The 69,028-nt window shown below is 46.0% G+C and overlaps 3 protein-coding genes and 1 long non-coding RNA gene across 6 annotated transcripts; 2 read left to right on the top strand and 2 right to left on the bottom strand.

Annotated features, from left to right (window-relative positions):
• Positions 1-3,025: 3,025 nt before the first annotated feature.
• Positions 3,026-11,637, bottom strand: HINFP (histone H4 transcription factor). 2 transcript variants are annotated; one of them, XM_054005688.1, is made up of 10 exons: positions 11,560-11,637; positions 10,773-10,952; positions 9,714-9,940; positions 9,227-9,338; positions 8,252-8,404; positions 7,350-7,427; positions 7,127-7,247; positions 6,785-6,923; positions 5,230-5,354; positions 3,026-4,420 (listed from the first exon to the last, which is right to left on the bottom strand). In XM_054005688.1, exons 2-10 carry the CDS (start codon positions 10,933-10,935, stop codon positions 3,898-3,900), a joined length of 1,641 nt encoding a protein of 546 aa, XP_053861663.1. In that variant the 5' UTR covers positions 10,936-10,952; positions 11,560-11,637; the 3' UTR covers positions 3,026-3,897. The 2 variants fall into 2 exon arrangements, with proteins under 2 accessions (XP_053861663.1, XP_053861664.1); XM_054005689.1 differs by lacking the exon at positions 11,560-11,637 and adding an exon at positions 11,347-11,514.
• A 4,388-nt stretch (positions 11,638-16,025) lies between these two features.
• Positions 16,026-43,355, top strand: POU2AF2 (POU class 2 homeobox associating factor 2). 2 transcript variants are annotated; one of them, XM_054049497.1, is made up of 5 exons: positions 16,026-18,754; positions 26,018-26,127; positions 37,553-37,595; positions 39,410-39,702; positions 40,441-43,355. In XM_054049497.1, exons 1-5 carry the CDS (start codon positions 18,745-18,747, stop codon positions 40,840-40,842), a joined length of 858 nt encoding a protein of 285 aa, XP_053905472.1. In that variant the 5' UTR covers positions 16,026-18,744; the 3' UTR covers positions 40,843-43,355. The 2 variants fall into 2 exon arrangements, with proteins under 2 accessions (XP_053905472.1, XP_053905473.1); XM_054049498.1 differs by having other exon boundaries at positions 39,413-39,702.
• Positions 43,356-47,875: 4,520 nt separating this feature from the next.
• LOC128823441 (uncharacterized) lies at positions 47,876-49,705 on the bottom strand. Its single transcript, XR_008441738.1, has 2 exons — positions 49,414-49,705; positions 47,876-48,204 (listed from the first exon to the last, which is right to left on the bottom strand). It is a non-coding gene; the product is annotated as an uncharacterized LOC128823441 (long non-coding RNA).
• A 2,694-nt stretch (positions 49,706-52,399) lies between these two features.
• POU2AF3 (POU class 2 homeobox associating factor 3) lies at positions 52,400-60,480 on the top strand (the record flags this gene model as incomplete). Its single annotated transcript, XM_054005710.1, has 4 exons — positions 52,400-52,507; positions 56,467-56,524; positions 58,277-58,506; positions 59,849-60,480. Coding segments are annotated over 4 exons (735 nt in total), but the record flags the coding sequence as incomplete, so codon positions are not given.
• Between the last annotated feature and the right edge of the window lie 8,548 nt (positions 60,481-69,028).

Raw genomic sequence — 69,028 nt, forward strand, 5'->3', positions numbered from 1 at the left:
CATCTATAGGACACAGTGTCCAGGGCCTATTCACACCTTTGTTCCCTCTGCAAAGGCTACGTGCCAGTTGTGAAGGGGTGTGCATGCACAGCACCGATCTCTGTCTGTAGGGAACCAGACTGAGAAACCCCTTTGACACAGGCCTCCAAACCACTCGAGGATTTTGATCACGACTGTTTGAACTATTTCCCCAGGGGTTGTGTTCCCTGACCACCTCCGCTTGGGAACGCTTTGTCCAACAGACACTCACTCTCCTTCCCACCTCCCCGCTTGTACTTAGGCCTGGTCTACACTCAAAAGTTACATTGGCATAAGTACGTCAGGCAGGGGTGTGAAGAAACCAAGCCTGACTGGCATAGCTAGGCCGACAAAACCCCAGTGTAGACACAGCTATGTGGATGGAAGAACGCTTCCATTGACACGGCTAGCTGTTCACAGAGGTGGTGTCCTACATAAGCAAACGCCTTCCGGTGACACAGGCTGCGTCTATGTTATGGGGCAATGCTGGTATAATCTCCATAGCAAGGGCATACCCTTAGTATGTGAAGGACAAGACACCAATGCGAGTGTCTACACTCTGAATAAAGAGCACCCCTTTGGGTGCTGCCCTCCACCACCTCCTGCTGTCAGGAGGCAACTGTGAATTATGCTCTTACTGGGTTTGTCATTAGAAAGTGAGCATATGGCTGGGGGTTTAACATAAAGTGATTTCTCCATTGAAATAACCTGGAACTCCAGTGGCTTTTGCTCTGCTGAACTACACTAGCAGGGAACGGGAAAGGCGGCAGCCACCACGCCACAGTGGCTGCTGAGGCCACAATCCCCCTGTGTTGCTGGAGGATGGTCCATTGAGCCTACACACAGTAATTGCTTCCCTGAGTCAAAGCAGAGCAAGATACCTGGCTTCTGTGCACCTGCTGCATGAAACCAACTCCCTGGCTCCCTTCAGGGTCCCTCAATTCAGGGCTCTCCCGTGAGCCTGCCCCAAGTATTGCCACCGGCAAATCCCTAATGGCAGAGCGACTGGGAAAATCCCCCACCGAGCATGCCAGCGCTACAGGCTCAGCAGGGCACTGCAACACCTTGCTCAGGTTAGGACAGGAAGTGAAGAAAAATCCTGTATCCAGTAGAAACTGGAGGGAGGTAAAATGGCACCTTGGGATGTTTTAATGAGCGCAAGTGCATTATCTAAAAAAGGGAGCCTCCAGGTGGGGAACTTGCTTTGTGGGATGAGTATCCATATCACATTGGTTTCCTAGAAGTCTCCCATCCAAGCCCTGACACAGGCTGGCCCTGAGCAGAAGGGCAGAGTTACACCAGTTCAACTTAAGTTGCGATTTTAAACCATTTAGTTAATCCAGTGCCAAAGGCCACGTGGACACTGATTAGGGTTTAAACCAGGATTCCTGCAGTTTAGCTGAAGTCAATTCAGACCACGTTTAAACAAAACCAAAATGCCCCCCTTAAGCTGAAATAAGAGCTTCCCACACAGGGTTTCCTGCTTTAACTGAAGCAGTGCTGATGCGCCCGCTGACAGCCCCTCAGCCTGGGAAGGCCCGTCAGAGCCGGGCAGAGAACGGTAATCCTGCTCCGTGGAGGATCCTGAGATTTCAAAAAGAAAACCCCAAATTTCAAAATCCTCCACAAGCCAGAATGAGATCATTTTCCACCCAGCAAGATGGGAGCCCCAGCTCCATGGCAGGGATCTGGGCTGCCGTGAAGCCCTGAGCTGGGCTCTTAGCTCTTCCAAGCTCCTTGTCAGTCTGCCAGGCAGGCAGGTTTCAGCACAAACCGAAACCTTCCATGGCCCCAGATGCAGCTGGCAGAGGCCGTCTTTGCTGCACCCTCAGTAACAGGAGGCAGCTCCCCAGTAAGACGAGCTCCATAATACACTGGTTAAGGCGATTACAGCTGTCCTGGGAGAGCAGCAGGTGTCCCCATTAGCGGGGTCATCTTGGAGCAGGGAAGGTTATTCCAGGATTAGAAAGAGCACAGAACCTCCAAGGGAACTGATCACCACCAGAGCCCGTCTACCAGTCCGAGGATGGAACAGGGCTTCCCATTTACCTGCACTTTACAGCCATGTTCCTGCCACATCCCAGTGGGATGGGGTCAGGCTGTCAAGCAACCAGAACCAACCCAAGCTAGACAATAGCAATCTGCAATGGACCTGCTAAAAACTGCCCCCAGCAGGATGTTAACGAGTGATGTTTGACTAGCGCCTTTCATCCAACAACAAACTTTTGAAGAGGGCCTCACTTTGTCCGTCCCTGAAATGCACCAACTATGGGAGGAAACACAGCACTATTTGATTCCCCGCAACACTACGATATAATGGCTCAGGAAAGGAAGACCAGAACTGTGTCCTCCACTGAAATGGTGAGGAGGATTACAGGCTCGGGGGACCATAATTACCCTTGCTGGAGGTTAGCCAGGACAGAGACCACTTAACGAGCGTGGCATGTCAACACCTCACTGATGAGGGTATTGCAAATGCAGCTAATGACGACTTGGACAGCAGGAGGGTTGCAGAGTTGTCTCCCCAGTCTACAAACGGAAGTTTAGAACGGAGACCCCTTGGGATCCCAGGAGAGAAAGCAGCCAGCTAGCACAGCTTGGTCTCGTGGTAGAGACTTGCTTGCAAGTCGACAGCGATCCCTATGTTAAAGCAGGAAAGGTCTCTGGGTCAACGGGAATGGCCGAGTTGTCCATGTGCAGGGAAGAAGGTTGGGGGAGCGCCATCTCCAATCTGATGAGACAGTGTGCGTATAGAAAGCTATGGGAGGCACAGAGTAAAAGTAGACGCTCCTATGCCAAAGCTGGGGATTCCGGCTGCATGAAGGTGGCCGTGTGTGTCACTGGACATGCCGCAGAGATGTGGTAAGAGCTCAAGTGTCACCTGCACCGTAGATATTACAAGGATCTGGTCACTAAAATCCCTAACTGCTTGGTCTCATCCCTGCACTAGGGCACGCGAGAGCCACATTGACGGGGCCATGGCAGACACCACACAGTTGCACCCTGACCTGGCACACAAGACTTTTAATTAATTTATTTTTATTATAAAAGCACTTACTTTGTACAGCCAGGAGCCCAGGCCCCAATGTGGGGAAAGCCCTGAGCAAGAACCCGAGGGGAGAATGAAGGCCGCACAAAGGTCCCCGAGTGTTGAGAAGGGCCCCCCAGTTTACACCAGCTCCCCAGCAGTGCATGGGGGAGAAGCAACCTGCAAAAGGACAAATGGACCCTTTGGCTGCTCAGATCAACAAGGGGATGGGGCAGTGTCAATGCAAATACTGATAAGGGACCTGTTTGAGCGAGCTAGGACGTGACTGAGACAGGGTCAGGGCGCCTTGTTCACCCAAGGGCAATGAGATACTGGACAGAACGAGCCTGTTTAAGGCCAAACAGCATCTCAGCAGGCAAGCCAATCCACCAGCAGCTCCAAAGGAGTGGAGGTTCTGGCTGAGCACAGGGCTCTCAGCAAGCACAGGGACTGAGCCTCTTAGCGGGAGTCTGACCCTTCTGCCAGGGACCTTTGGGGTGGTGGTGGGGGGAACACAGCCCAAACCTCTCCCCATGGGATGGAGGGTACTGAATCCCCAGCTCGAATCCCCTTTCCTGCCATGAGAATATCTAAGGCTTCTCCCAGCATCCACTGCCACCTTCCTCTCCCAGGCTGGTGCAAGGGAGATCGCTCCCTCTCTCCCACCGGGCGCTGACCGGACGTGCCCAGAACCTTCCCGCAGGCAGCCAACTCCTCTGGTCTACAATCAAGGACGTGGAGGGACCCTAGCAGGGTGATGGAGAGTGCTTGTGATTCCATCCCTGCCCTCCCAAGCAGGAGACACACCTGAATTTCTTGAAGCCAAAGTGCAGGGAGGCAGCACCGGCCTCTCACATAATCTGTATCCCCAGTTCCTCAGCTGTCTTCTGTAGGCGGTCCATGACGTTCTCCTCCGGCTCCACGGCCAGGCCGCCGGGCACCACCGCCTGCTCCTCCGAAGGTGCATTGGCCATGACGTAGTACACAGTCTCGTTCTCCCCATGCTCGTTGGTCCTGTTCACCACACGGATGATGGGGCCGAGCGGGGCGCTGGGCTCTTGGTCTGGCGAGGCCTCAGCTCTCGGGAAGGGGCTTTGCTGAGCTGGGTCAGGGTTGGCAGCAGCATAGACCGGTGGTGGCAATGGGGCCACCTGCGATTCCAGGTCATTGGCTTCCTCCAGGGAGGCCTCTGCCGGTGGCTCCAGGATGATCCCTTGCAAGTTGCCCTCACCCTCTGTCAGCACCACGCACTCCGCTGTGCCATCCAGCAACTCGCCCTGTTTCTCCCGGTCCTTCAGCAGCTGCTCAGTCAGCTCCACACTTTCATAGCGAACTAACTGCAGCCGCATGTAGCCGTCCTCGTGTTCCTTGTACCTGGGCAGGCCAGAGAGAGGGACGGATGGCAAGGGTTAGAACAAGGCTGGAAGGCAGATGCCTTGTGCCGTTACCGAGGCAGGACTGACTGCTTGGAGTGCTGCCCAGCATACTAGCACGCCCAGCACCAGGCGATCAGTGGCAGTTGCTACCCCAAGGAGGTTATTTTGCAGCACTGATATTCCTAAGGGGCAGACACCCCAGCACACAGCGCCCAGTGTGTTAACAAGCAGTGCAGTGGGGGAGATGTTGTCAGGGAGGGTAAATCCTTTCATCCCCAGCCCCTAACGGTCAGCTTCTCCTGGTCTCGGCCACGTGCCATATAGAGGGTTTACATCTCCACTCAGGCCAGATTTGGTTTCTTTGTCCTATCCAGTTTCCATGAGCAAATTTGAGAGCCCTCCTTTTAAGCTCTGGAATGTCTGGGGGAGACTGAGGCTTGCTGGAGATTACACCAGATAAGGCGTCCTCAAAACGTGACTGGGCTTAGACTGGGGTGACGCTCTCTCAGGTTGAGGAGAGCTGGATCTGGCTGCAGCCTGAGCCTGCAAATTCTAGAAGCATCCCAGTAGATCCAGCTGCATTCGCGTGGCTGCTACACAGCAGCCCTAGTCTCTGATCTGCCACTGGAGGCTACTATCTAGGTACTGATACAGCCCCTATCACCATAGTATCAGAGAACCTAGGAGCAACACCCCACCTCCGCGTGACTGTTCCCAGTGAGCCTGCTTGCCAGTCCCCCTACTGCCCCCCTGTGGCTCGAGAGAGGTAGTGAGTTCTGCACATAGGAGAGGCTGGAGGTCCAGTACCTGAAGCGAGGATGGCCCGAGGGCCACTTGAACTGGTGTTTCTTCCTTAGGTGCACGGTGAGGTTGTTCCCACGCGTGAAGCACTTGTCACAGATGTGGCACTTGTACCGGGGTTCCGAATCACCCTGGGGAGGGAGCGGGAAGAGAGGAAGGATGTAAGTGTCATGGGATTCAAACCTCGTGGGAAGCCAGGCTTTCCAACAGGAACAAACACCCTACAGGTTTTACAGCAAACATCATTATGGCAAAAGAGTGGGGGACAAGTAACACTTCTGATAGGCTTGGCATTTCCAATCCACGGGATGGAGGGAATCTCATTACCTAGGAGATCCCGTGCCCGGGCTGCTAGTTGTTCGGGACTGCTTTGCAAAGTGGCCACAGAATCATAGAAATGTCGGATGGGAAGGGACTTCAGTAGGTCATTTAGTCCAGTCCCCTGCACTGAGGCAGGGCTAAGAATTGGAGCAATACCTATGTCTGTAGAAATACAGGTATTAGAATGCTTGGCCCATGCCAGGGAGCAGCAGAACACACGCAGTCAGCCATGCAGGGAGGAACAGGGGCAGGCAGACCCCCATCGGTGCTCCCAAGGGATTAGCCAGGAGGTGATACAAACTGACCGCTCATAAAATTATCACAATTGCCAGGTTAGTGGATAGTGCCCAAGAATGGAAAACTCCCACTCAAACCCCATGAGCCACCATTTATAGCCAGGAAAAAGCAGGCAAGATGCTAGGCACACAAGTTAACACACCACAACGCCTAAATTACTGGGTGCGTATGTCCAGTTCTGGTTAGCGTTCTCTGCGTCTTTAGTGTCTTCAATGCAGCGACCTGCTACTTGTGTGTCAGGGCTCACCTACTGTTCAGTACATCTTTGCTAAATGGCCAACACTGAAGAACTGCTGCTCTTCCTGACCTCGGCCCTGCATTGGAAGGGCGAGCAATTCCCTGTTCCCAGCCAGAGAGCAGAGATCAAGAGAGATCAGACAGCCAGAAGGAAAGTCATGAGAAACCCACTCTCCCCAGATAACTTGTGTTGTGTCAGCCGAGAATCAGAACCCGTTTAGCCATTAGCACTGCAGCAGGTGGAGAGAGGAACGGAAAGGACAGAAGAGTCAATTCCTCCCAGAGCTGATGGATACCAAGCATGACCATTGACTGTTCCAAATCTATGGGGGGTGGGAATGAAGCTGAGATTTGCGCTAGGGTTTTATGGTCACCTAGAAGGCTAAGGCGGGTTTGGGAGGAAGACCGGTCGAGTGGAAGTCGGGAGATATGGATTCAATTCCCAGCTCTGCCAGACTCTCTGTATGACTTGGACAAGGCACTTGGTCTCTCTGTGCCTCACTCCCCCATCTGGCTAGCAGGGAGGAGAGTATTCCCTTCCTCTCACTCTTTATCTAGATTGCAAGCTCTTCAGTGTAGGGCTCATCTCTCATGACGTGTATGTGCAGCACCTAGCACCCTGGGCCGCAAACTTGCTTGGGACTTCTCAACATTATTGCAATATAAACAGTGGCAAAAGCAGCAGATCCCTTGGTTCCCTCCCCACCTCGTGGACTTTCCTGTAGTGCAGTTTGATGGAGCAGAGGGAGCGCGCAGTGAAGCTGCAGGCTTCGAACTCGCAGCGATAGGCTGGCTCTTTGCTGTGAGTGTCCAGGTGCTTCCTCAAATCAATGAGATTTTTACAGCTGAAAGGAAAGAACACGGGAATGAAGCCAAATGTGTGTGAGACCCCTATTCTATTCTCCTCCCTGGCCCATCAGTGCTTCTCTCCCACCCCCAGCCCCTAACAGCCCAGCCACCGTCCCTTCCCCCCCCCCACAGAACGAAGCCCCACCTCTGAAGCCCAGACCCACTCCACCCTAGGGAAGTACAATCACAGGCACCCCACCTGTAGTCACAGTAGTCACACTTGAAGGGCCGCTCCTCGCTGTGCCGGAAGCGGATGTGGTTGCGCAGGGAGGAGGGCAGCGGGCAGGTCATGTCGCACAAGGGGCACTTGTAGTGGTTTACTGCTCGAGAGAAACGAGAGGGAAGCCCATCACCATGGAGTGGGGAGAGGGAACGCACTTGCCAGAGCGACGGCTGGAAGAGAGAGAAGGGCCTTTACTCACCATGGTTCCTCATGTGATCACGCAGCAGCCTCTCGGTAGCAAACCTCTTGGAGCAGTGGGAGCACTGAAACCTCTGCTCTGTAACATTGGGGAAAGGTGGGGGGAGAGAGAAGAGAGTGCACAAAGGGGGGGGGGGAGGACAGAAAGAACAAAGCAGAGAGAATATAGCACAGATAGCAACACACAGGAGGAAGAGAGTTAGTTATATCAGAGCCAGGAGCCCTTTCTTCTCATTCACAGCCACTGACGCTGCCCCTGGTTAGAGAGCCACTGTCTTGCCTTCCAATGAACAGTTCTCCCAGTGCTACCACTGCACGACTCAGGAAGCAACCCCAGAAGCAATTCTACTGCCTTCAAGGATGATCACAAAAACAAGTCTAACCAGGAATGAGATGCATGGGAGCTGGGAACATACAGGGAGAGCTGGGAATGTACACGGGGCCCCTGCAGGGAGCTGAGGAGAGACCAGCAACTCCTTTCACTTTTAGATACAGGCCCAGCCTGCAGCGGAGAATGCACAGCACAGTACTGACTCCAGCACCCAGCATGGCACAAAGGAGCTCAAGGAGATTTTTAAATGAATCTAGCACTGGCACCAGGGCCTGACTGCCAGCCTGAGACATTAGTCCCATGTCCACAGAACAAGAATGGCACTAGATACAGCAAGACAAACCTCCCCCATGCTGCCCCACTCCTGCCTGAGAGGGGAATTCAGTCTCAATGGCCTATTCAAGCCGCTGGTCTCTCTGGTGAGCCTGAGAGCCAATCAGTGCCAACACTCACAATGGTCGTGCCCTGCTAATGCCTTGCTCCTAGAACAGAGAGCTGCTGACAAATCAAATGACCCAGCTAGAAGCAACAGGGCAGATCAGTGACAATCCCACCCCCACTCAGGCACTTACGATCCAGGGCTGTCTGCCGGCGGATGTGGTCAAAGAACTTGGTATTGTTGGAGAACATCCCGCCACAGGTAGGACAGGCCACTACCTTCTCCTGCGTGTGGCTGCGCAGGTGTTCCCGCAGCTTACAGCGCCCTTTGAAGGTGCAGTCGCACTCTGAACACAAGAGGCAGAGACAATGGTTAGCTCCTTGGCAAAGGACCTGACAGCTCCAAGAAACTTTCAGTAGCCCAGGCAGAGGAAAATGCCTTGCTGCCCCCATGGAGAGCTAGGCCAGGCATGCTGCAGATATGTAGGAGACTGGATACAGGCCTACATACAGCATAGATCTGTCATTCCACGGGACACATGAGCAGCTGAGATGATCACGGCCACATGAAAGATAGCAGTTATTGTTAAAGTTAAACTAGCACTTCCCCCGAGATTCTCTGTTCAGAGGCCTTGATACCATCTATTAAATTCCTCAACTGCAATCACCAGGTATTGAGCCCACCCATGGTGGGCAGTTTCCAGTCAGTTCTCTGACAGGTTGGGAAGTTCTTGGGCAGCTTTACACTTCAGGGACTGAAAACCCCTTAGCAAAGGTAGGAGGGCCGTCTAAGTCAAAAGGGCTGGGGACTAAGAAGCCAGAATCCCAGGTTATATTCCTCACTCTTACATTGACATACCGCGGGCACCCCAGCAAGTTGCCTCTGCATTATGGTTTCTGTAGCCATCCAGTGGGGAAATGGGTGAGGCAAGGCCCAGCTCATTAGTGTTTAGAAAGCCCTTTGAGAGCTTCAGTGGAAAGGTGCTACAGAAGTGCAAAGCCTTGCTGTTTGTCAGCTGCTCCCCTGCCCCCCCCAGGAGAGCTTTCAAGTTCTCACATGTGCAGGGACTGTGTTTTGTTCCATGTTTGTACAGCACCAAGCACAATGAGGTCCTGGTCCATGACCTGGGTTCTTAAGTGCTACAGTAACATAAATAAAATCAAAATACCTTTCCAGCCACAAAAGACCACATGGTTCTCCTTCCCAGCTGCCTTGTATTCTGAACAGAAGCTGTGATCCTCCACATGCCGGTAGAACCATTCAGGGTTATCAAAAGATCTCTGTTGGGGGGGGGGGGGGGGAGACAAAGCCACATGCATTCTAGCAGTTCTGGTACAGCTCAACTTTGACAGACCGTTTTCCCTCCTCTCCCTTGGGGCAATCAGGGCATTCAAACTGGTTGCAGTGCTCATAATGCTGAGACCATCTCCCTACGCTAGAACTGAGACTTTGTTGGCTTGAACCACGTAAGGCCCTGTCTGTGCCCCCACTTGACCTGGGCTGAGTTCTCAAGGGTTACATCAGATTGACAGCGAATCTCCCAGTTCCCAGGCATCCACTGTGAGAGAATAAGCCCCCCTTTTCTCCTGCTCCCACCTGACTTCGCACCCACAGACAGGATTTAGGAGGGCTGATCCCCTCCCTGTTGCTCTCACCTCACAGTACTCCCACAGACACAAGAAGTTTTCCTGGATCTCAGGGATGATGTTGCGGCTCTGGAAGTCCAGCTGACAGTGGCTCACATCTGACTGGCTCTGCAAAGCCTGCAGCCCCCACTGCTTCAGCTTAGTGTGGTAACAGTGGAAGTAAACGTGGCGGACCAGGTCTGCTGAGCTCTCTGGGGAGCAGAAGCCACATTCCTGCCACAGACAAGTGTATTCTTCTGCAACACAAATAGGAAACACAGTTAACTGACAAATCTGTAGAAAATGAGTGTCTCCCTGTTAAAGCTTAAGTCCCCATAAGCAAGAGAAGATGGAAGCTTTCTTCATAGCCTTCCCTCCCTGCAACTGGTGGGACCACCTACTTACGGTGAGAGGAGAACTCTCAGCTTCCTACTTGTTCAGTTCTGGACTCTGGCTGATGATCCACTACAAAGGCAGCCGAGACCTTGCACTCAAGACAGTCAATATAAACATCAACTATTCACAAAAATAAATCTCCTTAGCTCTGTTAATAGCTCAGGTGTTCACAGATCCCAGTCCTGTGCGCCGAATGCTATACTATGCATCACCCTTTAAAAATATATAGTTAAAGCTACTAAGCATCTCACTGAGCAGATGTAATTCAATAGGTGTAACTGAAGTCACATAATGAAGAAGAATGTAATTTAAGGGTTTGCTATTGTCCCTTACTTCTACAGACAATGAAGGATTGCGGTGTCAGGTAAGGGAGAACAAAGCCTTCCAAGTTCTTGATACAAAACTGTACTGCACCACAGCCTTCAATCACAACCAGACATTCTAATAGGTTAATTGACAGCAGAGTGCACTAGACCCACTGGAAAGTTTATTTTCTTACCCGAACGCAGAACACATTATCACCAGTGGACACTATGGCATCACTCTCACTGGGAAATTCACTATTGAAATTTCTCCAGGTCTACCAGGAGTGGTTCAGAATAATGAAGGGAGCTTGATGACGCACCTGATGGCTCTTCCAACCCAAGAGTCCAATTTTAGTTATAGTTTTTAATTGCACTCAGTGTCCCTTACCAAGAGGGTTCATCTCATCCCTATGTTCCCCACGAAGATGCAGCTGCAAATGCTCCGACACGTGATCACAAAACTCCTCCATCTTAGAGGCCACATAGGTGCACATCTCCCATTCACACTGCAGCACCAACTTTTCTTTATTGCCGGCCTTTCCAGGAGGCATGGTCCGACCTTTAGGCACTGAGAGAAGATGTTACAAAGACACAAAACGTTTCTCACGCCCATTCAGTCACCAAGAAAAACACCACCACCAAAAAAGACGCCCTCTACAAAACCATGGGGCTTCCTAGATGCAGCGTAGGTCTCGGTACTATAACGAGGGTAGAACTACAACTGCTGTCAGCTCAGTGGGGGGAAATAACCACAAACACAACGTTGTATTTTGCAGATACAGCCCCTGCCCTAGGGAGAACCGGGGGGGGGGGGGGGGGTTGTGACCAGCCACATCAAGAATAAGATGTAACCCAAGTAGGAGCCCCAGGAAAATCCAGACCCCCCCCCCCCCCCCGCACGAGCGGAGAATGACGCTACGCCAGAGGACACCAGCGTCCCCAGCGGGCCGCCAGGCGCCTACCGCCGGAACCGGAGCGCAGGGAGCGCCGTGTGGACGCAAATCCTACGGTCCGGGTCCCAGCGCAGGGGCTGCCCCCGCTGCAGGGGGCAATGGCCGGATCGGACCCAGGGCGCGGCTCCCCCAGCCCCAGGAGCGGGGGGCCTGGGGACAGCGGCCCCGAGACCGGAGGGAGCCCCGAGAGCGGGGGGGGGGGAGGACCCGATCCCTCGTTACCGGCAGCTCCTCGCGCCCGGCTTCGAGCCCGCCGGCGGGGGGGGGGGAGGAAGGGAGCCGCAGCACCCTACAGGCCGGCCGCCTTCGCAGCCAATGGCAGCGCCTCCTCCCAGCCCGGCAGCCAATCCGAGCGAGGGGAGGGCGCGCGGGGCGTCGGGCGGGAAGGCCTCGGCCGGAAACGCCCCCCGCCAGGACGGGACACGAAGGTTCCGGCTGCCTGTCTACACGGAAGTGCCCGAGATTGGCACCGGAAGCGAAAATAAGCCATGGAGACCCCTTTTTGTGGGGTATATAATGGAAACGTTTAAGTCTCCGTTTTGACCTTTGAACCCGTTACAGTCTGTCCGTGACCTTCTGAGCCCGGTGGACTAGGAGCTTGACCCCAGCCCATGGGCATCAGGGTAGGTGGAGTCAGGCATCTCTGTGATCTCCTGACCTTTGACCTTCTGAGCTCTGGCTTCAGTGGCCCTTTGGCCTTCCCAGGAGCCAGGCTCAGGGCTGTCAGAGCAGTCGCTGGAGGCAGAGGACACCAACCCCTGCCAAGTGGCTGGGGGTGAGAACCAACCAGTAGCTGCCACTTCTCCGACAGCACCAAGCCCCGTCACCCCTGCTGGCACAAGGTGCAACCCCTGCAGGGACCGCCCACCGGATCTGTCTCTGACCCCCGTATAAACTCACATCAGTGACCCCACTGTGCCCATGACCCCTTATCCATTCTAGGCCTATAGTACTAGGGCTGTCGCTGCTGCGGAAAAAACTCTCTACACACCACATTAACATACATACACTAATAAACACAAAACCTGCACACACTACAAACACACACAATGCTCATCACTTAAACGTACATGCATATCTAGTAAGGAGCAAAACACGTTAAGAAAGAGGTGGAAAAACTGGAGAGAGTCCAGAGGAGAGCAACTAAAATGACAAAAGGTTTAGAAAACCTGACCTCTGAGGAAAGGTTAAAAAATCTGGGCCTGTTGAGTTTTGAGAAAAGACGACCGCAGGAGGATCAAATAACAGTCTTCAACTACATAAAGGGTTGTTACAGAGAGGATGATGATCAATTGCTCTTCATGTCCACTAAAGGTAGGACAAAAAGTAATGGGCTTAATCTGCAGCAAAATGGATTAAGGTTACATATTAGGAATTTTTTTCTAACTATAAGGATAGTTAAACACTGGAATAAGTTACCAAGGGAGGTTGTGGAGTCCCCATCATTGGAGGTTTTTTTAGGACAGGTTGGACAATACCTCTTAGGGATGTTCTAGATATATTTGGTCCTGCTTCCGTGTAAGAGGATGGACTAGATGACCTCATTCTCAAGGTCCTTTCCAGTCCTACATTTCTATGATTCTAAGGCCCAAAACCTCAAAGGTATTTAGGCATCTAGCTCCCATTGAAATCAATGGGAATTAGGCACCTGAATACCTTTGAAGATCTGGCCCTAAACCTTAACGTCAGGTTAGGAAAGAATGCGACCTAGTCCTCATCCTCAGGAACTCTCTCATTCTCTGGGACCAATTTATGATTTATCGTGAGTGAACCTCATGGTCACTGCTTCTATTTCATCATGATTATTCAGATATAAATACACCATTGGGCCAGAGGAGCAGGGCAGTGGGTAAGCCTCTGAAACTTACTGAATACTATTTTTATCCCCAAAATGTTAATATTTCTTATTGGGTTAATCTTTTATTTCATGTTGAAAATCATGAAGGCCCATGCGAAAATTCATGCAAATAACACTAGGCAAATAAGAGGCAGAAGTTCTGAGTCAGTCAATACAAATAGCCATCCTGCTGTGAAAACAGATACACACCACTGGGACTTTGAAACCTTCCTGCAGTATCGTATTTGAGAACAATGCTTTCTATTCTTCCTGTGATGTGCGTGTGTAACCTGGATCATAAATAATGAGGCAAAAAAGGTTATAACATGTTTCTTTGGCATTCTACAATGTGTATTACATTTATTATCAGCATCATCTATTAAAGGGCATTGCAAACTGTTGGGGGCCATAATTTGAACAACCTTTTCCCCCCTTTTCTCTCTCTTTGCAAAGTCCATCTAACTCTTGGTGTTTTCTACCCTCTATCTGCCGCTGAATAAGGAATTCAGGATCAGGATCTTAATGTTCAATGTCATTTTTGTTAAGAGATAATATCAATGCCAGTAGCCCAGCTTTTTTGTGAGTACCAACAACCAAGTGTCTACACCCACAATGGAAAGATACAAATTATTTAAAGAAACATGTCTGTTGCAAACTTTCTAAAGAAAACAGTGTTAAACATTTTTTTTGGTGGGGGAGATATGTGGCGGACAAATTGTATGTTTCATCTCTTATACAGGTTTTCATACGTATTTTTCAAGTGTTTTGCTTCCACCTTAACATTGTGGTTACTTGTTTGCTTATATATAGGACTTGATCCAGCAAAGCCCTTAAAAACTTATTGATTTCAATAGGGCTACCCATCTGCTCTTAGTTAATCATATTTCTTAAGTACTTTGCTGGACTGAGGGCTTATTGATATCATATTATCTCACAATCAGTATACCTGCCTCTCAGGGTTGTTGTATGGATTGATTAATAAGTATAAAACACTTTTGAAGATCTCAAAAATAATGCAGGGGGCCCAAACGTGTATGCATATACTTAACTTTAGGCACATTTTAGTAGTTGCTTTGGGCCCCAAGCATTGAGTATATCATGAGATTTCATGCGGTAGCTCTTTTTCCTCTGTGTAACTTGACAAAGTGTGAAATCCTGCAATATATTATGTTAACTGAAATTTACAGTTGGTCACCATGGTAAACGGGACAAACATTGTTGTAATTTGTTGTATAAACAAGTAAACCCCTCTCATCCCAGAAGACTACAATCAAATTACTGGCAGCTGGAGTTCACCGTTAAACACAGTACATTAACTGTTTTATTATCCATTAACTTTATGCTGCATGAGCCACTCCAGATAGCGTGACACACAACTGTGAGTGCCTACCTCAGACTGCCAGAAAACAAGGGCAGACACCCCAAACTGGTGGTATGTTTTATAATTAGATTTCACCAAGTCAGTAACAAATGTGAACTTTTGAAGCACTATACCAGTCTTACCATGGAGTCATAGACCCTTAGACTCTCCAGCCTATCTTGCCACTCTGGCAAACTGGACTTTGTGATAAAAGGTTACTTAAATCTAAAATCATACCACATCAGGTTTCTCCCAGTTCCAGGAGACCAGCCACTTACCCCAGCTCAATTGATACTCCACATCTTATACCAAAGACAACAGTGGCAGCCAAATTTATAGTAAACTAACTAAAGATTTATTAGCTAAGAAAAAAGAATGAGTTATGGAGAAATTAAAGCAGGTAAAATATAACAACAGGTGAATCACAATTTGTAACTTCAAATGGTAGCAGTGGTATAAAAAAGTGGTGTATGAATTTCCCAAAAGTCTTTCAGGGCTACCCAGAATAACTCTCGCGATCTCCGTCTTCTCATTCAGTTATTCTGCCCTGTTAGAATCCAAACACTCCAGAGATGAAGGATCTTTCTTTGGATCCATTCTTATATCTTCTCACAGAAGACAAGCTGACAGTCTCTCTACCAACATGGACTTTTCCTTTGATGACGATGAGTGAGGAGGAATTCAGGTGTCTTTTTACTACAGATCATCACACACAATGGTCATTCTGATAAAGTCCCTCATTAGCATTCCACCAGGCTTCTTTGCTGTTTGATGAGTTATTTAGTTATAGGGATATTTACCCTGTAAATGTTTGCTATTACATTATAACAGGAACAGATAAGTGAAAACAATGCATGTAACATCCCTTTAGTTTTATGATGTTTAAACACCCAAAACATTAATCACTTTGATCTATACTAATGCACGAGTGAAATGACCTGAAAACACTTCAGCATGATCTGGTCAGCCAGTGTCACAGCATGTTGCAAAATAATGTTATTTAACAATAAACAATGGGTTTAAATCAAAATTTGAATTAGGGAAATAAACACTGAAATACATCTGTTAGGCCAGTGCTTTGTCTTAGTAAATAGGAGTATAATTATTAGTCAAGTTTGTTTTGGGGCAGGCAAATAGAATATAAAAATCAAGTGGGATGGTATAAGGTGTGTAATAAGACCCAGTGGTCCTGTTATGGTTTTAGGAGAGTACTCAGTTGGCTGTATATCTGTTTCCTATTATGGATCCTGATAATGAAATAAATGGAAGATGTGTGCCTAAACCCCCTACACTGCATTGAAAATCTCAGTCCCCTGTTTTGGGAAGGCAGGTGTATGATAAGAACTGGGGTCTGTGGTAAGAAGGATATTGGTTGGGTTTTGATTTAATCTTTGGTTCATTATTTTCTTGGCTTGGCATGAGGAGCAGCTGCAGGTTCAAATGTTTTTTTAATGCAATTATTTTTAATTGATAGGAAAGCCATTTAGGCCTGGTCTACACTGGGGTGGGGGGGTGGGAAATCAATCTAAGTTACGCAACTTCAGCTACGTGAATAACGTAGCTGAAGTCGATGTACTTAGATCTACTTACTGTGATGTCTTCACTGCTGTAGGTCGACTGTTGACACTCCCCCGTTGACTCCGCCTGTGCTTCCTGCTCTGGTGATGTACCGGAGTCGACGGGAGAGTGCTCAGCGGTCGATTTATCGTGTCTTCACTAGACACGATAAATCGACCCCTGCTGGATCGATCACTCCGGAGGTAAGTGTAGATATGCCCCTAGAGTCAATAGATACTTCTGAAACTATAGGGAGCAATCTTGGCTCCATTGAAGTCAATAACAAAACTGCCATGGACTTCAGTGGGGCCAGAATTTCACCTATATCTTTTAGATCTAAAGAAATCAAGCAAATAAGATTCAGGCACAAGAGATGGAAGCAGACAGGGCTAGTGAGGAGCTCTGACAATAGGTAAGCAGGTAGAAAGCTAACACTACTGCTTAGTATGCAAAAACATATTCCTTTTACTGTGACCTAATACCCACCTCCCAAGCTTTATTGGGTCCTTGTTATCTCTTGACACAAACCTTGATTGTGAGCTCTCTGGGGCAGGTGCTGGCTTTTACTACATACTTTCCTGCTAAACTCTGTTTTTTTCTACCATGTCCTCCCACCCTTCTCCACTCTGTTGGTCTCTTCTGTTACATCCTGTCTGACTCCTAGCCTATGAACTCTCTGGGGCAGGGCTGTCTGCTTTGTCACATGGCTGCACAGTGCCTGGCACAATGGTGCTCTGATCCCTGAATGCAACCTCTGAGCCCTAGTGTGATATAAACAACAGAGGCTTACACAGAAGAAGTGAGTTTGAAGGAGGAAAGAAAGGCAGTATATCCTTAGTAAAAGCTCCAAGCATAAGAAGCCTGTGGATGTGGAGGAAGGGTGTGGTTGAAATAAGAATCTTCCATGGGGTGGAGGAGGAAGAGATCAGTCAGAAATTACAAATTCAACGGAGAGGTCATATATCAGACTTTTCCATTTGTGAAGTTGGCTCTGTGTTTTTATCACCACTCCTGTCTGGTCAGACTTCTGTCTTTTTGCATTTTATGGCCAGACACACACTCCAGGTGATGTAGATTCAATACGTCAGGAAGGGAGTTGCAATTTTCTGTTATTTCAGCTTCCCATGAGCTGCTTTTCTTTCTCTTGACATGCCTGACAGGAGCAGCCTTTGCCAGCAGCTGCTCTCCCCCCACCCAAACAAATGATGGATGGAAAAATAAAAGCCCTCCTCCAATAATGCTGCCAGTGGAGTTACAAAGACGAATGGATTTGGACTGGCAGACCCTTGAGCCGTCAACAGACTCCAGAAGAAATGAACTATTTGATTATGAAGAATGTACTGGCACTATTTCACATAGGTAAATTTAGTGTCTACTTATGCAGGACATAGTAAATTGAGCAACAACCTGATGTTCTTGCAAACAAAATACTACAGACCTTGTCCCTCTTACTGTACCTTTCCTCCTACATACGTCCATGTTGAGGCCGGTAATGTCACACAATAATGATTTCCCAACAGATAATCAGGGCAAGTTTCTGAATCAAGGTATAAGCTACAACATTTGAAGAAGAAACAGTAAATAGAGTTAACACTGCCTCTTGGTTCAGGAAGAGCAGAAATGCAGAATTCATCACAGTGCATTGCTATCTGCAAGGAGTCTAATACTATCCACCTAGAGACTCATAGACTCATAGACTCATAGACTCTAAGGTCAGAAGGGACCATTATGATCATCTAGTCTGACCTCCCGCATGATGCGGGCCTCAAAAGCTGACCCACCCACTCCTGGAAGAATTCTCTCCCTTGACTCAGCTGCTGAGACAGCGACAACAATGAATTAGTAGAATGGAAGCTTCTTGCATGCTAATGGAGAACAAGCCAAGGTCATTTACTGGGGAGCTATGGAAAAAGCATCTAGCAGGAAGGACTGCATATGGATTGGTAAAGACACATGGATATGTGGTCCAGATTGTTATTGACTGAAAGGTGTTACCATCTTTGATACTCTTTGTGAAGCTAGTTGGTGATCTTAGTCCACTCCACCAGACCCAATGCAGTGCCCACTGCAGTTCATGGAGAGTCTCCCATAGATTTCTTTTATATTTTTTAACATCTAACCTTGATTGTGAGCTCCCAAGAGATTGTTGTTTTATTACTTGTTTGTACAGTGCCTAGCAAAATGATGCCCTGATCCTAGGCTAGGGGTACTGTGCTACAAGTAATATGGCATTTTCCTAAGCACAATTTCTCTAGCCAAGTCCCTTTTCCTCTCTGCTATATGGAGACCGCTGATCACTGCATGACTTATATGTTTTTCATTTTAAATAACTTTTCCTCCATAAACACGTGAAATTCCGTTTTCACCCATTCAATGTCTTTTTAATCAAGAGAAAGAACCTTTGAGAATGATCTGCACTGACCATGCAAATTGCAGTGAAACAGACAGTGGAAGATTTGCATTTAAACAAATCCCAAACAAGCTATTTCAGAGACATCATTAAATTGTGAAAAATACATTTCCGTCAGGCTCAAAGAGAACTTTATTAGCGGAGAATGAGCATTGACTTCATTCTCAACTGGAAAGCTCCTGACGGTTCATTTTCAGAAATCTTGCAGAGTCTGAAAGGGGGGAATTCACAGCAGCATTCAGAATGGAAACTGGTGAGTTTCATTGTCCAAACTTTCCAACATATAAAATGTATATCTCACCGATGGTTAATTGAAATATCAGTGGTAGAAAACAGGGGAATGGGCACATTATGTGTTGTCTGAACTGAAGTAGAAAGGCAAAGAAAGGAATGTGCCTTTAAATCGCTATTTGGTATTTTCAATATTTCAGTATTTTAGCAATATTAACTAATATCTTCAGCCTTCTCTAAATACAATTTAGGATGCTTACTTAATTTATAATGCACTTTTTCAGAATTTACTGGAAAATTGTAATAAATTCTGGTTTTCTCCTGTCTGTGCTGCCAGTTATTTCAGGGTTTTAATATCTCAGTGTCAGATCTAGCACAGTGTCAGATCCGTTAGTCTTTAAGGTGCTACCAGACTCCTTGTTGTTTTTGTGGATACAGACTACCACGGCTACCCCCTGATACTTGAGATCTAGCACACTGCCTCACTGAACTCAATGGGATGGATTATGTGAATCGAGGCTATCTAGGTGAGAAAAAGTTGCAGCACTGGGCCCTTATTTTGTAGCTGATAAATTAGATAGGCCCTGATCCTGCAATGATTTAAGCACTTGTGTAACATTACATATGTGAGAAGACCAATTGACTTCAATAGGACTACTACTCATCTGAGTACAATTGAGCATGTGCATAAGTGTTTGCAGGGTCTTACTTTGTAAATAGAATCACTAATTTAAAAGAAGCTTTCAGTATAACATTCATGTGCTTTGCTTCAGTGGTTCAGGGTTAGAGCTGAGTAAACGGGTTCACTTAAATAAGAATCGGTATGAAAATTGGCTTAGTCCTTGAACTAAAGTTAATCCATCCCTGACTAGAATTCCTTTGATTTTTACATGAAATACAGTGAAATCAGCCCAGTCCCATCTGAGATATTGTCTATATTAAGACAATAGTAAAGACAAAATGTAAACATTTATATGTATATATGGGCATGGGATCCCACATATTTACCAGAGGAACTGACGATAGAAGTCAATCAGTTAATGAGATTCTAGAATATTTGACTATAGAGTCTGCAAGTAATAATTGTTGTCTCTTTTTCAGGATGTGGAATTGGGATAATGTATTATGGAAAGGGGTTCACAGCATATAACTTGGGTTCACATGGGTCCTTCTAAAGCAAATGTACTGTTGTATGAGAAACGCCATCTAAAAGTAGCCACACACTGATGACTCAGAGAAAGCAACCTAATACCTAGAGCCCTGCAAATCTGCGGATATTCGCTTTATAGCCACAGACCATGTTTGTGGATCAGATGTGGATACAAATTTTGTGTTCGCACAGGGCTCTTCTAATACCTAGCTCTTATATAGTGCTTTTCATCAATAGCTCTCAAAGAGCTTCATAATAATAAAAAATAATAACTAGCTCTTCTATGCTATTTTTATCTGTAGATCTCAATGTGCTCTACAAAGGAGGTAAGCATCACTTTACAGATGGGGTAAAAGAGGCACAGAGAGGGGAAGTGACTTGCCCAAGGTCATCCAGCAGGCCAGTGGCTGAGCCAGGAATAGAACTCAAGTGTCCTGAGTCCAAATCCAATGCCCTACACACTAGGAAACACTGCCTCTCCACAGTGGTACTGAATTATATTTACTTCACAATGGTGAGTCAGTGTCATTATCACCATTTGACAGATGGGGAAACCAAAATGCAGAAAGGTAAAGGAATTTCCTTAAGGTCACATGATTAGTCGGTGTCTGAGCCAGGAACAGAACCTACAGAATCCCAGAGCAGGACCCTCGCCATGGGGTTATGCTGCCTCCCACTATATCACACAACACTCCCATTCAGCTGCCTCTGCAGCACAGCTCATTTACCCCCCAGATTGAATCTTTCACACAATTTCTTTTGCATCAAAAGTTTGTAATGTGCGTTCTTGACCTCTTACAGGTCAAGTTTCATCAGTACATAGAAAGACAGATCCATCACGGGCAGAGAGTGTGATCTAGTGACTAGTCTGGCAGTGACTCTGCCACTGACATGCTGTATGACCTTGGTCAAGTCAGTTCACCTCCCCGTGCCTCAGTTCCCCCCCACCGTAAAATGGGATTCATGATGCTTACCCATCTTTGCAAGCCACTTTGAGATCCTGAGATGATGGTAGTGAATAGGTGCAAAGTAGAAGTAGCATTATAATACATTTGAAAAAATCATTTGACTGCAGATGTCAGTCAGGTCCTGCATCCAATTCTAGAACACTGATAATTGCTTTAAAGGTATTTAGCAATCTGTTTATAGAATTGCTTGGGTTTAAGATCTGCTTCAATGCATATTTGCTCTAATGGCACAAGATTAGCCCATCGTTGCCATTTATGTATATGTTGCAGTTTGAGGATCAGGTTTTTTTGTCTTGTTAAACAAGTTTTATGATACTGTCCAATCTAGCTTGGTGTACCTGGAGCCTGAGATTGACATCCTGTAGGGCCTGAGTCCCGTTTACACAGTGCTGATAGTGTACATGGTACACTGCCAGAGAGCTGTAAAGAGGACTTAGTGCAAATGAGAATCGGGTTCCAAGTCTTCTGGTGTATTTTGGCCTCATTTATTTAACACCCTCGATGCAATATTATATGTGTTTTAAAGAATGACAGAAATTAGACATGGAAAAGACTGAACAGTAGAGCTGGTTAGAAAATTGCGGGAGAAGGGGAGGTAGGGATCCTGCAGAAAGTTTAATTTTTTTTGTCAAAGAAAAAAAAAGAAAACAAGAATTTTTGGCCAAGAACCATTCAATTTTGGAGTTTTTTGTTTTCTGATGAAAAATCATAAATATTCAAGGAAAGAAGACATTTGTCACAAAAAAAGATATGTCTATACTCTGCTATTTGGGCACTTCTATTAGAATTATTTTATTAATAAAAAATTGTTCATTTAACATTTAGAGGCATATTTATAGAGGTGGAAAACTCTAAGTGCAAGTACTGTTATGTATATATTGTCCACTTTTGCTGTATTGCCTTGGTGTATGATCTGGCATGTGGATGCATCATATGCATTAGCGGTTTTATTTTAAAGTTAGACAACTCAAAAGTTTAAAATTAAATATTTAAACTTCCTAAAAATACCCCTAAGCAATCAATTTTAGGTGTATACACACAGACATGCATGTAAAATTTTGCTTGCTTGTTTGTTTTTTTAGCTAACTTTGTTTTCATAGCTTCTTGATTAGAAGCCCAAACATATTTTTATTAGACCTAAGACACTTTAGAAATTATTTGCAAACAAAATAATGATGCCCAGGCTCAGAATTTGCGCTTCAGACCAATGCAGCAGAAAAATATCCTTAATAATAGGGGTTTATAGCAGAAATAACAAAAGCCTATTCACTAGGGTCCTGAATCAATGCCTAGTGGAGTCCATGGAAAGACTCAATATGTGGATGAGTCAGACTCAGTCAGTGGGAAGAGGGGGACTCAGAAGATGTGAGTGCTATTCCCAGTTCTGACCTGCTGTGTGACCTTTTGCACATCACTTCACCTCTCTGCTTCCCCTCCCCCCTTTTGTCTATTTACACTGTAAACTCTTCAGGGCAGGGCTGGACTCTTATTCTTTGTTTGTACAGCACCTAGCACAGTGCAGCCCCGATCTTGGCCGGGGCCACAGACATTACTAGAATAAAAATAAATAATCACAATAATACAAGCAATGCCCTGTCAAAGAGAATTTTAGACACTCTGTGACCCATGGCCAGCATAAAGACCCGACACCACAAAAGCCTCAAATTTCACCCTATGTAAGTTTCTATGAGTTTAAATACACCTGTGAATAACAATACTGTAGGTATTAAAATGATAAAGTGAGTCAGAATGATGAAAAGCATAGATGTAGCAAGGTAAATCAGAATTTTAAAGAGATCAGATACTTCCCCTCTGGTACGTTTGTGTTTGCTTTCTGTCCGGAAACACAGATCTTTTTGTTTTCCAAAGGATTAATTCAGACATCAGCTTCCCATTTGTAACATTTGAATAAAAGCCTTTTTTTTTAAACTCCTCACTGCTTTCCACAGGTGTGAGCTCTTTACATGGACAGACTCCAATGGAGAGGATAAAAGAGTCACCTTCATTATTGTACCCTGCTACATCACTAGGCTCATTTAGTCAAAACAGCCAAACAAATGGAAAGTTTTGCAGAGATGTACTCAGGGAAAAACAAACAGATATGCCTCTCCAAAACTCACATAGAGTCAAATTCCCTCCTGTGCAGGCTTCACCGGGACTTAAGTGTTGCTTAGTGGATAAATCACTGCTCTGGGACTCAGGAGTCCTGGGTTCTAGTCTCAGCTCTGGCACTGGCCTTCTGAGCAACCCTGGGCAAGTCATTTTGCTTCTCAGTGCCTCAGTTTCCCCATCTGTAAAATGGAGCTAATGTAGTTCCCTGCTTTGTAAAGCTTTCTGAGATCTACTGCTGAAAAGTACTATTTAAGAGCGAGGTATTATTAATTAATTATTATTATTATTAAGTGGTTCATAGGCCTTGCATTGGCTCTCTGCACAAGGGTGAATTTCATCCTTAAAGAACAGCTTTACCCAACTTAACCCAAAGTCTCTGACTATCTTACCACTTCCTCCGGCTTTCAGTTCCTTTGAAGAACAGACTATTTTTTACCAAGTCGACTTGCTGTTTCGTCTTGATCTGTTCAAGGGAAATGTTTGGTTCAGATTAAAACAAGTAATTAAGTACAAAGGTCTTGCTTGAAATTATTTGCTTTTCTAACCAATCCGATACGCTGGGCCAGATTACAACCTGCCAATCCAAAGAATAACATAATATAAAAGGCTAAGTTCTCTGTGGCTGCAAATTGGTGTTGTTCCCTTGACTTTAATGAAGTTGCATGGATTTACACCCATGGGAAATCTGGCCCATAATTTATTTCTTTTAGGTTTATAGAACAATAAAAAACACCCATACATAAACCTCTGGGTACCCCAAACACTTCAACTTAAATGTTCAAATAGTGACTGCCCAAATATGAATGAACTCAGCTAGCTGATAAATCAAAGCAGCAAAAATGCCCCGTTAGCCGCACCCCCAGAGACACACCCTCAGCCTCCCCACAAAACCCTGTCAAATAAATGCCTTTTGCAACATGCCCAGAAGGTCACCAAGTTTTGGACCAATGAGGGTGAGGAACAAGTTCCAGAGTCCTGGGACCCTCACAAACCCCGCCACTCCCCCCAATCATACTACTTAGCGCTCATCTAGCACGTTTGATCTTTCTCTTGCAAAGCACTTTACAAAGAAAGGTCATTTTCATCATCCCCATTTTATAAATAGGGAAACTGATGCACCTGGAGGGAAATGAATTGCCCATGGTCATCCAGCAGGGCAGTAGCAGAGTTCAAAATTGAATCCAGGTCACCCAAGTCCCAGTCCAGTACCCTATCAACTATAATATACCTGAGGCCTCTCTCAGGTATACAGAACTCACACCCAGTGTTGGTCTGTTTTTTTTTTTTTTTAAACAAACTAATAATAGAATCTTAAATATATACCAAACAAACCACCCTTTTCATTATGCAAGGCAGCATACTGCACAGCATAGACTTCTACCACTTGAGCCAAAGGAGTAACACTGTCAACTGGTAGCAGTAGTAGGCTGTTATCCGCTAGTGGACCAGCCACTAGAGAGGGATACAGTACCCACTCTGCCAATGGGGGTTACACTTTTTAGATATTAGTTACTATTAATTGATGTTATCAAGATCTTTAAATTATCTGGATTTTGTTGAATGTAAATGACAATTATTCATTGTAAGAAGATAGTAAAAATTTAGTTAAAACACTGGTGAGTGTTAGCAAAAAATAAGGTTATTACCTCTTTAATATATCTGCCTACTTTTTTTTTTTTTTTTTTTTTTTTTTGGTCTCATTGTTCTGTAATTCCATTGTGATTTGGGCTAGTGATTTCAAACGTGTTTTAATCGGTTTTGGTGGGTAGGGTCCGAAATCGAGGCAGAATTAGTATGATTGAGGCATCTCTTGAGATTACCACCTGATTTATAATTTAAAAAGCCAACCTTAAACCCTTTTACAGACATGTAACATTTTCTGAGTGGTATTAACAAAGATGCATCAAAAAATTACATGAGGATATGGAAAAAACGCAGCTTGTTGCCCCTAGAAAACCCCACATCCTCTATATACGAAGGCCGCAAAAATGACAGATGGAAATTAATGAGCTCTCCATATGTAGCAGCTGCAGAACGAAGCCCACGCCGACTCCTCTGGTGGCAGATTCTCTCTGACATTGAAGGACAAGGCTAAGACTAGCAGTTTGAGCACAAGACTAGGAGACAGGAACTCCTTAACCTCTCAAACAGCCCATCCCTAGGGAACAACTCTTTGTTTTAATGGAATTTGCTCTGCCTAAATGAGACTTAGAATTACTAATTATTTTACCTTTGCATTGGGATGGTGCTTTTCAGATGCTTTCTGCACAAGCAGTCAATGGCAGTGCTTGAACGAGAACCCATGCCTCCTGACTTAGCTCCCTGTCTGCTAGACCGTGCTGCCTACTGAAACAGAGAGTGGGCTTGAGAAACTAGTTTCTCATTATCTAGGGTTCAGCACATTTTAATCAAAGGCATTGTAATGAGAATGTATTTTAGCTGGGCCATTTGGGTTTAGAGTTTTTTGTCTGTGTTGCGCTGACAGTAATATTGCCTCGGAGTATGAATGTACAGTATGTGCCACATATCAACACCCAGGTTTCCAAAGCACCTTATTACCAATTTTCAAAGTCGAATGGGAGTTTCACCAGACAGTTCCTACTGAGATGAATGGAAGCCATATGGCTAACTCCCCTTAGTTAACTTTGAAAATCTCAACCACCGAATGTAAGACCAGAAGGGCTCACTTATGATCCCCTAGTCATTGCTTGCGTAACACAGGCTAGCGAATTTCACCCACTGATTCCCGCAGCAGAGAGAATTTGTCTTCCCCACTGCACAGTGGCCATCATCACGCCCAGTAACTTCTTAATGAACAAGACCATAAGGCAGGGACTGTCTTTTTGTTCTGTGTTTGTACAGTCCCTAGCACAATGGAGTCCTGATCCACAAGTGGGATTCCTAAGCACTATTGCAATACAAATAATAATCTTCTGGCATACATCCCATCTTGATTTAAAGACACTTGACGATTTGACTATCCGTACCTTGGTAAGCGATTCCATTTATTCTACTTCCTGGCTGAATTCTACTCACACATGCTCCCTTTGTTTAGTTCCTACAGACTACGGCAAACGAGTTTACCAAGGAGTGAGAGTAAAACACACAGTCAAAGATCTCCTTGCCGAAAAACGCTCGAGACAGACCAGCGGCTCCCGATTCAGCGTAAGTCGTGTTTTAAACAGAAATGTCATTGTACAGAATCCTCTTGCTTTAAGAGGATTTGCACTGAGCACAATGTACCTGCAACACCGAAGACTTCACAAAGTTTTGTCCTTAGGCAGCCTTCTTGGTATAGGAGTTTAAAACAAAGGGTTAAGAGCCAGGAGGATCTTTCAGGAGTCTAACGTAAGATGAGCTACTGTGGGATGTCAGAAACCACCATCGTCAGGGCAAAAAGCAGGAATATTTGTGCAGTTAGGGTCGGCTCCAAAGATCACTGCATCTCTAATTAATTTTTCATGTCAATGAAACCCTAAGAGATTTAAATCCCAGGAGGCACAAATCTCACCCACTTTAACTAAACTGAGAACACTAAATTTCCAGTGCCTTTCACAAAGGTATGTTATGGCCTTCAACGACAGATTAATGTACCAGCATCTATGTCTGACCAAACTGACTTGGTAAAAATGAATGTCCTACCCCAACTGTTATACTCCCTACAAGGTAGGGTGTGTGTGTGTGTGTGTGTGTGTGTGTGTGTGTGTGTGTGTGTGTGTGTGTGTGTGTGTGTGTGTGTGTGTGTGTGTGTGTGTGTGTGTGTGTGTGTGTGTGTGTGTTGTTTGTTTGTTTGTTTTTGTTTTCTATTCCTGGAAAGAGAGAGAGAATCAGCTTGCTGAGGATCCAAAGGCAGAAAACAAAAACGGGGCATTACCTTTCTCAATGGAAATTCTGGCACCTGTAATGCAATAGGCTTGGAAACTGCTGAATTTTACAGAAACTGAGAATAGCCTCACATGACAAGGCACTGAAGCGACCTATTACCCTTCCTAACCTGATTTATGGCAAAGACACTTGGTTCCCTCAGGAAGTCAGGGAACATCCTATGCTAGGGACCACTCTCTTCTGTTCTATGCTATGCTATATATGTTTTTATACTGTGCTTATCTGAGCACCTTCCAGCTGTGCATTGAGCAACTTGATTACACACCTGTCAGGTGTGGTTTGTTCTCTCATCCTCTCCCAAGAGGGAAAAGCACGCGGAAAAGTGTTTTGTTTTGGTTGGTTGGTTGTTGTTATTACATATCCCTTTTGCTATTTGTTTATATACTAGAGAAGGTAAGGTCAAAGAAATGCACCTTGCATTTGGACTGGAAAGTGGCGAGGTTTGTGACAGTCTTTAGTTTCTGGGGGCAGTCGTCAGGCTTGGACCACCTCCGGAGAAGGTTTTGCCTCCCACGCTCTGCAAATACGGAAAAAGGTAGCCTAATAGCTTGGTACAGTGCCAGAATTATCACTGACTTCCTGGATATGCAGCCGTCATCTCCCAGGATGAGATGCTAATGGTGAAGATAAGGTGGCAAAGAACTGCTGACCACTGGAGATATTGAACAGCTCCGAATTTAAATTTAATCTCCCCTTTTGGAATTTCTGTATCTACGTCCAAGTTAGACGTGTCATACGTATGCACTAAAAGTTTTCCAAAAGAGATTACCAGCTTGAGATGCCTTAAAGGGGCTTGATTTTTCAGAAGGTAGTTGCTCAGCATTTTCTGAAAATCAGACCCTTTTAAGGTGTCCCTCATTGGGCACCCAAAAACAGAAGCTCACTGATCACTTCTGATAATCTTGGCTATACTTACTAAAGGAGAAACTCCACAAATCAGGGAAGAACTAATTAGAAGAAACAGCAGACTGTCTTAACCCAACTAAACTCCTGTCTCTTCTGAATAACTTCTTAGTGGAGATTCAGTCACTAGTGTCTACCTCATATTCTATACCCTGGACTTAACCCTCAAGAAGAATTTGAAGAGCTCATCTGTGGCAGAAAGCACTTGAATACCCCTTTGAAGGTACTGAGTTCAGTGGCTCTTGGCCAATTTGCCACAGCTAAACATCTGACCCTAAGTAATCTGTAACACAAGCAAATGCAGCACCTCTTGCTGCAAAGACTTTTCCATTTTTCTTCCATTTTAAACAAAATGAATTCAGAGCTACACTTAAGATGCTCCAAATGTGATTATCAATCACTGTCACTCATGCATTATTTATGGGCTGCTATTATACATGCTGATTATACATGGGCATGGATCCATTATTTCATGCACTGCAAGTCAGCAGTAGACTCAGGGGCAGATTCTCCATTCAGACACAATGTGTTTGTGCCAGTTTAACTCCACTGACTTCAGCAGTTACACGGACATAAAACCGGCATCAGACCCTTAGTGTTTAACCCTTTAGAATACCCTCTGGGAACCATCCCATGCAACCAAGTCTCTGGCACTAATTTAAGCTAATCTAACACAATGTCAGGCTACATTTTGCCGTTCTTAATTCTATCCAATTACTCTTAGTTATAACCCTGTTCAGATAACCCAAATAATTGCCTTGGAGTTTAGAGTCTTGGAATAGTTGGACTTTATATTCTTCAGGTAGCTCCTGCCCTCCCAGAGATACACACTTAGGCTGAGATTTTGAAAAATGATTAATTCCCATTGGGTGAAGTCCTGGCCCCACAGAACTCAATGGCAGTTTTGCCATTGCCTTCCGTGGATCCAGGATTTCATCCAAAGTGCCCAAAGCTCCTTGAGTGACTTTGCAAATCTTAGCCTAGCTAGTCTCTTAGCCACACAAATTTATCTCACTTTCATGTTTCACCATAAGTCACATCATCCAGCCTCCGATAAATTTGGTTTCTCTTTTCTGAACTACCAGAAAGACACCGACAACTTGGAGATGACACAGTCTCCAGAACAGGACACAGTATTCCAGCTGTAATCACATCTGATATGATGACTGTGTTGGTAAACTGTTCCCTGGAGGCATTTGCTATTTGTTATTACGGTTATGTGATTGGTCACCTTAGTCAAGTGGCATTATTTCTCATCTCTGACTGGCTGGGTATAATTGTGACAGATGAGGATGGTACTGTATTATCAAATCACTGAGCCTTTGATTTTCTCAGCGTACGGAGGAAGCAGTTTGTGGAATTAGGAGCAGAATGAGGGACATTTTAGAGCATTTGAAACTTTTTTCCTTTCCAGGCCATTTGAGTCAGGTTTTCACGGTTAGCAAAATTAGGCAGAAAACAGATTTTAAATTAATTTTCTCTCTGTCACATTTACATCCATTAGCTGCATGTGGCAAAAAACAGAAGTCAAACAACCAAACAAAAATTCAGCTCATAAATTACTTAAAATCAGAATTTGCCACACAGAACATACCAGCTTATAAGACTTGACATAAAGGCCCACAATGTGTGAGAGCAAGCACACCTTGGTGCATGCCTGACTTGCATAAGTGCACTGGGCACATGCACTTTTGTATATGCCTAACTCATGCAATGGCTTTTGTGCAGGCACGAACGCTTTGAAAAAAACCAACTGAAACTTCAGTCAGTGATTCAAGACCGTCATGCTTTAGCCACTCTTCACTCTGGAATATAAAGATGCCCCCTACTCAGTACTTAGATGTTATGGCGGTGGGTATTCTAGGAAGCCCTACGCTAGATAGATAGGCCAGTATTGTAAATGTTTCCTTACGCCTTATTTGCCATGTTTGTTTTGTATTATCTGCAAAAGCAGAACAGTTTTTGTATATGTAGATAATACAAAATTACTCTCTAGCTAGTTCCTTACAATAAAAGTTATGGAGGTGGGCAAACTTCCGTATTTGCTGGGACAATTCTCTGATTTGTTTGGAAAAGAATTGCTGTGAGAAGAGATAAATAGATAACATAATATAATATTATGGAGTCTGAGTGAACAGCAGGTGAGTGAGCACGATAATGTATATTTATGATGCAGTATAATTACATTGCACCCTTTGCATGAATCTGATCTTTGCTCAGAAGTCAGTAAACCCTTCCTTAGCCAACGAAAGCTCATGGTCACAGATGTGTGCTCCCAGGCTGGCCTGATCATTGTCAGAAAGGTTGACGAATGGTCTGTTGAGTGACATTAAAACTGTCACCATTCTGCAATAGTAGGTCTTTTATTCTCCAAATGATATAAAATAAATTTGCATTGTGATGATATACAGAGGATTTGCATATTGATTTCCCATGAATTGCCGCGCCATGTTACCATTTCCTCTGATCTATCTGGGTGTCTGGGAAGGAGGCAGAGAGAGGAAGTGTTCCTCTCTGGGGAAAAAAGGGGGACACCTAGTAAATAAATACCACCTAGTTCTTATATAACACTTTTCATCCATAGATTTCCAAGTGCTTTACAAAGACAGGTCAGTATCATAGTCTTCATTTTACAGATGGGAAAACTGAGGCACAGCGAGATAAAATGACTTGCCTGAGGTCACTCAGCAGGCCAATGGCAGAGCCAGGAATAGAATTCAGGTCTTCTGAGTCCTAGTCCAGAACTCTATCCACTAGACAACACTGCCTCCCATGATACATGTTCTCGCTACCCAAAGATGCATCTCCACAAAGGACAGACCCTCTAGCAGAGATTTGCTAAATACTAGGGCTGGCTGAAGTTTTGTCATCAAAATATTTTAAATGAAAAAAAATATGCACTGAAATTGTATATTTTAGTTGAAATGTTCTGGTTTTTCAACGAACCCCACACACACACACAAAAATCAGATAAAAATGTACAGTTTTCAGTCTGAAAAACAGTTCTGGGTATTTTTGCAGTGAAAAAACAAATTCATGAGACATTTATGGAAGGAAAAAAACCAACTCCCCACATCACACTTTTTAAAATTTCTTGGAAGAAACAGTTGGCATTTTTGACCAGCTCCACTAAGGGCGAGAAGGGCCTTGCCGCTCTGTTAAGTTCTGCTGAGGGTTTTATGAACAGTGAGCTGACCTGCCTCGTTAGCAGGAGAAAGCATCACTATTATTGTTATTGAATTAGGCCCCAATCCTGCAACTGGATCCATGTGGTTGGATCTACTGAAATCAATGAAGGCCCAAGGATCAGCCCATGCAGATATATTTGCATAACCAAGGTGTGACTGTTTATTATTTATTTGCTTGGGATCCTCCTTTCACACACACATACCCCACCACTCCGCTCTCCCCTCAGTGGATGGAGTGTGGCTTGTTTCATAACGCAAGCAAGTCATGTTGCTGAATAATGATGGTAAACTGAAACAGCAGCATTGCTCTATGCACTTTCTTTTGCAGCTCACAGGAAGCATTGCCTAGTAATGTAAATCAATGGAGAAGAGGGCCCATACCAAGATTATTAATTGCTTTACAAACTATAGCCCCAGTGATGTTAAACAGACTCACTGATCTATACTAACTCCTGCTGTGTGAAAGGTACAGTTATGATAATCCTGCAGTGCTGAAAAGAAATAATGCAGGGAGGAAATAGACTAATGAGTTTAAAATAATCTGAGCCACACACCACTTGATAAGGAAACACAGAATGAAATCCAAAGTTTAAGCCCAGGCAAATATGTCAGTGTCTGTTCTGATTAATTGCCAGGGAGAATATGCTACAATGCCCATTCCAAGAAAGTTAACATCCAAAACCAAGTTAAGCAATTGGTGCTATTTGCCAGATCTCTGGAGCCGTCAATGAGATCAGTCTGCTGAGATGATCTGCAACATATGGGGATTTTTAACTATAAAAATAAAAAAATCTGTAGGGCTCACATATGCCAATATTCCAAGGTGTTTTACATTAAAGACCAGAGGACTAATATGTCCTAAGCCCACCTGCCCCAAGAGACCCGCTCTCTCCACAGGATACTGCCCTAGAAGAGATAAGCCTAGGCCCTCAAGTATCCCCCACACCATATAAAAATCAGCACATTCTCTATCAGAGTCCCTTTCTCTGGGAACTCTGTCCCCACCCCTCAAGGGGTGACAAAGCCCACATTTGCTGACCTCCCAAGCACTCCGCAAAGCTGCCATTGCTGCAGGGCTGAGGCAGTGGAGAGTGGTACAGAACTTCTGCCTGGGAGGAAGGGGATATTAAACTGTATAGGTCCCATGACTGGGGCTTAACTAATAAGGGGGCCAGGTGGGAAGCAGAAGTGTAGCTGCTTTGGACTGGTTTGTAACGCTAACCCTATTGTTTTCTTGAATGTATAAGAGCACCCTGAGCTTTGGCTGGACATGTTGGTGTGGAGTTTCTTTTAACTCAAGATCATAGGAATGAAGAAATGGAGGCGAGATCTCAGCCCAGGCAGGTAGAAAAGTAACAGAGGGTATCAGCACGCTGAATATTCTCAGCGTATTACAGTTCCTAGTGCTCATGCGAAATGTCTGAATGTTCATCCCACTCAGCGCATTTGCAGCGTTTACTCAAATGCCTTTGTAAAATGGCATTTTTAAATTTTAAACTACTTGCTGTGGGTGGGCTAATGACAGCCCAGTGCAGTTTAAAGCAACTGATTCAAAGCTTAGCAGAGGTCTCTCTTACCTTAAATTACAAGGTGCTTGTTTATTAATGTAGGAACATTTTTTATTTATATTTCTTATGTACAAGAGGGCAAAACAGTCATTTGACTAGTGAAAATGTAACAAACAAGGGTGGAATGAGCGGGAATCTGGGGCCCCAGGCCCCCACCTTGGCCCCATACCAGATGATGGATGGGCAGCCTCGGTCAAATTTAAGATAGTGGTGTTAGCTCCATACGCTGAATTGCAACACAACTGACTCAAATGTGGCCTGCCCACCCCGTCATGATGGAGGGGAGCTAGGCCAAATTTGCGTGAGTGGCGTTGGGACATGGGGTCGCAAAGCTACCCAAATTTGAAGCGGCCAAACAGGTAACTTGGGCCCCCTCCTTAGCAAAATTCTGGTTGCATTCCTGGTAACATGGGGTATGAGCTGGTTTTGAATCTGGGTCCTATGGTACAAAAGACAGGACTGCTATCACGTGAGTTAAAGGAGTTTCTGGCAGACTGCTGTTTGCACCATAAAACTTGACCGCGTTGTCTAAAATGCAAGAACTCAGTAAACCTGGAACTCTCTCTCGCTCTCTCGGATTACGAAAAAGTTTCCTGCCTGCCAAAAAATACATACCATCCAGAGTCAGGCACTTGTTGAACTGAAGGAGATAACACAAGACTTCAGCTAGTGGCCAGGGTTTACTGCTAAATTGGCAGCAATCCGAGAGAGTTTTGAGGCGAACGTGTATGTTTAATAGCACCCTAGCTTGGTGCTGAAGGCTAGGCTGTAACTAGATGAGTGACTGTGTGCATTTGCTGACTAGTGACTCAGACATGCTTGTCCTAGCCCCATGGGATCAGTGTCTTGTTCCATGCAATGCAGTAGAGGAGCAGGGGGCAGTTAAGAGTCACAAAAAAAATTACAACTATCCCTGCCTCTTTCTTCTCCCAGCCCCTGGCTTGCATTTAGTTCCTTCCAAGCACTGTCTCTACAGCACCTGCGTTTCTCCCCTACCTGTTACTGCCTCTCCCAGTCTGATGGAAAGGTATCCCTCATTTTCTGGGCTAGAACTCTCCTGAAACTGATGCTGGTCTCTCCATTTCATTTGCCAACTGGGCCCTTCGCCTTAAACCCACCCTTAATCACATGAGTAATCTTTCCTCACATGAACAGTCCCAGTAAACTCTGTAGGATTATACCAGAACAAACAAGAATTGCTAGACCGAATCAGACCAGAGCTCTATCTTGTCTCCTGCAGTGGCTGGTACCAGCTGCTTTAGAGGAAGGTGCCAGAAACCCTGCATAACCTGACCCCATGGAAAGTTTCTGCCTCTGCCCTCAATAGCTCAATGTTGGTTTAAGCCTTTAGCAGGAGGCTTTATATCCTAGAGAAAGATTACTCAGGGTATGTACATGCAGAGAGTAGGATGTCGGAATAAGATTTGCATGGTCAAGTTCTAACCTGGTATAATATAGTGCGTTCTCTTTGACAAAGCTCATCAGGATTCACTGGCCAGGATTTTCACAAGTGGCTAGTGATCTGGGGTGCCCAACCACACGCCCTTTAGGGGGGTTGATTTTCACAGGTGGGTGCTCAGCACTTAGTGAAAATCCAGAGCCTTTAAAGGAGCAGAAATCGGGCCCCTCAAAAACTGACAGAGCTAAAATCATTTCTCTCTTTTTGACATCCTAGCCATTGCTTTTACTTTGTGATTTAAAGTATTTTATGTCTAAAACGAGCAACACCCCAGATTGACTAGTTAGGAGCAGTAAAAGGAGAAAAAAACACAGCTGATTCACTTCTTTTCTATGTTTTCAATATAATCCCCAAAGTAGCTCTGAACAAGTAGGGTACATTCTGCAAAATACTCCACCATGAAACTGCCACAGTCCTGCCTGTGGAATACTCTTTCCTCAAACCTCTTATCTTTGGAGGAGCCCATAGGCAGCTGTGAACTTACCATGTTAGCTAAAGGAAGTCTTAACGCTGGCAAATTTAATTCAAATATAAACCTCTAAATTTGGTTGCCTGACATGGCAGGAACCTCCTGTTTGCTGTATGCAAACTGGAAATTGTATACTGTACCGCCTTACAGGGTCAAAAGCCGTGGAATAGTTAAAATCTCTCTTGGTCGGGTTGGTTTTTGTTTTGTTTTATTTTAAATAGGGTTTAGAAGTTTGGAGAAAGACCTAAGTACAAAATATTTGTGTCAGTGCTCACAACGACGTGCATCTGAGCTTTTCCATATAGAGAAAGCTGCCTGTTACGTGTTATGCAGAAATCTGCTCGTGCAGTTGTAGTAGCAGCATTTGTATGATGCACTGGAGGTAATCTGAAATGGAGAGCTGAGGTATGAAATATTATTCAGGGCTTGCTTGACCTCCACTAAACTTCAAGTGCCAGATGATATGTTTAACATTGTGTACCAACTGCGCTGAAAGAGTAGTAGTTAGGTGTTCAGAGGTGCCACTCATTTCATTTGCAAAGAGGGCCCAAGCAGGTGGCCCAGTTCAGAATCTCGGAGAAGTGAATGGAGAACTCTGTCAGACCAAAGTTCCATCTAGCCCAGTAGCCAGTCTTCTGACAGTGGCCAGTGCCAGATGCTTCAGAGGGAATGAACAGAACAGGGATGTCGAGTGATCCATCCCATCATCCAGTCCTAGCTTCTGGCAGTTGGAGGTTTAGGGATCCCTGGAGCATGGGTCAAACGATTCTCATTTGGGCCATATTTTATGGAAACACAAGATTAAGAAAATGCAGCTTCCTAAACTCATAGAAATGACAGTAGAAATGGCTCTGAGCAAGGTATATTTACTGCTGATTTGACCATAGGAATTTGAATTGGGATTCCAAGGAGGCAAGATCCCCCTGGAGCAAAGTGCTCCATAGAGATCCAGAGCACACTACTAATAGAATGGCTAAATCTCTCCGTTGGATGATAAAACTGGTATTCAGTATTTTGCTTTCTACGTTCACCGAAAACTCATGGCCAGCATAGCAAACAATGTTTAGTGAAAAATAAAATAACTGTTGCAAAACTTTCGCATTCTAGAGTGCATTTGCATCAATATTTTACCTGTTCTTTGAAAAACTAAAACATGTATTTAAAAAGAAGCATTGGCCCTGCATGTGAGCACCCAGTTCATGGGTCAGAGTCTCTGCCCACTTAAGTCATCCCATGCTCTGTGACGAGCTGCAGAGGAGCTCCTGGCTGCAATGCACAGAGCTCTGCCACCCATTTGTTCTCCTCTGCCCGCTTTTCTGCAGGAGGGGAGCACGCAGGCCTGCGTTAATTGGATAGTTACATGGTTAACAGACCTCTACCTTGGTTGATTTTTAACTGAATTCATACACACATAGGCCCCAGTCCTATAGTCAGATCCCTGTGGGATGATCCCTGCACTCATATGGAACCCCACTGGGACTCAGCACAGGTGTAAGAATTCATCCGTGTGGATCCAATCACAGCATCAGGACTATCATGTCATCCATCTTGTGGCTTTTCACAACCTAATGTTCGTTGATTAATCTGCCACAGTTTATACCCCTCCTTCCATCCCCACCCCCTTTACTTCCATTTGCTGATATTGGTGCCTGTTAATTCTGCCTCAGTTGAAACAGTACAACTGGAAAACAGGCTCACGTTGCAAGCACTATAGATGGTTGCTCTGTTAATGACTTCCATAGAAGGAGTGTGTGATTAGAATACACAATGGAAACTCTGCTGCAAATCCATAAATATTCCCCCCATTCATTGTCCAGGACAACACCCAGTGCATGTGCAATGACTCACCTTTAGAGATCATCAATGGGGTTTGAACTCCAGACCCTTAGTCCCAAAGCACAGACCTGTTGGGATAACTGGTCCTACAAATTTGCCCAAATTGTGAGTTCAGCTGTGAGAAGTGAGTGAAAGTTCATAAAGTGTCACAATAACCAATGATAATAAAAGTTGATGGGAAAAGTTACAAAAGGGAGACAGACTGAATTAGTGCAAACAGAAAGGCCTCCTGATATAATTCAAGGACTGTTTTAAGATCATGCTTGGTAAACGAGACAGCATCAGACCAAAAAAAAAAAAAAAAATCAATGAACCATAATTGGTGTGCCAGAAATTAGGCCTACTGATGGACAAAATAATGACAGGACAGGCTATTCTGCCCATCACTCCCTTTTGGGGTCCTTAAAGAAAGACTCTGGGGAGAAAAAATTGGCTACCGGTGTGAGCTTCAACATTATGGCTGCCACTCCCACCATCTTCTGGGACCATGGCCCTACGGAATCCTGATCCTGAGAGATGTCCTGCCCAGACTGGGCCACAGAGATGGACCCAGATGACGCTGCTACCTCCATCAGCTCCAGCTAAATCCTGAACCTTGTTTAAAACTGTTTAGTGTTGGACAGTGACTGGGGCATGTTAACAACTTGGACTTTTTAGGCTCCTATATTCCATCTAAATTGATACAACAGACCTCGACCCCTTGAGCTAAATGAGCAACTCCATTAGCTGGTAGCAGCAGTTGGTTGTTATCCACTAGCAGACCAGCCACTAGAGGGGGATGTGACACACACTTGGCCAGTGCGGTACACATATAGAGCCTGGCTTTCCATTGTACTGCCCACATAGAGTAATTTATACCTGTGCAGAGTAGGTGGGAAATGCTACAAATCAGAACAATAACAATTTATACCCCCTTTCCACTGGTATATATGACTGCGCATGGTGCAGGGCTATGGAGTATCAGACACAATTTTTAACACAGAGGGGCTGACTCTCACATGAAGGTCACTTTACACGACTCTGACTGTGTAAAGGAACTTTAACGTAAATGAGCTACAAGCCCAGTTGATTTTCCTGCTATTATCAGCATTTGTCTTCCTAGCCTCCGTCTGCTATTACTTTCTCTCTTCAGAGCTTGCAGTCGTGTGCCTCATTCCTTCTCATTCGTAACGTCACTGAGATTCCAAAACGACATCGCAATGGTGCAAAATCCACTTCCAAGCTACATGTTTACGCTCTGGATTGCAGAAGAAAACACTTTCAATGTCTCTTTATTTTTTAGGGCAGTGCCAGCACCTCCCCGTCTCCATTTGTCCAAATGTCGGGTGAGTATTTTCACTTCATCATACATGACTTTAGTGTCGGCAATTCAGTGCCATTACAGTTTCATTCTTCCTGTGAAGGGACTTGAAAATACTACCACGAAGAGCTGTGGTGGTGCCACCCAACACTCAGAGAGGAGAGTCACTGAAGGGTTAACTCAGAAAGGTATCCTAATGACATTAAATCCCTTCCCTGGAGCCCCAAGGAAAGGGAGACCACGAGAACCAACTCTGAGAGGGGAAGGCCAGTCTTGTAGTTAAGGCACTGGGTTGAAACTCAGAAGAATGGGGCTCAGTTTCTGGCTGTCCAAGACTCCTTATATGACCTTAGACAAATCACTTAAATGGCTTTGTGCCTCAATTTCCCTTCTGTAAAATGGGGAGAATACTACTTTCTTTGTCCATCTTTTCTAGTTACACTGCAAGGTCTTTGGTGCAGCGGCAGTCTCTCACGCTCAGTGGCATTGGCCACTGTTGGAAGATAGGATACTGGGCTAGATGGACCATTGGTCTGACCCAGTATGGCTGTTCTTACGTTTGTATGATGCGTAGCACAATGGGGCTCTGATCTCAGACGGGGCCTCTAGGTGCTATTGTGATATGAAGAACAATGCTGGGATGCACTCTGCACATGTTATTACAGAAGCAGAGACGCAAGCCCATTTGCCTAAGGGAGATACTTCCCTAGTGCTAATGGCCCAGGAGAAACCAGCTGTGCTGCTGAGAGATGCCTCCTGAGAGTGGACATGGGGTTGCCACTAATGTACAGCCTCACACAGCTCCACATTGTAGTAGAAATTGCGGTTTCCCATTGGGCTGCACAAGGAAAGTGCAAAAGCTGGTATGGTTCATTTCAGGAGGGTGTGGTAAATGGGTGGATGGGAGCTGGTGGGTAGGGAGCAGATGGTTAGCCCCCCCCCACCACCTCCCACACACAAGGTATGAGAGGGGAACAGAAAGGGAAGCAAAAGTGGGGGAAGGGCAGAGGCCAAAACAGCTGGTCCCCAGCCCATGGGCAGAGCAGTTCAGTGCAGAGCATCCCAACAAAGGCCCCAGTTCAGCAAAACATGATTTACTTTGCTGAACAGACATTGACCTAAACACATCCGTTTGTGCTTTGCTGAATCGGCCAATGCTGGGTTTCCTGAGGTTTAATTGTACCTGAATTGGGCTTACCTGAGTCTATGGGAGACTGGTTTCTGGATCTTCAATAAGAGTTTGTCAAGTTCTGGTACAACACACACCAAGACTGAGAGAAAGGGGAAGGCCATGCTGTCATTTGATAATTTCGTAGTTTCATAGAGTGTAAGGCCAGAAGGGACCATTAGATAATCTAGTCTGACCTCCTGTATATTGCAGGCCATTAAATTTCACTCAATTACCACCATATTGAGCCCCATAATTTGGGATAGACTACAGCATTTCAGTCCTAGGAGACTAAACTGGTGTGTGCCACAGGCAGAGAACAGGAGAAACTGAGGTGTGACCAATGCCTGAGCCCCCTGCAATGGCAGGGAAATGATTAGGTGAGATCTTCCAAGATGATCCTAGCTTGAGATCCATGCCCCATGCTGCAGAGGAAGGCAAAAAAAACCCAGGCACCCTGTAATGACCATGGGGGTAAAACCTGCTGTGCAGGGACACTTGTTTAACGACAGGATTCTCTCCTGCCCTGGGAAGTGGGCAGATGTTTGTTACAGATGGAGGGGAGAGTTGTGTGGTTTTCAGCTTTGTTGATTTGCCCAATGAATTTTGACTCAGTGGCTGGTGACTTTGACATGACCTTTCATTGGTATGACTTCCATCTTTCTCGCCAGCAGGCTCCACTGCCATGTCTGGTTACTATGGAGTTAGGAGATCATTCATGTCCGATTTGGATTTCCACAACACTAAGCCGCTTTCAAATGATGTTTATGCTTCATCCCTGGGGGCAAAGTCCTTTCCGTGTGACTCCTCTGCCGTTCAAGGGTACCCGCCGCTACTGGACCCCTATTTCACCGAGGACTATCGCGCCGCTGCCGTAACACCCAGCACCAGCTCCCTTTTCAGCACCTCCTCGCTGCCCCCGCTCCTGCCGCCCTTCCCCAATGACTCAGCACATTTCTTAATAGTGAGTCTGTGCACTGCTTGGAATTTGGTATCCAGGGTTAAATGGTGGGTTGGATTGTGTAGAGGGTGCACCACATCTGGAGGCATGGTACTGGAGCAGAGGGAGCCTTGGTCTGATCCATTCTGACAGTTCCTATGCTGCTGTCTTCCTGTCTCCTTCTGCCTAGCGAAGCCTCCCTGGCTGTCCCGCTGGGATCTGTCAGTTCTGCTTGTGGGTTGGTGGGAGGAGAATTGATGGGAAGGGTCACAAAGTTCTCCTGCCTCTACCACCCCAAGGAGCAAGAACCAAGCTCAGTCCCAGACCCACAGCTCCTGCATGGCACGTATGAATCTGTATGCTCCACCCTCCCTCTTCAAACCCCACTGAAATGATAACCAGCCGAGCACTTACGGATATGCTTAATTTCAATGGACTTCACTGGGAATACTCGTGGGCTTACAGTTAAAGTGCTTTGCTGGATCAGGGCCTAAGACAATCAAGTCTGATCTGGAACTGGGTGCAAGGTAGTTTCCTCATGCCATAAATTCTGGCTCTGTTTTCCTTAATCACTTTTTACACACTCCTGCTAGTGTCTAAGGACAATACAGAGCTGGCTGTGTGGGGCCTAGGTTAGAAAGCAGGAATAGCTTAGCTTGGTAAACTCAGAAGCTAGAAGACCCAGTAGATTAGGTGTTGGTGTCTTTTTGCTCTGGAACATGGCATTATTCTCAAAGATCTCCCTCACCCTCTTTCCAACAGAGAGACTCCTGGGAGCAGGGCATGCCCGACAGCCTCAACCAATCCGATGCCGTGTGCTCAGATTCCCTACAAACCTTGCCCACAACTACCAGCTGCCTCACCTCTCACGAGAGTGGAAGCACTTCCCAGTATAGAAGCTCAAGCTGGAGTTCTGCCATCCCAGGAGCCCAGTCCTACCCTTTGCATGCTTTTGAAGATGTCCACTACGTACCGAGTTACCCTGCCACCTCGTCCTATTCCTTTTCACCATTTATGACTGTAGCGAATGACCTACCTCCCAAGATGCTCCACCTCTCATCAGAAGAGCCCTTAGATACAACCTCCCTTCATGACAACTCCTCTTGGGCAAAAGAAGACGGGAGTCCAGTCTGGGGGACATATGAATGCCGAAGAACTTATTGAGGAAAGCTCACAGTTGGTGACAAATTAGAATTAACCTTCACTCAGACAGCTGAATTGATTGTAGGATATTTCCCTATAGTCAATCATTGAAAATTGAGGACAGTGATAACATACTTGAAGGCAAAAATGCTAAGAAGAATTTCAAACAAAGGAAATATTCATTGCTAAAATCAGCACATTACTTAATGCTCTGTTTAACAATATAATTGTCAGGGTTACTGTGTAGCTTGTAGACAATGGTCTCGATCCAATGCCCAGGGAAAGTCAATTTAAAAAGTCCAATGACTTCAGTGGTCTTTGGATCAGTCCCAGTTTGGAAAACAACCTTAAGAAACAGAACCTCATCTTTTTAGTTGCTGATAAACCGTGTCTATTTAAACAACCTTAGAAGATTTCTACAAAGTGATTCTACAAAAAGATACCGAAGTTATGGAGGGGAAGGATGGAAGCCTTTTCAAATAATTTAAGTTCTGTATAGTGATATCTTACTTTCTACCACATACATGTAAATTCCAAATGCCAATGTTATGTAAATATGGCATTGTCCTAGGGTGATAGTTATGGAAGGGATAGTAAATAGATGGTGAACTTGGACAGACAGCATATCAGGCAATGACAAATAAACTTCTGTAACCTAAAATCAGCCACAATGGATTGCTTCAAGGAAAATTATGATTGCAGTATACGAACGCTTATCTGTTACAGTGGTTTTCATACCCAAATAATTACTATTTGTTATTATTCATTTATTGTGTGTAATGCTCCAAACAGCTCCAAGCCCCCCTTGTGCTATGCAAATACATAGTAAGTGACAGTCCCTGCCCAAAGAGCTTGTAATCTAAAACCCAGACCCTGCAAAGACTTAACTTTAAACGGGTAAATGGTCCCACTAACTTCAAAGGCACTGCTCCTGGGTGCAGAGGTCTGCCTGCATGGATTCATTTGCAAGTTGAGGGCCAGTGTTTTTCCAAAGCCATTCTAAATTAGAGATGTATGGGTATTTCTTGAAGCATAGAGGAAGAGGTGTCTGTATATAAATTATACGATCATATTTTGAAGGCCCATAATTTTACACCCCAACCCTGTTTTTTTTTTCTAATGGCAAGGTCCATTAAACTCAAAATATCCCTTTGTTATTATTTGCATTGTGATACCACCTAACAGTCCCACCCAATATCAGAGCCCCGCTACCCTAGGTGCTGTACGAACACATAGTGAGAGATAATCCCTGTCCCAGAGATCTTAAAATCTAGACAAGGGATACAAACGGTGGGAGGAAAAACTAAGCACAGGGGGGAAAGCCTATTGATTTCACTGGGAATGAGGCATCTAAATACGGGTGAGGATCTGGGCCAAAATGACATCCCTAAGATCCCACAGCAGGATACTGGCAGAACCAGGAATAGAGCCCAGGTCTCCGTAGTGCAGGCCAATGTCCTGACCACTGGATCATACAACTCTTTTAGCCAAGAAGACACTTCATTACTATTTTTTTCTCATGTGATGAAATTCAACAGCCCAGATCTCACACGCAGCCCTATAACAGCCAGCCAGGAAGGAGTGGGGCAGGGGAGCAACATGCAATGGATAAACAGTTGTAAGGAAACAAATTGTAGTTTCATGCTTCCAAAGAGATTATAGCAACAGAAGTGAAAAAATACATTTTTAAACTGATTACAAAGTACGTCAGCTGTGTCCCTTTAAAAAGCTTTTCAGAACTTTAAACAATGTGTGTTCACACACCCCAAAGCCCACTATTCGCGCCCTTGCAAAGAGCCCTGCCAGGTGAAAAAGATATGTGCGCCCCAGGAGCTCAGTGTGGCCACTAGAGGGAGCTGTTCACACACAGATGGAACTAGGCCTGTCCCTTTTGTCTGCACAAAGCACATCCATTATGATGTTTCTAGTTAACTTCTTTGTGTTAGTAGCAATTTTGTTTCCAGAGCCGTGATGCTTTCTCCTTTGATGGGAAATGCTCCCTTAGTGTGGCAGCGGGAAAGACGCAAAATCTTAGTTTAGGAGACATCGGACATGGTGGCATCATGGGCTAAATCCTCAGGTCTGTCTGAATTATGCTCAGCACAAGGCCTGAGGAGTGTGGGGGAGACAAGGTGGTTTAAAGTCGTATTTGCACCCTCTCCCCTCACCGATTAGATCCTGGGGGCAGCCAGGGGCATCACGGCTGCGCTAATCTCCACTGGCTGGTAACAGCAATCCAAGGTTGTTACACAGTCAGTGGGATCCCAGGAGACAAAGGTAATCCAGCCACACCTTCTCTTGTCCCTACTGTGCACTTAACCCAGAGGGGACGGAACCGTCAGGAGGTTGTGTAGAGGCTACTTTACCAGCCAGGGATTCCTCTGCAATGGGGGACTATCCACGTGGCAGCAATGCCAAAGGGTCCAAGATGGATCTGAGGATTTGGCGCACACAATCAGTGACCATTTTAGCAGCTTATTAGAAATCAGTTATGAGCGCCTCCCATTCTGGCTGCTCACACATTTCAATCAGGCACTGAGAAATCGTGGCCCCTAAAGGTGTGTAGAGCATTCTCAAGGATTTCTCCAAACCTCCTAAGGGAGGGAGGTCTCTTCCCTGACTGACCACAGGAACAGAGACCTCTCTGCCTTTTACAATTTGCTGCACAACCACAAATGGCTAGTTTAAAAATCCAAAGCCTCTGGTACTGTGTTCCAGTGGTGGGTCAGACCAAAGGTCCACTTAGCCCAGTATCCTGTCTTCTGACAGTGGCCAATGCCAGGTGCTCCAGAGAGAATGAACAGAACAGGGAATCACCAAGTGATCCATTCCCTGTCGCCCATTCCCAGCTTCTGGCAAACAGAGGCTAGGGACACCATCCCTGTCCATCCTGGCTAATAGCCATTGGGAACTAAAATAAACCCTTAAGGGAGCTCAGCCCCAAGAATGCGGATATTACTCTAATTAGTGGGAGCTGTTGGGCACTTCCCTCCTTTAAAATCTGCAAAACATGCAAAGTGTCCCTAATAATTAGGTATTTTGAAATGCTCAGTAGCTCTGTATTCAAGCTACACATGACAATCCAGAATGCAAACTGGTGACCAATCACCGTCATGCCCAGCAATGCCCCTAATGCATGAGAGTTGATTAGGTACCCCTTTGCAGCCTTTAGGTACCCCTATGATAATTGGAGCATCTTTCTTGGTACCATTCATTATTTTTAAGATTGGCTTGTTTGTCATGGCAAAAAAAAAAAAAAAAGGGGGGGGGGGAAGCCACACATTTAGATGGGGGAAAAAGGGGGTCTTGCTATGTGGAAGAAACTACCCTTTCATTTGCAGTAATCATTTAAACCCATCTAATAATAAAACTCCAAGTTTTAGAAAAATCTCTGCTTAGGGCCAAGTCTTTCCTCTATGAAAGCCCCTCCAAGCTGTGATGATGGTCATTACCCTTCTCCAGGCAGGTTCTATTTCTGACCTTTCTTTGAGTGAAGGCTTGTTTTTGTACCTCTGTCCCACCAGTGACTCTGGTATCTGCCCTGTGGGAGTATCCCTTACACCACTTACACATGCATCCGAAGAAGTGGGTATTCGCCCACAAAAGCTCATGCTGCAATACGTCTGTTAGTCTATAAGGTGCCACAGGACTCTTTACCACTTACACCAGCATCTGAGGACAGGTTTGGGTATGCGGCTGCAGTATTTCTGAAGGCCACCCCTAGCACCAGCGCATATCCCGGCATTGCCTCACCTGGCCTTAGAAAGCCCCTGCTCCCTTCGCAATACCCACTTTTGTGACCCCCGTCCCACTTTGCAGCGCATCACCTGCCCGGGTGGCACCTGGCTGTCGGGGTTCGGCCTGAAGGCGGCGCTCTTTGTTCCAGGACCAGAAGCTCGCACGTGGCTGGCGAAGTTTTATTTTACAAGCGGCCTTGGGCCTAGCCCGCCCTTCCCCTGTAGCCCAGACGGCAGATGGCCCCAGCCGGGCCAGGTTTCCCTCCCGCTCCTCTAACTTCTCTGCAACCGAGGTTAAGAACAACCCCAGCCCCACAGAGCTGTAACCCTGCAGCCGGGCGGGGCCGCCCTGGCCCCCAGCTCTAGTGGCTCAAATTCCCTCCTGGAACTTCCTGATGCTCCAGTCCTGTTCAGACCTGTTTGGAACCAAACCCCCGTGTGAACTCCCCGCCCTGCCCCCCCCCCCCCCATTGGCCTCCGGGTTCCTTTGGGCTCCTGCCACTTTTCTGCTGGCCGGGCTCCTCTACTCCAGCGAGTCGGGCAGGGAGCGCAGCGCCTGCCTCCCCCACCCCCAGTAAACCGGGCTGGGCAGCTGGGTTAACGCGCGGCGGGTTCCCACGAGCCCGGGGTAGGAAGGGGAAGTGGGGCGCAGATCCTGCTCACCCCGCTTGTCACTCACAGCCTTTGCAGCCGCTGGGCTCCCGCTGCCTCCCGTGCTGCGGGGCAGAAAGCAAGGCACACCCGGGGTGGGGGGGGGGACGCCCCTCACCGGTAAAGCCCCCAGCTCATGGGGCACGTGGGGGTGGTTTTGCCTCCCTGTCGTGCAATTGACTAGCTCCTACTCCAGCCATTTTATAACCCCCCATAAAAACCTCGGTCCATCTCCCGTACGAGGCAAGCGGAGTACAGCCGGGAGCAGCAGCTGGGCCCCTTGCCACGAGCCCTGAGTTGTAAAAACCCGGCTAGGTGCCAGGGGGAAGGTGGCCCGGCGCTAGCCAGCTGCAGGGCTTATGCCAACGCTGATTACAAGGCGCCGCCCGGAGCGTGGGAAATCGCCAGTGATTTGGCTCGTGGCCACGGAGGGGGCTGCTGAAAACAGTACAACACAAGCAGCCTTCGCATCCCGCCAGCACTGAGCTGCCCCTGAAATCTTGTCACCCAGATTTCAGCCGCACGCGTCCCAGCGCCTTCACTTACTAGCAGCCAGGATGTGCCATCAGGTCTCACACCCACCACAGCCGCCTGGAGGGCAGTCCAGGCTGACCCTGACACGCGCTGGGGAACTGCCTGCAGGGTACACTCGAGCCGATCGATCAGCTCGTCTTGCACTTTAAACGATGTGCCCGTGTTTCAGATCAATACACATTGAACGTCTATGTTGCTAAATCGCTATATTCGCCACCTATTTGGGCAGCAAGGCGACATAATCAGTATTTGTCTTTGATGTAGCGATGTGCTGTTTCCAAGAAATTCAAAATGACACCAAGGTTGCTTTGCATTAGCTGCACCCCTCTTACATGCGTCTGAAAAATCACCCGGTGATGCTACATCAGCAGCAACCACCTTACATGCTTCGAAAAGAAAAGGAGGTACAGACCCTCTTTTACACCGCTGACTCCATTAAGTTTTAAAAGGATAGTGAGTATTTGATCAGCTGCCCTTTCCTGGAAACCAGAGAATAGGAATGTTTAACAGTGGAAGCCATTCTAAATCTGGACTCAAAGGCTCAAATCCTCAAAGAAATCCACAGAAGTTAGGAGCCTAAATACCTTTGAGGATCTGGACCATACAAACTAACGCCCAAAACATTTGGTCTTCCTTGTTAGGATAAAGTCCTTTTTTCTTAAGACTCATAAACCAATTACGTATTATTTGATCTTGGCAGCTTTCATGAGCAGTTGCCTACATTTTCCAGTTGCAAAAGGTAAATCTAACCACAGATTTATTGGAGCATTTTCCAAGGTAAACCCCCTTGGAACATAAACAGGATTCTCCCATGCCTCTAGCTATCTACAATGTATATTTCAAGTCAAGTAGAAGCCAATGTCACAGCTGGAGGAAGAGAGATTTCCTAATTTTTAAAACTAAGTCCCATTAGTGGAAATCTGTCCATTTCTGCAGGAAGATTTATACTGGATATGAAAACATATCTAATTCAGGTGGTATCTAGTATTCCTTTCAGAAAATACCCACCTTCAAGTTGTGTCTTAAAGCAGAGCATGTTGTTGTTGTTGTTTTAGTCACCAACAGCGAAATTGGTGAGTGTACATTATGGTGAAAAGCCGATCTAAAACAGAATTATTAATATGAAGACATTATTAGAAGAGGTGTGTTTTATACTCATAATGAAGTTAGGGGTTTTCTCTCCTGTTATTCTGCTCCAGTATTTGGCCCAACAAAAGTAATCACGTTTTGCATGAAAATGATTCAGGGCTGGAATAAGGCCATTTCTGAGACCACCTCTGTGCCACTCCCTAACACAAATCAAGTATATTTGTTGAACTTAAGGGGAAAAAAAGAGTAACAATAGCTAAATTAAACTGCTGGTAGATGATTAACAGCCTATCCTGCTTTCTGCTTTAAGCAGCTATTCCTGGTGGAGGGTATTAACTGCAGGGCACAGGGAATGTTTACATACAGTGTAAAAAAATTGGGATTCTATACCGATTGTCCAACGTTGGCCAAAAATATGTCAAGCTACCCTTGCTAGAGCTAAATTGGCTGTCCATGCAAGGACAGGTCAATTTGGGGGGACTCTAATCTGAAAGAGGCCACTTTATGGAATAGGTGTGAAGATCATGAACTGGGGAAAATACAAATAAAACCCAACAAAGGGCACAAACGGGGGATGAGGGAGGGGAACCGAATGAAATGAAAGCCCACTTTGGTCAGTGACAGTTACTCCGGTGCCCCAGACAGAGTCTCTATTATGCCACGCCCACCAACTGCCATTTTCCTCCAAAAATCCTCAAATTTACCCTTAAAATGTGAAAAATTGTGCAAAAATCACCCTGCTCCCTTGCAGCACGTCCTTTGCAGCTAGCAAGTGAAATATGAGAGAACTGGAGCCAAGTGTGTGTATCTGAGATGAAAATACTGAGCATGTTTCTGGGCATCTGCTTTGTTTGTGGAAAGGTGGATAAAATGTTCAAAATGTCCCAAAATCAAGGAGTGGGGAAGGCCGCCCCACCAAATCTTATTCCCCAAGACCCTCTGCTACATGGGGATGTGCTGGGTTTCACAAAAAGATAGCCCATTTTGTTAAGCCTTTGAATATTCAAATTGAAAGTATCGCGCAATCATTGATTGTCAAATCATTGGTTTCTAGAGGTTTTAAATACTTGGCATTAGGGGAGAAAAACTCAAACTTATATCTGTAGGTATAAAACATTAATATTGTTGGTCTCCACCTGGAATTTTCACAGTGGTCTTAGGTATTCTTTTTTTAAATTTTAAAATTATTGTTTTTTTGTTCCCTTTCCCCCCAGCATCTAGGAGCCCAGGTGATTGATTCTTCTGCTGCAACATCAGCTGTTATAAAAGTTGCTTCTTCTTTCAGGTCAGAATGTCCGGTAAGTTCAGTTTAAACCTTTTCTTCATGAATTTGGGGGATGTTTAAATTATCCTCCATTTTTGGTCATTTTACCTTCAAAATAGGGAGGGGGGGAGAGAAAGAAAAAGTTAGTGTTTGTATAATGCAAAGTGCAAGCAAATCAGTGTTTTTAAGTGGATAGAAGGGAAACTGATCATATGCAATACACATTATATGTAGAATAATACACACACCCAACGCAAGATACAGGGAAAAAGCAAACGTGATTTGTGCATAGGAATGCAGGGGCTCTAAATAACCATTGTTAAAGTATTTCAGCCTTTTAAAAAATGCTGCTAATCCCTAACGTGTTTTGCAAATTCAGTGCTTTTAGCCAGTGCTCCGGGGAGCGCTCGCGCTCAGGGGCTGCAGATTTCAGGGTTAACCTGCCCAATCGCGGGTGCAATTTAAGACTTCAGGCAACGTAACTCGGCGCTCCCAGGTGATTAGTTGTGGATTTTAATATTCAGGGACGATCTGACCCGAGTGGGACTCGGCAGGCCCAGGACTCCCCTGAGCCAGCCCCCGGGGGAGATGCTGCACAGGCAGGGAGAGATCGCCCCTTTAGGGCTGTTGAAAAGGGGAAACGCGCCTCCTACACTAGATCCCTAATTGGGGATCCCCCCAGAAGTGACCTGGTGCCGCGTCCGCGGTGACCAGAAGTGGCGCTGCCGGGCAGCAAACTCCCCGCGGGCCATGAGGGTATCTGGTGGGGCGGATTCCCCCCCAGCTCCAGCCCCCTCCCCCGCGCAGTCCCCAAGCCCCCTCCCCAGATATCTGCGCCGAGCTCACACTGGTTCTGCGCCCGCCCCGGAGAGGCCAGCAGTTGCGTTATGGGGGTGGGGAGGCAAACCTGGGGAGGGGCACCTGGGGAAACAGCCTCAGATCAACGGGGGCTAATCCTGGGGAGATGGGGGGGCAGCCCGGCCCCGGGGGGTCCCAGACTGAGGAGGGGCGGGGGGCAGCCCCTGTGTTCACTTCCGGCAGGTGTGGGGCCGGGCTCCCGCGCCAGGCTGCGGGGGAATGAGGGGAGCCGGGGTCCGTGCAGGACAGGGAGTGGGGCAGCCAGGCCGGGAATGCTGCGGGGGGCGCACGGGAGACGGAGCTGCGGAGGGGCCCCCTCCCGGCCCGGGTGGTGGTGGGCGCAGGGCACCCGGCGCCCCGGCGCAAAACACGCGGAACCGGGCAGCCCGGGGGTGCGCAATGGGGCGGGGAGCCCGCGGGTGCGGGGCCTTGCCCCCGTCCCCGATCAGAGCTACTCACAGAGCCGGGCTTTCCCGGCCAAGGTGTGTGTGGGGGGGGATCCCAGACCCCGAGCGGGGACCCGCCGCCTCCGGAAGGTGCCCGGCTGCGCCGCAGCGGCCTCCAGCTCCGCGCCGCGCCCAGGAGTGGGGCTGGCTGGGGGCCGCAGGCAGCTGCGCACGGAGCCCTGCGCATCCCAGTCCCGGCGCGCCCCTCTGCAGCTCCCCGCTGGGCTCGAGCTCCCAACCCGGGGCGCCGTGCGCCGCCGCTTGCCGCCCCCTATCTCCCCGGGGCGCCCTGCCTGCGGGGCTCCTTGCGCACCTCACCCCGGCCCCCGGCCTGGGGGAACTTGGGGTCCTTGGGCGACCCCCTGAGCCCGGCCGGGGTGCAGCCACGGGACCCGGCTAGCTTGCCGGAGGTGACCGAGCCAGCCCTTCGGCGTTGGGTCCCTGCAAAGCAGGCCTGTGGGAACCCCCGTCCCCTGGCTCCCACGCTGTCACCTGCCTGCTCAGCCTGGCTTGAGGCTCGGACAGGCTCTGCCCCCTCCAGGCACATGGCTGCTGAGGTTTGCCAGGAAGGTTAAGTGAAGCAGGTGCAGACCGCAGCAGTATGGAGTGAGGGGTCTGCTGACCTGGGGACCTGTCACATCTCCACTTAGCCCAAGCAGCACTCGGCCTCTCTGTTGGCCTGACCCAGAGCCTGCTGAAGTGGGTTTTGGTCCCAGGCCATGTCCCTGGTGCTCCTTGCCACTGGTCGATGTGAATAGTCCCTATCTTTTTAGTTAGTGGAAGACCCTGCTCCAGGAAACCTTTGTGCAGGTGGATAATTGTACTGTCTATGCTGGGAAGATGCAACATTCAAAAACATGGTCACTATCATGATGTTAAATATGTTTTTGACTGTAGTGTTGGCAAGGCCAGTCCTGTTCGCTGGTTATCTGGGAGTAACCATGACCAGCTAACATGTTAAACAGGGCAGGCCCCCAACTCTCCTAGCTGCCGTCTTGTTTAGCACATTTCCTAAGATGATACATTTTCCCAGTGTAGATAAGGCTAAGGAGACCGTTTGCATGCATAAATCAAAGCAGGTTTGCTGGATCAGGGCCTAAAATGTCAGCGCTCCTAACAGGAGAGGTTTGGAGCAGAGGGTGCCTGTTAAATGTTTCTCTCCCTCAGATTCAAGGAAACATCCTTTGCAGTTTTCAAAAATAAAATGGAACGAGTGGGATAAATAATCCCCAGAGAGCTGAGTTTGCAGCTCAATAGAACCCCTTCCTCTGGATTCCACACGGATTGGCCTGTAATGAGGGGCAAGGGCAGTTAACAGCAGGCACCGCATTAAAGACAATGTGACTGTGTATGGCAGGCTGTCATTAAACAGGCCCGTGGCACTGAGCAGAGACACTGTCTGCACTAGGATAGGGAGGGGCTCCACTGTCAATCTAGCACCACTGGCAGAGCAGGAGTGAAAGGTGGCAAGTGCCAGTGGTGGATCAACGTATACACTCTGCCTATGTCACAGCAAAGGAGAGGCTGACAGTTGCTGTTAGGGGATCAAACAGGCAATAGATGGGTATGTTATAAATACTTGTGCATAGCTAGGTAATTGCTCCCCAGGGGACTGTTCTATTACTCCTCCAAGCAAGGACCAGGTAACATTGCAGGGTCTCCAAAGGCAGAATATTAGCTGTGAACCTGATCCTGCAGGCCCTTACTCATAAGTATTCCCATTGCAGACAATAGGAGTAGGAGCTGGATCCTGCAATCAGATCTGTGTGCAGAGCTTCCGTGCCAGGTCTGATAGCAGGACTGGGGTCACGTGAATAACCATTTGCAAGATTCAATCCCAGGTTGACAATGTGTCTGTCTGTTTTATTGAGTCTCTGCAGGATCATTTCAGAGAGAAATATACTGAGTGCAAAATGAAGCAATTCTAAAAACTGAACTATAAACTGCAATGGGTGTTAAATATTTCTTCCAGCAATAGTGTCAGGGGTGGTTTCTTGTCAATAGGCAAATTCTTAACTACTCCAAATACAAAGTTCTGACTAAGCTAGTGAGTGGCAATTGTTTTTGCTCATTGATGGAGGCCCACATGCACGTCTGAAACAAACTGGAGTTGTAGAGAATGACTCCTCTCATTAAAGAGAGAAAGAAAACTGGGTCTCACAGAGAGTGATTGTTTAGTCCTATAAAAGAATAATCACCCACATATTTGCATTGTTTTTATTCCTGTTCTTAACACAGAGGATGAACGCAGTGCCCATGTCTGTTTCCTGGACTGAAATCTTCAGGATATTGTAGAGATTCAGATTAATTTGACAGTATGGTCCAGCAGACAAGGCTGGGAATTAGAGTACCTGGGGTCTATTTTTAGTTCTGCTGCTGACTTACTATGTGATTTTATGCAAGTTGCTTAGGCCCTGATCCTGCAAACACCTACATATGTGCTTAACTTTGATGGAAATCAGTGGGACTATTCACAATATTAAAAATTAAGCATGTGTGTAAGTGTTTGCAAGATTGGGGTCTTAATATCTCGCTGCCTTAGTCTTCCCATCAGTAAAGTGGAGATAATTGTACTTGTCTTCCTCTCTAAAGTGTTCTCTGAATTTCAGGTGAAGCGCTAAGTGATATTTATTTCTCCAGCCTTTGTTACTAAGAAAAAAGAAACTCTTAAGGAAGAAGAAAACTTGGTCACAATTATATTTATTATATATTAAGGGTACATTTGCAAATAGTCTACAAAGTGTTAGTAAATGTTACAAAGCATATTACAGTCATGAAATGGGTATAAGTCATGGTTACAAGGGACCTATGGCATTCTGTAATAACTGACTAATCATTTATTAAAACATCTATTCATAAACTCTTTACAAACTCTTTGTAAATATACCCTTTATATAAAGTGTGACTGAGAACACACTGAATTTACTTTTGAATATTTTAAATATCACCACTCTAAAGTGCCTGCTTTCCTGTTCTCATCCATGCAATCTTATTTTTAACTCACTCTTTCAGGAAAATCCAAGGTGTATCAAGGTGTTCGAGTAAAGATCACTGTGAAAGAGTTATTACAGCAGAGGAGAGCACGACAAGCAGCAACTGATGCCACTGTAAGGACAAAATACTAGCTTCTTCCATGTTGTAATTTAAGAATAAGAAACTATTTCTCTTAATCTCTCTTCCATCGATTTAATGTACTCAGAGCCATGGGAGCAGACGCTGCTGATGCAGGCAAAACTGAGAACTTGTCTTCAAGGGGAAATTGATCCATTTAGCTATTCCAGAATAACTCCCCCAAGTGGACGGTCTATTCTGGAATAAAAATTACTTTGTTCCGGACTAGTTACTCTGCTCACTTTTATTCCAGAAGACAGTGCCCCTGTCCCCACAAGAGAGTTATTCTGGAAGAGCTCAATTATACTGGAATAATGCTGCTGGTCAGTTTCCTCTATGTAGACAAGGCTTGACAGATAGGCCTGCTCCGAATCTCTGTGCAGCAGCAGCAGGGGAAAATGTATGTTCTATCTGACTCAAACAAACCCCCTGTTGCCTGCTTTGAGGACCCTCCCATGTAAAGCTCTGTGTTGTACTAAGGCTCCCAACGTGTTCTCCCCTCCAAGAGGAAGCTCTCAGAGCCCAAAAGAACATCATTCCTCCCCGCAAATAACCCCCTCAGAGGCCTTCCATTGTTCAGTGGCTCCTTCAGTCATCAGTCAGGGGATAAAGGCACCAGCTCTGCACAGCTTCCAGCTTCTGCTGGCCCCTGGGGAGAGTGCACAACCAAATCCTCCCAGGGCTGAATGTGCTGGCATCATACTGCTCCTAACCCCTGCTGGCCTAGGAAGGAGGGTCTTAGCTTGGATCCCCAAGGGCTAGAAGCTAGCTCCAAAACCAGTTGAAATCAATGTGAGTCTTTCCATTGACTTCAATGGACTTTGGATCAGGTCTCAGAAGCAGTGGTTCCACAGAACTCTCAGGCCCTGGTGGCCTAAGAGCGAAAGGCCGAGCTCAGCTCTCGCCAGGTGTGCTGGATCCATGCCAAGGAATGAGCTCTGATCCCCAGCGTATTGTTCTGCCACTGCAGCAGCTATTGTCCTGTGCAGAGGGAATTTTCTCCATGAAATGAATTTTCCCAGGAGGGCAAAACTCAAGAGTTTAATTTTCTTTCTTGACATGGAAACTTAAGAATGAAGAAGCTGCCCTGTCAGCAAGAATCTGTAGCCTCTCATTAGAATCAGCCACTGTACCAGAGAGCTGGAGGGGAGCAAATTTGTTACCACTCTTTAAAAAAGGCATGAGAGGTGATCCTGGCAATTAGCAGAGCAGTGCGCCTTACTTCATTATCAAGTGAAAACTAAACGATAATTAAATCTGAAATTACAAAACACGACACAGACACACCAGCCTGGCTTCTGTGAAGGAATATCACAGCTCTGTAATCTGTTGTAATTCTGAACGTGTTAGCAAAACTGTGCCTGCAGGAGATCATCATGTTCATATAATCTTTTCACAAAGTGCCTCACGAGAGATTAGTCACCCTGGGGTGAAAGGCAAAGTGCTGTCAGGGGTTAGAAACTGGCCAGTAGACATGAACAGGGAAAAACGGTCAATTTTCAACATGACCAAAGGTTAACATTGGGTGTCCAATGTTCTGTACCAGGACTGATGTTTATCGATGATCTAGACAAGGGGTGACCAGTGTGGTAGCCAAATTCGTAACTGACATAAAATTAGTTAGGTTATTGAACACTGGAGGTTACAGTCAGGAATTTCACAGGGACCTAGCCAAGCTTGGTGAATGAGCAACAGGCTGGCAGCTGAAGTTCAGTGTTGCCTGATACAGGATAGTTTCTGGTGCCCTGTTTTAATGTGCATGCATCCCCTATCTTTGTTGTCTCAAGGGGATAATTTTCTCCTTTAACATTTTTCTTTTCAGTTTGTTAAGGCTGGTAACAATGGACATGTCGATTCTTATCTCTTAACCTGTACTAAAAAAACCTCTAGAAGGTGTTTGAAACGTTGGGATTTTTATAATGGGTAATGCAACTTTGTTAATGTTAAAAAAAAACAAAGAAAAACCCAGAAGTGTATTTCCTTTTGTCTTGAAAGAAAGTTCGAAAGTGAGTATGAGCAAAGAGCCATTTAAATAGGGCTTGATCCCACTCCCATTTAAATAAATGAAAACACTTTACTGGTGCAGGATCAGGCCCTTAATGCAGGACGCTCTGGCTGCAATCCAGTAAAGCACTTAGGCATGTGAATAGGCCCACTGTGTGCTTGAAGTTATGCACATACTTAAGTGCTTTGCGGAATCAGGGCCTTTAATGCATTTCAGTACAACCAGGCCAAAACCATAACTATTTGGAGAGAAGGAAAGGGGTTAAGGAGACCTATATATTGATGCAGACTTGACACACACAGAACACTCCCCTTCTCTTGTAAGTGAGCCCTCTAGCTCAGGCGCCCTGTGTTTTTGCATAAAGAGGTTGGTAAATCATTACTGCTTCCTGGTTCATGACATTACAGTCTGGATGGTTTTCAGATTTAATCTCCCACCTCCTGCTCTCTGCAGCGGTTGATTGCACAAGAAGCTGAGCAGACTGCAACCTGCAACCACAAATAAAGAGGCTTGGTGAATGGAGCCCTCTAGCACTGAAATGCTGCAGTATACTCTTCTCTTAAGTGTAAAGTCACCCCTTCCTTCTTCCTTTATACAATGGCTAAGTACTTACATACGCTATAAATGTTCCAGATGGGTGTTAAGAGGCTGGACTGAACTAATCTTAATTTGCTATTCGCTTGATATTTACACTATGATTGTTCCATCCACTAAGGAGACTCAAAGCCAGTGGTGCAGGAGATTAGTTTTGTGCTTAACATAATTTATACTGGTTATTATTTATTTGCATTATGGAGGCCCAGGAATCAGTGTCCAATTGTGTTAGGTGCTGTACACACATGTAATGCCAAGCTAGACTAAAGCATTCTGCAGGACAGAACCTGCAAGTTAACTAAACGCACTCTACTGTTAGTGGGAAGGTTACAGAGGCTACATATTGTGTATGTATAGACAAAACAGAGAATATCAACCTTGCCAACTCTTCCAGAACTGCCAGGATTCAAATGTTTTTTTTTTTCCTCCCATAGAGAATAATTACAGTTTAAGTGTTAAATAACTGAGCAAATGTTAGGAAGTTCTTGATAGGGAAACCAGCCACGCTCTAACTCAGGAACATTTTGAATGAAAGAAATGAAGCTCTGGTCAGCATAAGTTAAAACCATCTGATCAGAAGAAGCCCCAGTCTGAACAGCTAGAGTGAAGCCCCATTGAAGAGGATAGCAAACCTCACTTTGTTTTCAGTGCAGCCAGGATTTCACCCATAATGTCTGGTGTGATTTTCTAATAGGCTTATTGATTTGTACGTTTCAGTTCACAAATCCTCAGGGAAAACAACATCATCAGTTTTCTTATAAGTGTTGCCGTATTAGAGCAATCACACCTGTAGATTGCCAAGTGAAGTGTGCAATAGAACAATTCAGTCTGGTGCGCATGTGTGGTGCTACACAGGGTAAGCCACACTTGATTTTTTTAGTTGTGTTTTAAACGCGTTAGCTAACACAGTTGTAAATTGTTCCTACTCCTAGAGATTTTTTTTGTGTCATGTCCACACTAGGATTTACAATCCTGCTAATTAACAAATGTTAAAACATGACTAAAAATTCAAGTATAGACACACCTATGGTGAATTAACAGTAATGGAACAATGGAATGGAATGCACATCAGAGGAGCTACATATTTAATACTAGAGCAATTCCGTGTAATGCACATCTATTGTTATCTGGGTGGCACTCTGGAACAAAACAATGTTACACAGATTGAGAGTGCTCCATAAATAACAGAACTGAATGTAATACAGACACAGGTAATAAAAACAACAATCACTAATGTATGCATAAGTAAGTTTGAAAAGTAATTGTGACTCACCTCAATGTTCAGGAAAAAGGTCTGTGAGCTTTCAAAGCAGAAACACTTGCATTTGCTATTTTCCTTCTGTTCTGTTTTGCCAGGTTTCCCGAGGCAGCAGTAGTGTCCAGTTTCCAGAATCTGTTTCTTCTCCCTGCACAGGTTGGTACAAAGAGCATCCCCCTTCTCCCCTCCCCCCACCTATTCCTCCAGTCCAAGTCTTTTTAGCCCTCGATGCATGGCTTGAGGCAGGCACTACCATTTCATTAGAACTCCAACCAATCAGAATCTGAAAAGGGCTCACTAAATGCAGATGAGGATGCAGTAAGACAAGCAGGGTACATTTTGCCCTCACTCCAGCAGAAATTTTGTCTTCATATCCACGTAGTTTGCCTTTTCTACTGAGGATCAAGGCTCCAATTAATCGGTAACATTTATTACCAACAGAATAACACTGCCGTGGTGCCTTTATCAAGATTTCTATCTCTTGGTACTGCCTTTATCTGATTGTCAGATGGGACCAGAACGTCTTAAAGCATTACTTGTCTTTGCTGATCATTTAGCTTCCAGCAGAGTCAGTTTCTCTATTTCCCCTCTCTTCCTGTAGAGTTCAGAAGGGGTGTTAGTCTTTTCAACAGAGCTGCATAAACAGCTCCTTCCTGGTTGACACCAATATCCAGGAATTGGGAGAAAAAAATATTAGTTTGGACTTTTCAGATCTTTTATTCTCTAGATGTTGGTAGCTAAGAGATCCAGAAAGTTTCCCCTTTCATTTGTAAATGTGTGCATGTATACATTGCGTGGACAAGGAAATGCTTAAATAATGAATATTTGGGGTTTAAATTTGCTTATGTTAATATAGAAACTTGAGACGCACATAACCTTTTTCAGGCTGATAAATCTTTCTTTCTTTTGGGTGCATGTTTTTTGCCCCACTGTCCAGTTAAACACTTTGCTCCCAGTCCTGCAAACACTTACGCATGAGAGTAATGTTACACATGCAAGCAATCCCACTGAGATCAACAGGACTACCTGCATGGGTAAGTGTTTGCAAGATCAGGGCTTCGTTATTAACTGTGTTTGCGAACAGATGAATTCAGCATGAAATGCAGTCAAGTCTAGAGGGCCAAATTCTTATTTACACCGCTCTGGTAACGGATGCCCAGTACCAGAGTACTGTGGTGCAAAGAGGCCTCGGTGTAAGTGAAAATCTGGCCCTTGAGCCTTTTCGACTCCAGCCCTCTTCCAAATGACACCAATTGCACCTAGCTCTGTCTCATCTACATACTTGCTACATTTTTCAGAAGTAATGTAGGGACAGCTCTGGTCTCTCTGCTGAGTATTTTGCCTCTGTCCTTGCTTATGAAGACGAGAAGCTATTTTTTGTTCTAATGGAGACGTGCATCCCTGGAACATGAAGTTTAGCAGAGGCTAAAGGCAAAACCCACCTGTTAAAATAGCAGCACCACACCCCTGCATTACATGCTCTCAGGATTGCTTTGGATTTACTTTCAGAGTCAGGCTGGGATTTTCAAAGGAGTCTAAGGGAGTTGGAGCCCACAATTTTCAAAAGCACTAAGTGACTTGAGCCTAAGTCCCTATGGGAAACCCAGGGGACTTAAGCTCCCTAGTCATTCAGGCACTTCTGAAAAATTCCCCCCCAGCCCCTATTGACTTTCAATGGGAACTAGGCACCTAACTCATATAGCACCCTTTGGAAATCTCAGTCTAAACCTGAAAGGCCTTTCTCCATGTCTAGACTCACAGTGTTCCATGGGACTGGTTGCTGTTCAAGTTGCTGCTCACCACAGACAAGGCTATCACAGTCTGACCCAAAGGAAACATGCAACTAGCCTGGCCTCCCTTTGTAAGCACAAGTATTGAACAATCTCTTATCTCCTTTTTTCCTCCTAGCACCTTATTTTGATGCAGAACCTCTCTCTTCTGCCCCCAACTATTTCCAGCCACGGCAGTTTCCAAATTGCATTTCCTGTGAAGAAAACCCAAGTTATTTGGAGCAACTTGTTGATACCTATCTTCAGACAGAGCCGCCCATGGACCCATCCCTGAGTGCTCTACAGACGTCTACCTACTATAACCCAGACACCTTCCAGTCAACCCCTCTCTGTTTTAACCAGAGCCTGGTAAGTTGGTTGCGTTCTTTACCGAGCTGGACTGGTGGTGTCTGTAGTTATAGCTTGGACCACCTTGAGAGAAATCACCTAAGCATGTCCAGCAAGGAAATCAAGAAGGGAAACGAAATGGGCAAAATAAAAATCCCCACTTCCTGAGGCTCTGGGCCAGTTTTGAAGACTTAACGGTTTCATGAGCATGATTCATTTCCAACAATTCCACAGCTGGAGGGGAGAGTCTGGGATTCTATGTATAATTGGGGCCCTCTCATGCCCTCTCCCACAGGAGGAGAGGATATCAGGAACCAGTTGATCCTGACCTGAGGTTGCAGAATTGAGGAGTGTCACTTCCAATACACTGTTCTCCCCTACCTGTATTCCATGGAACGTCTTTAGGGACGGGCCAGGGAACAACCCCAGTCCACCCCCATGGATCCTAAGGGTTAAATTAATGCCACTGACATGTTCATGCTTAGCAAGATAGGAACTGCCAGACCAGGTCAGACCATTGCTCCACCTGGTCCAGTATCCTGTTCTGATAGCTCCCGAGGTAGGTGCAAGAACCCCTGAAGTGGTCAATAATGGAATAACCTGCCCACTATAAAGTTCCTTCCTGATCCTCCTCAGGCAAAGGTTGGCTTATGCCATGAAGCAGGAGGGTTTAAAACTGCATGTAACTAGCAGTTTAGAAAACAGCTACGTCTATAACATGTCATTTAGTGACCTGCGTTCTACATGCTCATGGCAGAAGGTTTAAAGGACCAACACCAAACGTAGAGTGCAGTGTTCTCAAATATTCTAGTTAGTCATCAGAAAAAATTGTGGCAAGGCCAGTTATCCCAATCATGTCTTGGTAGAACTTGCTATTCTACACAAACGAGTATAGAACAGAACTTGGGCACAGCAACCCCTGTTCAGGGCTATCATCTGGCACATCTGGGACTTTTCTCTAGCATGCTCCCTTGTTGAGCACTAAGGCACCGATCCTGTAGCGACTTGTATCCAGATGGACCCCTCTGTCAGCACAGAAATTCACCGAAGTCACTGGGACTCGGGGTGGGTGCAGAGGTCCTTCTGCCCAGAGCTCACTGCGGGATCAGGGCAGTGCTTCCAGAAGAACCACACACACATTCTGACATCTTGATGAGTTCACAGCCGCTTTGTGAAGCCCATTGATTTCAAAACTCCGGCACTATCAATGGACCAGGGTAACTCCAGAATGGGGTGTGATGTGGTTGTGCATTCAGGGCCTTGTAATTCCGGGTGTATTTTTTCTGGTCTGTGTAATTATTTGAATGCCCATTATTACTGACTTCATTTAACACCACATTTTCTTTTCTCTCCATTTTTATAGGTTCCTGGATCTCCTGCCTCGTCTGACCTGTCCAGCCCATTAGACTATAGCTACTCCCCACCTCAGCTGCCTCCTTTTCCTCCACTGAACTACAGCCCTCTTTCTCCTCTAGACACCACGAACTACGGCTATCCTCTAGAGGAGTGCTCACATCCTCAGTACAGCTGCTCCCCCTCGGCCTGTTACTGCTCATCCTGTGCCTCAGAGCACTTGGATACGTTCAGAGTATCAGAGTATTTCCCCTACCCAAGTGCAGACTGTATGGACTGTCCTGGCACCGTGACAATGGCAGATGACTTCTTTAGAAGGGATAGAAACTACGACATCTGCTACAGTTAATGGAGATGATGGTTTTATATATATGTACCTACGTACAGGTATCCAAATCAGCTAACTGCCTATGAACTATGCAAAACATCATTGTCTAACACAAAGTTCAGTTTACTCTACACTACTTAGCCTGGTATGCTCCAGGTGTTAATTTAGTCCTCCTGGGTAACAATATTTTAAGACTCACCGCATTGCTACCGTTGTCCTTCTGTCTTGTGTTTCATAAAAAAAAAAAAACTAGCTTTCAGTGAATGCTTCACTAAACAAGTTTTTGTTATTACAAATAAATAATTTTATACAGATTCCTGGAGCACATTCCTTCCTGTTAAGTTTATAAAAGATTCTTTAGGTTATTCTGGGGAAATCTGATTTTTTTTCCAGACACCTGAGGGGGAGGGGGTGTCGCTTCTGCTATAATCAAAGGTCTTGCTCTTGCAAATACATATTTATGTGAGTAAAGTGGGGCCTTTGCACATGAAGTCAATGGGCCTCCTGGGGTTTGAAAAGTTACTCAGTTGTGTAAGTGATTGCAGGATCAGAGCCAAAGTTTTCTCTTCCAATCCATTTCTTATATTTCCCATCTGCTGTGAAGGGTGAGACAATTAGTCAATAAACATCTGCTGTCCTTTTCACGGTACCTCTGTCACATGTCAGAATATACATGCATCCTTCCAACACTGAAGTACTCTCCTCCCAGTCTCACCAACTGTCATTGAAACAATTGTTCACTCCCCTTGGTCAGACTAATCAAAGACAGAACTTTTCCCAGGTGGTTGCTTTTATCTTAGCTACACCACAAGCAAAACGTTAGATTTTCTGCACCATTGAAAAATCATGGAATCTCTAAATATCATAATGGGGCTGGGCTCTCGGAAGGAAACATCCACCAGGAATCCTTACCACACAAAGGGCACGTCTTCACTACCCGCCGGATCGGCAGGTAGCGATCAATCTATCGGGGATCGATTTATTGCGTCTAGTGTAGACATGATAAAATCGATCCCCGATCGCTCTGTCGTCGACTCCGGAACTCCACCACAGCGAGAGGCAGAAGCGGAGTCGACGGGGGAGCAGCAGCGGTCGACTCGCCGCCGTTCTCACAGCCAGGTATGTCGACCTAAAATACGCAACTTCAGCTACGCTATTCACCCTCCCTCCTCCCCCGTAGTGTAGACCTAGCCAAAGTTAGTGCTCTTTCACCTTTGCGTAGAGAAAAACGTTTGGCTGGAATTTTCAAAACGAGCCTAAGGGAGTTTTATTGCAGGGTGCATCTACCCTGCAAGTGAAGGTGCAGTTGTGGAATGGGCAGGCATACCAGGGCTAGCTTTAATCTAGTTAGTCTAGTCCAGGTAACAGTAGTGAAGACATGGTAGTGTGAACTAGCAACATTTCATCTTAGATCTATATATACATTGGAGCAACACCTGGCGTTTGGGATTTGGACTGCACGAGGAGAAATGGGGACAGATTCTCAGCTGGGGTAAATCAGCAAATTGACTTCAAGAGATGTTGCATGCAGACCCTACATCTCTGTCTGAATTCACTGGAGCTATGTTGATTTACACCACTGAGGAGCTGGCCCATGGTGTTTTAACAAACTATAGGCTCCCAATTTCACAGTCATCGGATTTTAAAAATCCTAAATTTCACGATTTCAGCTATTTACATCTGAAATGTCACCGTGTTGTAATTGTAGGGCTCTGACCCAAAAAGGAGTCATGTGCTGTTGGTGGTGAGGCACTGCCTTCAGAGCTGAGTGCCTGGCCAACAGCTGCTGCTCACCGGCTGCCCAGCTCTGAAGTCAGCACAGAAGTAAAGGTCGCAATACCATGACCCCCCCCGTAAAATAACCTTGTGATCCCCCTGCAACTCCTTTCTCGGTCAGGACCCTCAATTTGAGAAAAGCTGGTCTCCCCATGAAATCTGGATAGTATAGGGTAAAAGCACACAAAAGACCAGATTTCACAGGGAGAGGGAGGCCAGATTTCACGGTCCATGATGCGTTTTTCATGGCCATGAATTTGGTAGGGCCCTACTTATCTGAAAGTCTGCCTGTTGTTCAGTCATCATCATCCCACTTCCCTTCTCTTCCATTTCCTTCCTTTGACCCTGCTCTCCTATGAATTCAATCTCCATTCACCTTGCAGCCTCCAGTTCACTCTATAGGGTCTAATTCCACTCACTGGCTTACCTTCATTGAAGGGCAGGGGTCTTCAAGCGATCCATTCACTGGATGTTGATAGAACCCTCTCTTTGTGACTGGGGTGACAATTGCATGGAGCATAATGAATCACACAACAATAGGAGTCTGTAAGCATCAGAAGGCTAAGGGTGAGATTTTCCAACAGGAACATGGACCATCCTCAGGCTTTGTAAATTGGGATTAGCTCAATTGAGTGAAGCGGACTGACTCCAGTTTCCACCAGCTGAGGCTCCGGACCCATTTGTAGAACATCTGATTCTTCTGAAATTGCCGCCCCTCTTCCTCAAACTCAGTTCCTTGCATAGCAGGGAAGTGACTGCACATGCTGAAAGCCTCCTGCTGGGTCAGCCTGTCCACTGCCTAATTCCTCCTTCCCTCCCACATCTCCATCCAGGGCATCTCCCCACTTTGAACCCCCTTCTGCCTCAAATCCTCATTCTTGCCCTCCAGACTCTACCCCCTGCTTTTTTCTCATCTCCTGCCACTCTCACTCTGCTAGTCCCACTTTCCTTTATTTCCACTGGCTCTTTCTCCCAGACTGCTCCCTCCACCACCTACCTGAAATATCCTGCCTGGCCCTGTTCATCACATAACTTGTCTCTCTATTGACAAATCCTGCTTTTCCCACAGTCTCACGCTCTGTTTGATGATGTACGAGCACAATGCTAGTGAATAAATAGAACACTTACATGTTATATACATACAAATAACAATATGATTACTAATATCATATATATCATTTAAAACAAGCCCATTCCCAATCTCTCACCACCCATCCTGCCCTGTGCCTTGTCATCACTCCCTGCATCATAACATGTCATCTATAACCACCCAGATCTCATACGCCCCATGGCAGGAACTGCGTCTGTCTTCTCTATAAAGAGACCCACACACACCTATCGCATTAGACACAAATGTTTAACAATATCACAATAATACATCATGAAACTGTATCAGTATTTGTGATGCAAGTCTGCTGGGGTGGTGGGTAGAGGGGGCTGGCACAGAAGCTGGCTCTGCCTGTTTTTCGCCACAGGACATTTGTCTGCTGATCAGCTATGGCCAGAATCCATCCCCTTCACACTGGCTGAGTGGTGCCCAAGGGACAGAGAACAAACTAGAATCTGGTCCAGGATATCAAAGTCCGGGTTCCTGTAGTAACAGTATTCCAGCCATATTCATCACACGGGTGTATATATTTAGCTGTTTATGCAGGAAAGCAAAATCCTAAGAGTGCTCTGGGAAGCGGGGTGAGCTGCAGAACCCGTAACCGAGAATTTCTTGCTGTTTGCATTCTCAGCCTTACCGCAGGGGTGCTCTGAATACATAGTAGATGAAACAGAGAGATTGCCTGCTGGCTCAGTAAAACAATGACCTCTGCTGGCAAAGGTTCCAGTACTCAGTTAACAATGCCATTTGAAACAAGGACCTGCACTGGGATTGTCAGAGGCATTTCAGTAGGGTTACCATACGTCCGGATTTTCCCGGACATGTCCGGCTTTTTGGGCCTCAAATCCCCGTCCGGGGGGAAATCCCAAAAAGCCGAACATGTCCGGGAAAATAGGGACATGCGGGGCCGGGCGTGCTGGGCCGGGGGCCGGGCCGGGCCTGGCGGTGCTGGGCCGGGGCCGGGGGTGCTGGGCCGGGGGCCAGGGCCGGGCCAGCGGTGCTGGGGGCCGGGGCCGGGCTGGGGGCCGGCGGTGCTGGGCCGGGGGCCGGGCCGGCGGTGCTGGGCCAGGCCGGCGGTGCTGGGCGGGCCAGGCTGGGGTGCTCGGCCGGGGGCTGGCCCAGGGCCGGCACCCCAGGGTCCGAGCCGAGCCAGGCTGGAGACGCTGGGGCCGAGGCCGGAGGGAGCTGCTCGGTTGCGGGGGCCAGACTGGGCCACGCCTCCCCCCCCCCCCCAGCTTACCTGCTGCCTGCTTCAGGCTTCCCGCGAATCAAATGTTTGCGGGAAGCAGGGGAGGGGGCGGAGTTGGGGCGGGGACTTTGGGGAAGGGGTGGAGTTGGGGCGGGGCGTGGGCGGGGCTGGGGGCGGGGGCAGGGCCCCGTGGAGTGTCCTCTTTTTGGACACTCAAAATATGGTAACCCTAATTTCAGAGAGCATTATATCTGTCTTTCACAGATGGGGAACTGAGCCCCAGAAACATTAAGGCACTGATTAGATATGTGCTTCATTTTAAGAGCTGAGACCTGAATCCTGATCTCCTTGGTCCAGCATAGCCGTGACCATCATTTCTCCCAAATAGTTGCTCAGCATGACAACGTCCTTCCCAAACATCTGGGTTACAGTAAGTATTTAGTGTCATTGTTAACAGAAAAAAACCCCAAGAGCTGTTTCCTATATCTGTTAAAATGTCATTAGAAAGCATGTGGCTACTTGTGCTGTATCTGCAGAGCTTTTGCCAAGTCCCGGCATGAAGACATAATACTCGGTGTCATATTTGAAGGATGCTATTTGTCAGAGAAAGCAAAGCTGCATTGCTGCTTGATTTCCTGGTCACCATTTACTGAGATTCTTTCTGAACCCAAAGGAATGGGGATGTATTGTACTGTACACAGTTGAGGTACCGACAAACTTTACTAGCGCTCGCCTTAATTAAACCAGTTGAGACCCTACACTCATCATGTAGCTCCTTTTTCCTCAGTCCCAGCTGAGGCCTCCAGGGGCTCCACCTGCATAACAGTAATACTTGTAAGTGAATACAACAACTACAGAAACCCATATTTATCCAACTGGCTCCCATTATTAACAAGTCATAACTTTAATAGTGCTTCCTTCTGGCCACTTTAACTTTGAATTTTAATTTAAAAGCTTATGGTTGAGCATTCCCCATGAAGTTTTTTTTTAAATACAAAGGTGGAAGGTGCCTGTGTACCCTCGGATTGCTTGCGTGATTACAGATCGCAAGAGAGATGGTAGTTTTCAAAGTTGTCTTTTTTCTTCATGCTAAAAAAACCACGCCAGCATTATTATTTCTTCATCTCCTAAAACCTACTCCATCAACTAGCGTGGGTTGAAAAATTTTCAACAAAGCTTTTTTCTCATCAAAAAATGCTGTTCATGAAATGGAATTGTTTGCTGATCAGCCATAGAATACGCTGTCTACAGACTTTTCACAACTTATGGCCGGCATGTTTTCCTTTCCTGGGGACTGGAATAGATTGATTTGATACTGCTCGGATTTGCAGCTAGGTAAAGTTATATAGCGATAACCAAGATTCTAATACAGTGGAAAGATGTCCCTTCTGCTGGCTGGTTTACCCAATGCAGCAGCAACTTTTCCAAACCTTGGCTTTAAAAATTTGGCAATTTAGGCTAAAATCTACCCCTCTGTCTGTGCAGATTTTTATCCTGTGCCCATCACTGCATTACTTGAGCACCTGATTATATGTTTGCAGTTCCTGGCCCCACACACTTGTTCATGGAAATCTGTCAGATTTGGTTACATGTAATAGAGGCTTGTAGAAATTAATAGTTTTAAGAGCTAAAGGGTGAACTGAGATTGTCAAATCCAACACAGGACATAGATGCTCAATTCCCATTAAAATTAATAGGAATAAGATGACCAAATCCGCTGCTCAGTTTTGAAAGCGTTAGCCTGAATTTGTGAGGACTAGTCAAACGGTCTTTATTATATCCAATAAAATAATGCACAAAAACGTTAAAGGAAAATGGAAAAATGCAGAGACTCTGAGTCATCTTCCTGGAATGAGATTAATAATTACCCACAACTTGTAATTAACATACTTCAAGTCAAGTATCAGATGAACAGTGCCTGCTAGGAAATCAGCGTCTGTATTTCAGTGCTAAGGTGTGACAGGTGTGCTGAGACACAACACGTTTTCTAGGTTTAGCAGTAGGCATATGGCCCAGGGCTACCCACTGCCCAAATATTGCATGTTTATTATATGGGGGTGTATATCTCCTATCTGATTGCAGTTACATGGAATTTAAATAAAGATTAAATACTTTTTCTCAGCTAAGGATTGGCTGTGTGCAGCAGGTAAATTATGTTTCTTTGGTTATTCTATAAACAACGATTATACACTACACTTTACGAGTGCTGCTTGACACTTGCGTGGCAGTCAGTTAAATTATTCTTAGCAATAAGCTCTAAACTTAGTAAACATTTGTAGGATCAAGAGCCCATTGTTATTAATTCACAGGCATTTGTTATTTGTATTACATCCATGCCTAGAGGTCCCAGTGGAGATCAGGGCGATGTACTGTACAAGCACCTGGTAAGGGGCAGTCTCTGCCCTTAAGAGCTCACAATCTAAGTAAGGAAGACAGACAAAGGGAGTATTTTCCCATTTTACAGATGAGGAATTGAGTCATGAGGGCTTGTCCACAGTACAAAGCTTTGCTGGTATAGGTATGCTAGCGTAGCTCCTCAGGGGAGACTTGGCATAAGACAACAGAAGAAGTTCTTCCTACTAAAAATCCCCATTTTTTATTTCCGGTCAATTGAAACATTTTGTTTCAATGAAATCAAAGTCATTCATTCCAATTTCTACTTATTTTCCATTATATCCAATTTTTAAAAATTGAAATGAAAGGTCATTGTGAAACAGGAAAACAAAAAGTGTTCCATTCAAAACGGACCTTAGCAAAGCGCTTTTTTCAATTGCTCTTTCAAAATGAACTTCTGCTGAAATCAACATATTTCCCCAAAGTATTTAGCTTCCAATGGATTGGGATTGTCCAACAGAAAAACCAGAAAGGGTGCCTTAACACTCATTCAAAGGCAGTGGTTCTCAACTTTTCCAGACTACTGTAACCGTTTCAGGAGTCTGATTTGTCTTATGTACCCCCAAGTTTCACCTCACTTAAAAACTACTTGCTTACAAAATCAGACCTAAAAATAGAAACAAGTGTCACAGCACACTAGTACTGAAAAATTGCTGACTTTATCATTTTTACCATATAATTATAAAAAATAAATCAATTGGAATATAAATGTTGTACTTACATTTCAGTGTATGGTATAAACAAGTCATTGTCTGTATGAAATTTTAGTTTGTACCGATTTTGCTACTGCTTTTTATGTAGCCTGGTGTAAAACTAGGCAAATATCTAGGTGAGTTGATGTACCGCCTGGAAGACCTCTGCATACTCCCAGGGGTACATGTACCCCTGGCTGAGAACCACTGCTCTAGGGCACCCTTATGCTGCCCAAGTGATATAAACGGGGCTTAATGGAAATGAGAATCAGGCCCTGGATAAATACCTTCCAATGGGTGGAATTCATCCCTTGTGCAGGGAGTTGGCATGAGGCCCATGCATTGCTGCAGGCAGGGTTTGACAGCCGGAGAGGCAAGGGGCCCAGTTCTGATTCCTGCTGCTTTGCAAAGTGCAATGCACAGGGGTATAATCGCTACTATCCTTTGCATAGCTGTAAACAGCTGTACAAGATAGAGGGCAGCAGGGAACCAGGCCCTAGGTGACCATTAATGGTGTATTATACTTTTTAGGTCTGATTGTCATTTTCACTAGTGCCCTTTTACTTTGCTCTGCCAGCATTGCAGGCCCTTGAAGTGCGTGAAAATTGCCAATAATGTTCACTTTAAGGTCCACTTACCCTCACCAGGTTGGGTCTCAGCTCTCCACACACTGGAGATGGGCTAGAGATGCAGCTGAGCCCGCCAGCCAAGTGACAAACAAAACAATCCCTTCTGGGAGAGCAACAGGGCAACTAAAAATGTCCCAACAAACAAAAGGTCCTTCTGCCATTCAGGGGTTTCTTCAGCCCACCCTCAGGGCCCTGTTCCCAGCCTCTTCCTGGGTTACCTTGGAGGGTCTTCTGGCTCTGGGACAGAGCATTCAGCCCCTAGGCTGGTTCCCCTGGAATACTGTTCACAGCCCCTTCTGGGCTCTGCATCCTTCCCCACGCTGGTATGAAGCGCCAGGCCCCTGAAGCACCCAGCCTCCTACAGCTCAGGGCCTGCCCGCTCCTTGTGTTCCACTCCAGACCACCCAGCCTCCTGCAGACTCTAGCTCAGAGCCTTCCGCAGGTACGTTCCCGTACACTGTGGTCCCAGCTCCCAGACTGAGCTCTCGGTCCTTTTATAAGTTGCAGATGCCCATTAAGCTGTCACCTGACCCTCCTTAGTCCTGTTCCTCAGGCTGGGAAATAGATAATTAATTATGGCACAGGGGTGGCTGATCTCATCTCTCCTTAAAGGAGCCAGTCACCCTATGACGGGTGTAAAGAGGCCTTAGCGTAACTGAGAATTATAGATCCATAGACTAAAAGGCCAGAAGGGACCACTGTGATCTAGTCTGACTCCTGTATAACGCAGGCCAGAGAACTGCCCCACAATAATTCCTAGAGCTGATCTTTTAGAAAAAAAACATCTGCTTGTAAGTTAGGGAGAAGGATTCCAAAGTAGTGTGAAGGGGAAAGTTAGCCCCACAGCTAGTCAGGGATCCACAGGGATGTGCTCTGCTCTCCCGCCCTCAGAGTCTCAAGAGCCACAGGGTGTGCAGGTTCACCCCTCCCTGCTCCCGGAGGGGGCCTATGGAGGAAGAATGATGTGCATCTCTCCAAGATCACTGTGGCAGAGCTGTTGGAGTGGAACGTGGTGTTGGAGCCCAGATGAACGCCAGAGGCTTGGCAATCACGGGCCACGTTTCTGTGCCTGTC

Source organism: Malaclemys terrapin, chromosome 15, assembly GCF_027887155.1.
Source record: "Malaclemys terrapin pileata isolate rMalTer1 chromosome 15, rMalTer1.hap1, whole genome shotgun sequence".
In the NCBI taxonomy this organism is placed as follows: domain Eukaryota; kingdom Metazoa; phylum Chordata; order Testudines; family Emydidae; genus Malaclemys; species Malaclemys terrapin.

Bases quoted from the DNA above. Each gene is read 5' to 3' on its own strand.
- HINFP (XM_054005688.1), bottom strand. From the start codon at position 10,935: ATGCCTCCTGGAAAGGCCGGCAATAAAGAAAAGTTGGTGCTGCAGTGT. The intron at 9,339-9,713 runs GTGAGAGCAACA...CCCCCCCAACAG, and splicing joins GTCTGTGGGAGTACTGTGAG to AGATCTTTTGATAACCCTGA. The intron at 4,421-5,229 runs GTACTGGACCTC...TGGCCTGCCCAG, and splicing joins TCGGGCCATCCTCGCTTCAG to GTACAAGGAACACGAGGACG.
- POU2AF2 (XM_054049497.1), top strand. The intron at 26,128-37,552 runs GTAAGTCGTGTT...TTTATTTTTTAG, and splicing joins CCAGCGGCTCCCGATTCAGC to GGCAGTGCCAGCACCTCCCC. The intron at 37,596-39,409 runs GTGAGTATTTTC...CTTTCTCGCCAG, and splicing joins TCCATTTGTCCAAATGTCGG to CAGGCTCCACTGCCATGTCT.